This window comes from Apteryx mantelli, chromosome Z (assembly GCF_036417845.1).
Source record: "Apteryx mantelli isolate bAptMan1 chromosome Z, bAptMan1.hap1, whole genome shotgun sequence".
Lineage (NCBI taxonomy): Eukaryota > Metazoa > Chordata > Aves > Apterygiformes > Apterygidae > Apteryx > Apteryx mantelli.
In genome coordinates, this window is record NC_090020.1 from 87,297,895 (window position 1) to 87,369,983 (window position 72,089).

The window sequence follows — 72,089 nt, forward strand, 5'->3', positions numbered from 1 at the left end:
TTGACAGGGCACGGTAGGAAGCTTTGCAGTACAGCTGCATGTCGCACACACGGATGGATACACACCGTGTTTGCAGCGTGCATCATTTATGAGGAGGTTTCCTTCACGTGCTGGGAGGAACAGAGTTTCTCGGCTGGGAGGCAGATATCCACAGACCGCAGTTTATGACCGCCAGCACCTCTGCGTACCATTGCAGAGCAGGCTGGTTTCCATTATACGGACACCCTCATGTTGTCTGTGGATGTTGTGAATCAAAGGCAGCACATTCCAATGAACAGGAGGAGTCGGACAGGGACGTACTCTTGGCCCTGCTACTGACTCGCTCTCGTGCCCTTTGGGGCACTCACTCCTTGTTCTAATGCTCTATTCCTTCCACCTCTTTTTCCACATCCTAAATTTAGCCAGCAAAATTTTAGGACATGTGCATATGCAGCAATGTAACTTAGGCTCCAGCTCACGTGGAACAACACAGTTACCACAGTATGTAGAATAGATATAGACTATCTGAAGAATTAGCCTGCTCATTAATGTTTAATTTGAATCCCACATCTTCTAGCAGCAGCTTAAGAAATTGCTCCATGACCAGCTTAAGAAGGTGAGGAAGGGATCCAGGGGTGTGAAGTACACAGATTTGCTGACTACAGCTCCTACAGTGATGTCCTTTCTCAAAGCTTGCCGCAGTGTTTTCAGGCTTATACGTGTGCACACCCACCTATCACTGGCTGCGTTCAGCCCTGACAGACACAGGCGCTTTTTGTTTGCCCTTCATGAGATGGTATCTGCTTATTCCGGGGCAGGCTGGTCTAGAAGCCCAGCAAGTTAATTCCTCATTTGGGGATGATTCATTTATATGAAAGCAAAACCTTATGTTAATATATTCCCTACCGATTTGGAAGTCCCCATGCTTGATAAAGTCCCGAGCTGTCCATAAACTTCTACTTGTCTTGAAGGTGGAAGACAGAGTGTTTAGCAGCTCATTACACAGTCTGGCACAACCCAGTCCTGCCCCCTAACTCCCATATATAGCTGGATGCCAAGTTAAAGGTGGAATATAACCGCCCCAATACTAGTACTTGGGCGAACAGCCGGGAAACTGAAACATGCAGCCACAGCTTGCGCCCGGTCAGTTGAGGCGGGTTGGTGATGCTGCCCTGCGGAGCGGACGCTAAGCAGCAGTTCTCCGTGGTGGCTTTGGGGAACGCAGCAGCAGCGGGCAGCGATGATGGGTGAAAGGACCCCCTGGGCCCGCTGACGCTAGGTGATCCAACCGGCATTTCCTTAGCAAGACCAGGCTTCTGCCTCCTCAGCCTCATAGCATCGGTCTGGGGTTTGGTTCAAGTCGTAACTGACAGGTTCTTCCGAAGTTTGTTATTCAAATGAAGATCCAATTCTCCTCCGTTTGCGAGATTCTCAGTAACCACAGCCCCAGTGCAGCACTACCACAGTGTATCTGAACACCCACAGTTTCTTTTTGTTCTTCCAGTGACCCGTGAAAGTCTCCATGAGCAAACCTTGAAACCGATTCCAGGCTGCCACACAGCAGGCTGAAGCCTGGACTGCCAAGGTAGCGTTCTCTGAAGTCCTGCCAGGTCCACGAGTGAGGCCTGAGGCCAGTTTCAACGAGTGGAGGGGGAATTTAGGTATATTAGAAACTAGAAAATCTTTTAGGGCAGAGAAGAAGAGAAACAAAAACCAAGGAATGTTTATTATTTCTCAATCAGTAAGAGTATTTTATTTCTTCTTTCTAACCAATCTGATAGCCTTCTATGATGGAATGACTGGCTGGGTAGATGAGGGGAGAGCAGTGGATGTTGTCTACCTAGACTTCAGCAAGGCTTTTGACACTGTCTCCCATAGCATCCTCATAGACAAGCTCAGGAAGTGTGGGTTAGATGAGTGGACAGTGAGGTGGATTGAGAACTGGCTGAATGGCAGAGCTCAGAGAGTTGTGCTCAGTGGCACAGAGTCTAGTTGGAGGCCTGTAGCTAGCGGTGTCCCCCAGGGGTCAGTCCTGGGTCCAGTCTTGTTCAACTTCTTCATCAATGACCTGGATGAAGGCACAGAGTGCACCCTCAGCAAGTTTGCTGACGATACAAAACTGGGAGGAGTGGCCGATACCCCAGAGGGCTGTGCTGCCATTCAAAGAGACTTGGACAGGCTGGAGAGGTGGGCAGAGAGGAACTTCATGAAATTCAACAAAGGGAAGTGCAGGGTCCTGCACCTGGGGAGGAATAACCCCATGCAGCAGTACAGGTTGGGGGTTGACCTGCTGGAAAGCAGCTCTGCTGAGAAGGACCTGGGAGTGCTGGTAGACACCAAGTTAAGTATGAGGCAGCAATGTGCCCTTGTGGCCAAGAAGGCCAATGGTATCCTGGGCTGCATCAGAAAGAGTGTTGCCAGCAGGTCGAGGGAGGTGATTCTCCCCCTCTACTCAGCCCTGGTGAGGCCCCATCTGGAGTACTGCGTCCAGTTCTGGGCTCCCCAGTACAAGAGGGATGTGGCACTACTGGAGCAAGTCCAGCGAAGGGCCACAAAGATGATTAGGGGACTGGAGCATCTCTCTTATGAGGAAAGGCTGAGAGAGCTTGGCCTGTTTAGCTTGGAGAAGAGAAGGCTGAGAGGAGATCTTATCAATGTGTACAAGTATCTGAAGGGAGGGTGTCGAGAGGATGGGGCCAGACTCTTTTCAGTGGTGCCGAGCGACAGGACGCGAGGCAATGGGCACAAACTGAAACACAGACACTTCCATCTTAACATGAGGAAAAACTTTTTCACTGTGAGGGTGACAGAGCACTGGAACAGGTTGCCCCGAGAGGTGGTGGAGTCTCCTTCTCTGGAGATATTCAAAATGCGCCTGGATGCAATCCTGTGCAATATGCTCTAGGTGACCCTGCTTGAGCAGGGGGGTTGGACTAGATGATCTCCGGAGGTCCCTTCCAACCTCAGTGATTCTGTGATTCTGTGATTCTTAATGAATAAAGGCCTGAAATGTGCCTAGACCATAAACCAGGGACCACACCAATCCTATTTAACTTAGCGAAGGTTTGTTTTGAAGCAACACTTTACCACATGCCTGTCCATTAGGTTTTAATGGTTGGCTAAGAAATTGGTCCTTAATAATCCACCAACAGTCTTACGCTGCCTTTTGCTTAATTCAGGGATCCTTCTCTTGCAGGCAGCTTGCCCAGCACCATCTCTGCACCGTGAGCAGATTATGAGACTCCACAGCATTCTCTATGAAGTTAGATTTGATGGCATCTTTCGTTCCTGTCACCTTTAACCTCTTTGTCTGATCTGCTGCTTCCCCTATCATCTCATGTCCTGAGACATCCTATATAGAAGAACTATAGTGGCTCTTTCCCAGGCTTCCCCTTCCCATCACTCCAGGCATTTGAGCAAAAATTTAATAGAAGTCTGTATATATTCAAAAATTCTCCTTATGTATCCATAAATTCTTAAATCTATACAAATCCTGAATTACAGAAGCCTCTTGAGCATATCAGCACAAAGCAGCGGGGAAAAAAAACCCTCAAAGGGTGTGATTACTGTCTGGCAGCCCGGTTAACATTTGGAGCAGGATGACTTTTGCTATAGCTCACTGTTAACATAGTTTGTCAAGTATGTAAGTTTGGGAGTAAAAAATAGCTATTGTTTTGTTCTAGAATGCAGTCAAGCTTGTGCATTTTTATTCTCTTTCTCCAGCTAATGTACTTAACACATATGCAACAATATCCAAGGAAAATTATAGTTGACTGCACCTTTACAAGAGCTAAAAAAAAAAAAAAAAAAAAGCTTTAGTTCTAAATTCAGACAATGAACAGCACAAAAGACAAAAGAGATAAGTAGGATGAATGTGAGAAACAGAACTAAGGCACATTACTGTTCAAGCAGCAGCTCTTAAAAGCTATTGTCCTTTTCAGTTGGAAAAAGACTAGGCCACAAAAGGAGAGGGAATATAGGTGAAAAGGGTAAATTCAGACATGTAGATAAGAAAGAAAAAACTGTCCTTGCAATTCTCATTTCTTAGAGCATCTTTCATTCATCCTCAAAGTTCCTATTCCTCACACTCCTCCTTCAAAGACACACCACGAGTCACACAGCAATGCCGCAGCAGTCCCAAAGAAACCCCGAGATGACATGGAATCCGGACATTTAAGAGCAGCTCTGAAGCTAAATGCTTCAATCGTCACAGCAGCCGGAGGTCACAGCCTATTCCTGTTGGAGTTGGTGCTTGGCAACTAATTATCCAGCACCTACATTTCTCATTTATTCTCTACAGGATGTTTCTGAGGGGAACTATCCAAGTCAAAAAATTCCTGGTTTTATGTTACTGGAGATTAAGTTTAAAACTAACAAAGCCACAACCCAACACTCCCCCCCACAAAAGACCTGGTTCCATTTTTTCCAGAGTATGTGTTTACTGCACTTTAAAATTCACCTCTCGTGTTCTTCCCATGCAGATATTGCCTAAGGCAAGGCAGAGTATCTTAAGCAAGTCTGCTATAAAGGCCCAGTGAAGGGGAAAAAGAAAAACAAAAAATCGATAGGCATTACAGGTCAGAAACCAGTCTTGCACACCGACTTTTCCATATTGCCATGAATTTATTGATTGCTGATTTAGTTTGTGTACGTAACATGCAAGATGAAGAAAAAAAACAATCTTTTACTACAAAAATATGGACATCACAGAGCTCAACAGCAATTCTATGAATGGCAAATCCAGATAAAATCTCGGTGCAGGTAGCAAATGATGCACCTACTTTTTTTTTTTTTCCCCCCACTGTAGTAAAAGGACTCTGTTTATTTATGGCTAAAAAGCATCCAGATGACAGATCAACAGATTTAATATTTAATTAATTCTATTTGATAACTTGATTACAGCAGAGAATCTGCTAAGATGCAGTAGCAGAAGAGTACACCGGGCCAGCTGGGAAACATGGGACTGCTCTACTATGAAAACATTCTTCAGCGGGAAACGGGAAAGCACTGCTTGAATTACAATTCATCTAGAGAGGACAGTAATTCAGTCAGCGTACAATGCTGGAAACCAATTCTATTTCACAGTTACTGATTTCTTTGGGTCTTCAATCAGTCATTTCTTGTTTGCAACAGAGGGAAGAACCTTAGTTTTAAAGGCAATACAAACATCCAGGTGTCCATGAGCTAAAAGAGTCCTCTTAAAATGGTAATTCAGCATGTTAGGTGTGCGTGGTCCCATGATTGCGCTCTGTCCACGAGTACCAGGGAGAACTAGCACAGTGTACCTCACAATCAGGCTCAATAAATAATTTGGAAAAAAAGAAGTACACCTCTCTTGCAGGGGAATTTTGCATTCAATACCACATACCTTGCTGCTGAATAAACTCAAACAAAACTTTCATTAAAAGCAGTAGGAGCTAAAAAGTGCAGCGCTTAATATATTTATTCTCATTTTTATACTTCATTGAGCTATATAGATGATAACATCTTCATAATATTCTCAAAAGTCAGTATTTGGGAATTTAAAGAGCTTGACCTTCCGATTTCTCCAACAAGAAACCACAAAAGAGAAAACAGAGGTCAAAAAAATTAAATGCCCCAAATATTTTATTCATAAATCACAGAAATTAAAGGGAAAAGCACATCATCTGTTTTTTAAATGCCAGCTTATCAGGATCTTTGTTTTATGGTGACTTGAGAGTATATATGTGCCTAACAATTTTTTCTAAGGATTCTTCCAGTTAATTAATAGCATTTTCCTTTAAAAAGGGTTCCCTCCCAACTAAATTAGTGATTGTATTAACAACAGGTTGCAGTAAGTCTTGTTCTCAGGCAGGCTGTAGTATGGTAGAGTGAATTGTTCTTTTCCAAGCATCAGTTGCTTGATTTTCTAGCATTTCATCCCAAGGGTGGCTATGGCTTGCAGCGCTGGACAAAGCGAGGATAGAGACAGACATCTCTGATATGGTGCCTGTTCAGAATCCAGGTCAGGAATCGTTCCAACCCCAAACCATATCCACCATGAGGGCAGGTACCATATTTCCTCTGTGAAATTAAAAGCAGAAGTAAGATACTAAACATGCAATTATTGCCTAAATAAGCTAAATAACACCAGCAGAAAAAAAAATTACAAAATCATTTTCTGAATGAATGATAGGGAAACTGGATTATGGTCTTCCCAGGTAAGATATGTGCGTTCAATTTCTGAGGGGGAAGACTAGAAAAAGGAAGCTGAAAAGGAAAGTCTTAATGACTTTTTTCCAGCCTCGTCCTCTTCTCCTCCTGTTACACTAGGTAGAACTACTTAAGTCTGAAGAGACCAATCTGTCTTTATCTAAAAGACAAGGGCCTCACAAAGGCAGCGCATCGCAGCAGACACTACAAGAGGCGCGTACCAGCATTAGCCAGTCTAACGAAGGTGATCTGTAAGGGTAGCGTGCACTGCAGCAAGCAAAAGCAATTTCAACAGAACAGAAGCTGTAACCCACTGCATTTTGCAAATGGCTAAATGATCATCCACTGCTGGCCACAAAAAATACGTTTCCAGTTTAGACTGCATCACTTTAAAAGGAGTTTAAAAAAACTCAGACACCATGTTGCCTGACAAGCGGCACGTGGAATCCGCTCTACGCACCTGATCAGTGTACCAGTAGTACGGCGTGGGGTCAATGGCCTCCCTTTTATAGCCTTCTATTAGCTCCTCACTGTCCCAGATGCGCATAGAGCCTCCAACGATCTCACCAACATTAGGCATCAACACATCAACCTACAACACACAACGTGAGACCAAGCTAGTACAAATAAGCTGTCTACAGAAGGGGGAAGGAAAAAGAGCCCAAACTTAAAAGAGTATTCCCGTAACACTTTTTACCATATAATTTTAACTCTCCATGAGGGAAGAAGGGAAGGCAATTCCTGTCAGACCCAGCTTATAGATGGAAGAAGCCAACTGACTAGGTTCTCCAATTTAATCTCCAACACTCCTGACAACACTGAGCCACAAAATGCAAGAACAGCGGCATTGCTGAGAACAGCACCTACTCTTCCTGGCTGCCAAACAGCTGGTTTTCAGACAACAGGCTTCAAGAACAGTCAGAGGAGTATTGTCTTTAGATTATTCATAAGCACTTTAGAGTTGCTTTGTTTATTTCTTATAGTACCAACAAGCCATGCCAACAGACTCCCAAAATGAAATTTGATAAGAATTTTTCAAGTTTTTGCTGTAATAGTCATTCATTTTATGCTCATTCACACAGACATTCCCACCCCGTCTAGGAGTCTGTAACACTAGGTAAAACACCAACTTACAGATTCTGTAAGACGGGAATCCTCAGAACAGCGCGACATATAAAAGGACTTTATCTCTGCAGGAAACCGACACAACAGGATTGGCTCATTAATGGTGTCTGTCATTAATCTCTCAGGAGCTTCAGGAATATCCTACGATTAAAGAAGACTTTATTAATATTTAAAATGAGAAACATTACAAAATCTCAAGTCCCACAAAACAGGGGAGGAAAACAGGGACAGGAAAACAGAAAAAACAGGCAGGAAAGACACAAAGATAGTTTCAGACCACACATATCCACGCATTCACCCGTTGTACCTAAATTTTTAATCAAACTTATCTTAGAAGAATGCAAGAAACTTTATATAAATAATCATCCCAATGTTTTAGACAGAAAGCTTATGAAAAGTCTAACCTGAAGGGAGACTTTCCAAATGACTAGTAAACATTGAAGAGCCTAGATTCCTTCCTCCCCAAAACCGTTTCCCACAAACCTTAAAACTAAGAAGTTTAAGTGCTTCCTTGTTATGTATATAAGATTATTATTAATAAACTCAACTGATTAGTTACAGCCATGAGAGTATTTTAAGTTTTCTGACTGAAATTTAATAAACTGTGAAACATCTAGCAAAGTATATAATCAGAAATTTGTTTTAACCAAATCAGCAGTTCTAGTGTTTAAAAGAGGGGAGATGGGAAGGATGACACCAGTTACGCAGCTAGACACAAAACACCAGTGATCACGTAACCATGGCTTGTTAAACATTGCTTGTTTAGTTAAAAACTCCTCCTATCCCCCAAAGATTTAACTCTTTCAGCCCATGGTAACACACATTTCTTAGACTACAAGTTAAAGTCAGAATACTAGAGTTTTCTTTAAAAAACAGCCACACCTGCTAGTTACTTGTTTTTAATCCAGCCCAACACTGCATTGCAGCACCGACTTGCTGTACACAGCAAGGAAAGGGTAAGGAAGGGATAGGAACATGATCTTCCTCACAAAGAAAGCATCCCTCCGAAACGGGGCAGGGAGAGGAGAGCAGAATCCTCATTTCCCTATGGAACCCAACATTCAATGCAGTTTGAAGGCCTTTCCCTCTCCATCTCTATAATCCTTTCATACAGGTGGGAAAAAAACAGCAGCAGAAAAAAAAAACCCACAAAACAAAACAGCACACCAAATTTCGAGCAACCAATTTTTCTTCAGACTTTACTCTGAAGACTTTAAAGTTAAGAAAATTATATAATCTCTCCCTACAAACCCTGCTTCTCTTAAATCCTTCTGTGACTATGGCTACACCACCACCAAGTCCTACTGAGTTCCTTCAAAGCATTCTGCCTTACAGGCTGGCAAAAAGTGAGACGGGGAACAGATGGACAGATGACAAACAGAGTTTGATTCCAGCATTACAAGACACTGCATGAAAACCCAAGCCCTGCTTGCATCTCCCCAGTGCAACTGCAGAACAGCATCACTACATCTGCCAGCACAGTCCAGGCCGGAGGTTTAGCACAAAATCCACTTTGACTTAAATGGGATTAGAATTCCACTCATCAGCATCATCCTAAACAAAACACAGCAGATTTCACACAGCAACAAAAAAATCCAATAGCATTATAGTCCGAACACATTGTTCTTCCAGTCACTGACTATTACACCTTTAGTGCAGGGCTACGGGATTTTGTTTGTTTGTTTTAATTCCTCAAGAGCCTCAAAAGAACTTACATCTCCAAACTCATAGTAAGTGCCATCTTCCTTCTTCACATCATGTTCCTTCAACCACACAATGGCATCAGTATAGTTCATTCGTCGGAAAGGACGTTTTGGGGGCTGGAAGCCCTGCAAATAAGAATAGACATAAAAACGGTTAGAATCCTATCTTTAAGAAAGATATTTTTCTAACTGATCAGCAAGTCTACTCCCAGACTTAAAGTATACATATGACTCTTTCCAGCTTATGCATCAATAAATTGTTAATTAAAAGATCAAGCTCCGAGAAGTGCTGAAGCTAGAACCAAACATAGCTGCCTACCCAGTGCTGTAAAGTTCACAGAACAGGTGCTGAAAAAGATGGCAGGAGAAGGAGAAGAAAGTATTTTCAAGGCTTGTTCCTTTTGTGAATTCATTGCACACACAGGCGTTAACCTGAACATTCTGTTTCAGAACTTGCCGCGGGGTGGCTTGAGCCTGTGCTATTTCCTACCTCCTGCCCCATCTCAGCCCAAATTTAAAGGTGAACACAGCAGGAAAAATGCAGTGTTTATCAGGAAAATAAGTCAAAACAACTGGGGATGACTGGGTCTATATGTCCAGAGATGGAGATAACACAGCTTTAAGAGACTGCTAGCTTTCTTTGCAGAGACAACAAAGTGTGTTTCTAAGAGCAGAAGACAGCTTTACAGAGCTCCAAGTTCCACAACAGAAAGTAAAACACCAAATTTGTGTCACTGCTCCCTTGTGCTCAATCTGCAAGTACTAGTTGGTCAATATTACAAGCTCTGGGACAAGTTTTTGTTCCACTGGTACAATACACATTACAATAAATCCTAGCACACAGCTGGCTCCTGGACCTTACTAGTCTATAATTTCTCCCACTGCAGTCCCCTTCTCCTGGGAGCACAGTTACCGGCCTTGCAGCATCATCACTCTTTTGATGTCCCTGAACATTGCTACAGAAGTAAGCAGAGCTCACTGCCATGTCCTGTCTTTTCCAAATGGATGGACATGCTGATCACAAAAGGCTAAAGATCAGGTCTTCTAGTCTATTCATGACTGTCTTTCACACTGCTGCCTACCGGGTTTACGTCATGCAGTAAGCTTGCGGCAGGTGATTTCAAGACTCTGTCCACTACATCGCAAACCAGGTTCTCCAGACGGTCCAACAACTCCTCAAAAGTTATAAAAGGGCATTCAGCTTCAATATGAGTGTATCTGAAACAGAAGGTCATACCATTACAAAAAACACACACAAGCAAGTTATCTTCAGCTATGAGAAAAGCCTCAAGAGAAAGAACCCCCTTTATCCCCTTTTTCATTTCTCCCACTTCTAAATTGTAAAGGAAATAAGGCTGTAAACACATTGTCAATGAAACAACAGCATCAACTGTATTTTCTAAATAGATAAAACTTCTTAAAAATTTTATCAGCTCTGTTTAGCCCAAGTCTTCAAACAGTAAACATCAACATATTACAACTCACTGGTCATCCATGGAGACAAGATGCTTCTCCAAAAGTCCTTTTGCTCAATCCTTCCCTATTAGCCTAATGCTGCCTTCTCACTGTACATTCTGTCATCCAGCTGTCTGCTGCTTCCCTGCTTTATAAATTCACTTATACATACATAATGAATATGCATATTTTCTCCATACTCTGCCAAGTGTCTGCGCGTCCTGGATTGCTCAGCTCTGTAAGACTGAGCAACACAAAAAACATCTCCTAATGCTGGAATGCAGGTCTCCAGGTAGAGCTGGGATGACTGTGTCAAGTACGCCTCTTCACCAAAATAATCCAGCTTGAACAGGGTTGAGCCTCCTTCAACCTGTGTTTGGACTAAAGTTGGTGGTGTCACCTGTTAAAGAACAGGACTGTCATTACTTCAGTGCAGAATTAAGGATGACGACGACAACATGCAAGAACAGTGGTACAAGGCACATTCTTCCAGAACACCATCTACAAAGCTTTTGTACATAAGCATACAAGTACTTCATTCTGATATCTGTCAGTACCCTAAGAAGTAGTATGCAGGTTTTTTGTGAATCATGCTGTAACACTTAAATGCCCCAGAAGCATCTACATATCTTTGAAGATCTCAGGCTATGTCTATAATAGCAATCAAATAAGAGCTTCCTAGCAAACAGTTTTTCTTTTGCCCATTTTAGGTCAATCAAAGTCTATACAGTTCTTCTGAGAACAAGATGGCTCTGAAGAAAGGAGATTAAAGAAGTCATTTGCAGACAAAGAAAAATATACTTACTTCATAGTATCCATTGGCAAAGAAGTGATCCCTGAAGGCCTGTACTACCATGGAGCGCACCTTGAAGATTTTGGACATATTCTCGCCTCGAATCATCATATGCCTGTTGTTAAGTTGCACATCAACCTCCGAATCCTCATTGAGTAGATTGTCAGCCCCTCCTGCCGGGGCTAGACCGATAAGCTCCCAGTAGTCACAGTTCAGCTCATGGCCTCCTGGAGCCTGCCAATTTGAAGAGCAGCAACAATTTCAGTCCACTTTTTGCCACTTGAATGTCACCATGTGGCATCTTAAAAGAGATGCTAATCCTTCCAGTTTAAACAAGAGATGCTAAAGCCCTTCTAAATGCAGTTATTTTGAAAGTGGCTGCTTCGTAACACAGTCATACCACCCTTGAAAAACACCATTTGTAACCCCGCATGCATCTTTCAGACCTGCCTGTAGGATTGAGTACTATTGCCAGATAATTAGAAGATAAACAGAACACATCCAGAAACTCAAGTGTAATATATCATAGAGAACTGGGTTCATTCAGCAGGAAGGACAGAATGCTAAGCAGGCAGGGGAGCTCCTTACTATCTTCAACTATTTAATGAGTGGTTACAAAGAAGATGGAGCCAACTCTTCTTGGATTTGTCCAGCAAAAGGACAACAGTCACAAACTGCAGTAAGGTGGTTTCAACTGGACATAAAGAGAAAATTCTTCACACCAAGGGTGGACAAGCTCTAGAGCATGGACCTAGAGAGACTGTGCAATCTCAGTCCTTGGAGATTTTCACAAACTCACTTGGACAAGGCCCTGGGCAACCTGGCCTAACATTGGCTCTTCTTCAAGCAGGAGTTGGACCAGATGACCTTCAGAGGTCCCCACCCCACCCCCAACCAGAACCATTCTGTGGTAGCTTACGCTGGCACAAAGCACCTTCCTATATGCCTTTAGGAACATCACACCACACACACACAGTCAGAGTTCTGCCGTATATTAGAAGACAATGCCGACTCAAAACTGCAGTACGACATTGGAAATATTTTGTTCCTTGTACCATTTGAGACACATTCTGGATGGCAGACTCCCAAAGAAGTCAAAAGAAGTTGCTTAGATCGTGACAGGGAAGAAATAGCTCACTACGTATATGGGTACCTTTGAGTCTGCCTGTCAGAGAGGCCTGAGCAATCTTTCTGCACTAGGCAACATCTCACCTCTATGTGAAAGCAGGAAGTTTCATACTGACTCATTTTCCCCACTCTGTTCCCTACTACAGGGGAAACAGAGGTCCCAGACCCAGGGCTGAGCCCTGGCCAGCTGCTTGGGCTACAGAACTGACCTCTGCACTTCTGGTGCCAGAAGCTCCCCTGTGTGAGTCACAGGAGAAAATGCTTTTGTTCTCCCAAATATATTATTTTCCCCTCCACACGCAGTATTTTCAAGATATAAATGCAGTTTTACAAAGTCTAATCAACAGATATTTGACTCACTGTAAACAACGTACAAATCTGGTGTTTTTGTGTACTGAAAGCATTATACTGCTGTGACAAGACACGAAAACATAAGCAGCGGACTCGAGTTTAACTGAACTTGTCACTCTAACCTTAGGGAGAGCTCTTGGGGACAGAACCTGAGCAGCAGGGAGAACTAGAAAAATTAAGCCTATCCAAGTTTCTTTTGGAAGACATGCTGGTAACGGCCAACAGTACGTGGCTTACAAAACAACCGAATTATCTACAAAGCACCACACACGAGTTCCACTTTGACTTTATTTTATATACTACGCGAAGCCAGAGAGAGGACTACTTTGCTCAAATACTATCTAACGCGTCTTGGAAACATTGTCTGAAACAGCGCAACAATGCTCCAAGATGCAATTTTGTTCAGATATACTTCTCTGCTATCTGCTATTTGCGTTCTCCTTCAGAAAAAAAACAGTGCTACAATTAGCTGTCAAAAGTCCGTGTCTTAAAAAAGACTACTTGAGATTTAATAGAACAAATCTGTCCTCAGCTTCCTTGCTGTTGCTGCATCACAGGTTAAGTTTTGCAACACAGATGCACATTTACTTTTGTCTTTCAGTCACCTCTGTCAGTTATTAAGACAGAAGTCTTACAGTGATTTTGAATAAATACCCCGACATAGGCCTGTGTGTTCTGATGTGTATATTGAGTCACTGTCACAGATAAGGGTTCCTAAAAGCTTCTCTGCTGCCTTCAGTTTGAATCCTTTTTATGAGTCATTCTTCACACATAGGGCTAAAGCCACGTTAAGGAGCTAACTCCAGATTCAAACAATTTTCTGAACAGTAACAGTTTGTAGATCTCAACTATGAGAGAGGTATGAAGCATAAGTACCATCACATTTTAAGGCTTAAAATCACATCTGCCCAGTCACTAATCCAAGACCACCATTATAAACAGTGTTACAAAGCAAGTTAACAAATTGCCTTGTTCATCCTCCTTCACTGGAGGACAAATGAATATCCTTATAATAAACATAGTGAGGAGTCTACAAGCACATCTCAATAAGAGGAAGAGCTAAGCCCAAATTCTTGATCTCATTAAAAAAAAAAGTAATAAACCTCATTCACTACCTTTCCTAGGGAAAATAAAACCATGTTATTTAGTTAATATAATTTTGCACTGAAATACCCTATAAAATATCTACAGGATGTATCAGTGGAAAATTGTTTCAGCCAAAAGGTAAAGCAGAACAGTCACTTAGTTCTCTCTCTCTCACACACACACACTGAACTGCAGGTGACAGCAGCAGCTTTAGGTTTGGGGGTTTGGTGTTTGTTTTGTTTTGATTTTTAAACAAATTCCCACTGAACTCAACCAGTAATTATTTCCACCTCTGCTTCTCATCCCATCAGGAAAACGATAACCTGTTACAGAGCAGGAGAACGCAAACACACAGCCTTATCTAACTGCCGTACCTGCTTGCCTTCAGGAACCAGGTTCAGTGTACCATACACTGCAACGGTGCTCTCTGTAGCGAGAAGTAGCCCGTTGTAACACTGACACTACAGAGACAAAAAGAAACAAAGAGACAGTTAAGATAATTTTTAATTTCTAGTTTTTCTATGAGATCTACTGGAATCATGGACAAGATTAACTCATAATCACTTCTAGTTAGTTTTCACATTGACAAAAAACTCTAGTGGTACGAGATACAATTTAACTAAATAGTAGGATTTAATCAACAGGTTTAGGAGAGCTTCCAAGAGTCTATATAAAGGCAAAACAGATGAGGTACAAACTCTTCATTTATTCATTTAGAGACAGAACAGAATTGTATCATCGCAACTTACCAGTTCATCTGAAAGGACACACTGTAGAAATCCTGTGCCGTCTCTCAAAACAATGAACATCAAATTTTTTCCTAGTTAAAAACAGAACAAAAAATGCAGAGAGCCTCAGATTTATTCACTGATTCATCGAACAGACCCACTCCAAGAAACATTACCCCCTGGTGTGCAGCTTATTACTGAAGGACTGTGATCACGTTAAAAAACAAAACAGAAGATGCTCCAGGTAAACACTGAAGCACTAGCTCAGTTACAGGAGCCTTTCACAGAGCTGTATTTTGTTTAACTTGAGCTAAAAGAAGCTTCAACAAACATCAAGAGTAAAGCCTGCTGCAACCCCAACAGGGCTGGGGTGGCACTGCCATGCCGTGACCCCAGCAAACGCGCTCGGGTCCTGAGGGACTGCCAGTCCGTTTGACAGAACTGATGAGTGCACAGGCCCAAGCTACAGCTAACGTGGGGAGCGATGTCACCCTGGACATCCACATCCTCACAAAAGCATCGGTTAAGAAATTCGTTTTTCTAGGTGCTAGAATCAACCACAGAGAAGAAGAACCAAAGACAATTAACTGGTCAGGATATCCAAATCCACAACTGCTTGGTCAAGTCCTTCAGTGAACAAAGGTTACGTATGAAGTCAGAATCAGCTCTGTCATACACTTCCAGATTTATTTATTTTCTAAATCATAAAAGAACACAAAAAGCAGTTTTCTGGCTTTGTACTGGGAAGTTTTACGCAAGCCTCTCACTCCCCAGCTGACACCACCTTGCTAACTAGGATACTGATCATTTTGAAAGCAAGTATTACTCACTATACTTAAAAGTTATGTCACTTTACATAACTTAAAAAAAAAAAAAAACCACTAATTTGTTGATTTCACCATTAGCAGATAGATGCAAATTAGCTCTTCAATTTGAAGGATTCGTTTAAGAAACAAAAATTAAGTCTTTTTAAAAAAAAATCTGTAGAATTGGCCTCCAAATCAAACATCCCAAAGGCTTTGGGCTAAAAAGTCTGTACACATTCATACATTATGATTAAGATACCTCTGTGTATTCATACATCATGCAGAACTTGTCAGTGGTGCATTGGTCAGCTTGGTACACCACAGGGGACATCTAACTGATGGTCTAAAAACTTTAGCATAAATGCTGTTTGATTCCTTCTGAGTTTCCAGATTTTGATGGCTACGGAAGTTGTTCCATCTTTTTGCATAGGTTTGATAACTTTTAAGTGCTTGTGGTTTACCTTGCCTACGTAATCTGTGAATCCAGCCAAAAATCTTCACTCTTTGCCCTCTGTAAGCCTCCAGAGCACCAATCTTAACCTGCACAGCAAGGAATAAAAGCAATCAACTGGAGAAAAGCAAATCAGCATTTAGATGACGTTTTCCATATAATTACTTAGAATACAGGCATATATGACATTTCCCCTCCCCAAAATATCTCCTCCCAGCACTTGAAGGGAAGTTCCAGTCAAAATATGAGCACAGCTGCCAACACCAAACAGCTGTGTAGGAAGGAAAGAGTATTTTATCCGGTTACATCACAGACAGCACGTCTGGACAGTACTTGCAGACTTCATATGGAGCCCATTCTATTTAGCAGGCTCACTTTGCCATAAAGAAACTAGGAACCGCAATACCCTCGATCAGCCAAGGAACTCACTTCGCATTTGGCCAAGTAGAGAAGTCAAAACACTTAGCAGCTCACACCTGAAGACCAGAGTGTTCAGGTATTACTGGAACTCCAAGATACATTAAATCACCAGATAACTTAGAAATGATGCCCCAGAAACATTTTCCAGTGCTCTGAAGTGTGAGTGGACATCTCTGGATTAATTTCTAAAAATATTCAATAGATGAGTGCAGTTAGCACCCAAGAAGCAGAGGACATCAAATCTGGATCTGACATAGGTACATCTAGACGTGCGCTGAGGTACTGACACTGCTGTGGTCAGAACAATTAATCCAGCAGGCCCCTTTGAAAGGGATGAGGCCTCACTAAGTCAGGCTGCTGGAGTGGGGTGGTCTAGAAGAGACGGCGAATGATTTCAGCACAGCTGGGTACTGCTCTCCCTTTCGCAAAGAGCAGCCCTGAGAGGGCAAGGCTCAAAGCAAAACCATCTTCCATACACGCTGCACAGGGCCTGTCCAAAAACACCACTCAGCAGCACATGTAACATCTGCTTACCAAACTAAGGCCCACACAGCCCCACCAAATCCAGCAGGACTGTAGAAATAACCGTATAAGAACTGTACTCCATGTCTCAACACCTTGTGTTTTCTAACTAGCAGTGTTTCTTCACTCTCCACCACAGGAAGAATCAACTAAAGCAGAAATAACAAACTTTTTCAAACAGAAGTATGGTCTCTACCAGGAGACAGACACGGACACAGAAAAGTCTGATGCATGAACTGACAAAACTCAGGTAACCATCAAGTGCATGAAAAAGACCAAAGTCCAAATACTAGCAGGCACAGGTAACAAGAAAAACAAGATTACATTTATTGTTAGCAACAAGACAGTGGCCTTCAACAGCTGCCAGTGCCACAAAGCAGGTCAGAACCAACGTCTGTACAGAGAAGAGGCTGTAACTAAGGCCACGCATCAAGTACACTGGATCTTACTCACACATTTTGGCTCTGGAAGACTAGGATCATTCTTGATAACAACTTTCTTAGCTTCCTCTAGGTTCTTCTCTCTTCTCAAGAGATCTTCTGCCTGGTTGTTAAAAAATTTATTAAACAATTGCTACTAGGCTTTGTAAGATTCTCAGCTTCGGTTACTGGAGACTATAACGTACGCTTATAGACAACATGTGTCTTGAAAAGCTTTGACGCTGCCCTACTAGGGCCTAACCTAGGAGGGTGACCTTGATGAGAAACTATGCACAGACGCATTTCATATTTTTTCCAGGAAATCTAAAGGCAATAAACTGCAATCATACAAAACCCAGCCAGTTTCAGTCATTTGCTTGTCCTAATCTAAACAAAGGCAAGTTGTAAAAAACCTATATATAAAAAAGAATGATACAGGGAGGAGCAAACTGAAGGTTTTTCTTTGGGGGGTGGCAGGGCAGGGCTGTTTAATGTCTTTGGGAAGGAAAGATGCCATGCTGATTCCAACTTGGCATCATCTGCAACCTACCTCTTTCTTCTCCTTAGCCTCATTCTTCATTTGTTCCCTGTGCCACAGTTTTTTGACATTCTTCATCTGTGACTTTGAAATAATGCTCCATCTCTAGATGAATCCAGGGAGACAGCAGAAAATAAGAGATTACATTTGTGTCCCTTCACGCAGAGGAGCATTAAAATAACAGTTTCTGCTCAGAAGCTCTAATGTTACAGTACCTCATTTTCTTTTTGCAAATCCACATAAATAGTAGGAAACGGTTCCTTTCCTGCTGTCATTAGAGCCTAAAAAAGAGGGGGAGGGGGAAGGTGACAGAATGAATGGCACCGTAAGTAAACTAAATCCATGCTGAGATAAAGCAGACTAAAGCCACGAGAGAGAGTAGACATCCTGCTTCTGATCCTTCTGGTCAGGGGGTGGGGGGCGGAGGTATAAAATGTACATGTACAAGTACGTTACATACACAATGCCAGCCACTTGACCTAAGTGAAGCTGAACTGTGAATTGAAAATAAACAGCACACGTGTCTTCTGCAGTTACCTTTAAAACAGTTTTGAATGGTTTCTTTTGTGTCCCATCACCGGTGGAATCATTGCCCTCTTGTTCAGAGACGTACAGTTCTTCTACAACACAGGACAAATACAGACACTTGCTTAAAAATGTATTGACTGTGCATCCATTCATGAAGGTACTGGACACACACAAGGATTTGAAGTCTTCAGAATTATCAGCAGTGATAAACCTTCAAAAACAACTGCTTGGTCAGACAGTATAAGACTTGGTTAGTATCTTCCATTTTAAAAATCTGTCCATGTAGCAAGTGATTATGCCAAAGTTTTAGGGACTTCCAAGACATTGAACTCCTGAAAGTTATTGGCTAACATCAGGAACCAAAAAGGAAGAAGCTTTTTATGCAAATAACTTTTTTAGATGAGCAGGGAGATGATAAGTTGAGAGAAGTCAGACAGCTCAGCTAAACATTTGGCTGACTCATAGCCAAGAAATGAATCACCAGTTACAAGAACTGAAGATATTTCCTCCTTTTTCCACAGCCTAACTAGAAATCAAAACCAGAGGATAAGATCTTTTTGCTGCAGGACCCACAAAGCACTTTCATGACCCCCTGCTCAGGTATGGGCAGTCTACAAACGCGAACCTTTCTTCTAATGTGAATGTATTTAGTTTCAACTTCCAGGGATAACAGCATATAAAACCTCAGTCTGATGGTAAGTCCATTACCAAAACCTTGCTTCCCATATTTGTATTCCCAGATTTTGACTAAGCCATCCCTTAGCCTTCTCCACGCTAAACAGAGAAGCTCCATAAGTCTCACAGTAAGGAGCATTCTCAAGACTTCTCATCTTCCAACCTTAAAACACTCCAGCTCATTACTAGCTGCATTAACTGCTTACAGCCAAAACTGAGCACAATAGTGCACAAGAGCAAAATGCAGAGGTTATCCACGTGTCTCTCTATATATTTGCATATATGTCAATACACACCCATACACAGACAGGTACATACACGCACTTCATTCTTTTTTGCTACTTTCATACATCTAGAAGCCCGAAACACACTGGTGAAAACTCATGTTAGAAATATTCTCCTCAAGCAGATGGAAAAGCAATATATACTTTAATTAGCTTCTTATAAGTAACTAACTTCTATCAGGACAGTGCGCACGTGTGTGTGTTTTAATTGGAGAGTTTAGAAATACTTTAATGTATAGTTCCAGTGTTCATGGAAAATGGACTTGCTCATGAAAAACCGATAGGGAATAAAAGCATAAACTGCCATAATAAAAGACATCAGTATAATGTTTCCTATCAGTCTAGCAAGATTCGTCACATTTAGCGGAGGAATAACTAACTGCAGCTTTTAACAGGTAAATTCTTCGGAAACGCCCATCCTGGGCAGACACAAACCCTAAAACGCCAAACCGGAAAACCCGAGTAATTCAAGGTGTCCTGGTCATGTAAAAGGTACCTAATTCGGCCAAGCCCCCGAGCCAGGCCTCGCGGAGGGGCTGGCGCTAGCGGGAGCCCCGGAGCCCCCGGCCCGGCCGCGCTCACGGGGCCGGGGGGGGGGGAGGGAGGCGGGGTCCTGCCGCCGCCCTGCACGGAGGGGCCCAGCCGCCATCTTCCGCCCGCGCGGGGGACGCCGCGCCCCCGCCCCACAGCGCCATTCCCCGGGCTGGGCCGCACCGCGCCCCCGGCACCGCCCCCGCAGCGCGCGGCCCCAGCGACCGCCGCGGCCCCAGCGACCGCCGCGGCCCCGGGCCCGGTCCCGGCCCCGGGCCTCACCCATGACGAGCGCCGCCGTCCTGCCGATAACCTCGCCCGCCATGCTGCCGCGGCCGCCGGAAGTGCCGTCACGGCGCTTCTGGCGGTTGCATCAGCCGCCCCGCCCGCGGGTGGGCGCAGACGCTGCGGCCGCAGCCGGGGCGGGGCGGGGTTTGAGGGGCGGTGGCCCTGGCGCGCCGCTGTGAGGGGCTGCCGGGAGGAGGCGGGAAAAACGCGGCCCCGGGTCCGCGGAACGGACTGTAAAACATTTAAACGTGCTGGAAAGGGGCCTTCGTGAGCCTCTCTGAGCGTGGGCCTCTACCGCTGCTTGGTCTAGAGCCCGTTCTTACACACCGGACCCCTGACGGCTGTTTTGCGTCCGGACACACTCATTAAAAAGTCTCTCTCCATCTCATAATACGGACTGCGCTCCTCCTAAAGTATGCTGTTTAAAACACACTGCCACCTTTCGTTGTCACTACTACCTGTTCTTCTCCAGTAACATCCTCATCTTGCACTTGGAGATGCAGGGCACCGAGTATTTGGAATATTCGTTTACAGTAGTTCCACTGCGGACACTTCAGCTCAGCGTTGTGTTTGATCCCATAAGCTCTGTGTTTTCATAAAAGTAATGCTCACATCTGCCTTCCTTCAACAGCAGAAATAGGAATGTAGTATAAAAGTAATTGCAGGAGTGAATAATATAAAAATGAATTGCCCAATTAGACAACTGACTTAAGTAATTGATTGGTAGAGGGATGATAAGAGAAGATGTTTTGAGGAATACCAGTCTTTATCTGAAAACTTAAAACATTTCAGCTTGTTCTAGGCAGTTTGAGACCGTTTGGAAGGCGTGGTTCAAAATTAAGTTGGTCTTTGTGATTCTGCGTGGGATGTACTGTCTTTTTGTGCAAGCAGTAAAACTGCATTGGTAAAACAATCGCTAACAAAATGGAGTGAACTCTACTGCTGACTACTACAACAGTAATATTTTCTCATTTAGGGGAAAGAACACTTTAGCAGGCAAGTTCACTTCTCATCCATTTTTTCTTAACTTTTTGGTCACTATTTCTTCAAACAATCAAACTTTAGCTAAAGCACATTTCTAACCTTACTTAGCTTTTATAAATAATTATTGCACAGGCCAGATGACATCTAGTATCAGCATAAACTCAGTTGTTGGTTCTCATTTGGAACTATTTTGATGGGCTAAACGTAATGGCAGGCTTCCTGCTAGAAAGCTGTCTTGCAGGCAGAACACGTAGAACCAAACTCTACTGCAGTAATGAACACAGACTCAAAACAGGGGGAAAAGCCGGCAAGACAGAACAGCAGCAGGCAGAAGCAGCCAGCAAGCTGCTTCTCACTTTGTAACATTTAAGACCAAAGGCTTTCTTAAGGAAGTATTTCTGTAGCTCACAGTCGCCGCTGTTTGATACATGATCATTCACCTTCTCCATAGGTACAAATGCAGTATCTGTTTGCAGGTCGCTGCATCACCTGGGCTGAATTTTCATACCAGGAGAACCTGTGGGTTCCCCAAATAAGCCAATATACTGTAAGCAGTCTATCAAATCCTGGAGTATCTGTCAAGACAGACATGAATTTGCTGGAGCGAGTCTAGCAAAGGGCCACGAAGACGATTAAGGGCCTGGAGCGTTTCTCATACGAGGAGGAGGACTGCTCAGCCTGGGGAAGAAGTGGCTCAGGAGGCACATACCAGTGTGTATAAATATCTGATGGGGAAAGTAAGAAAAGACGGAGCCAGACTGTTTCAGTGGTGCCCAGTGACAGGACAAGAGGCAATGGACACAAACTGAAACACAGAAATTCCATTTAGACATTAAAAAATAGCAAACAAACAAACAAAAAGATCAAACTTTTTAACTGTGAGGGTGGTCAAACACTGGGGCAGGTTCCCCAGAGAGCCTGCGGAGCCTCCGTGCTTGGAGATGCTCCCAACCCGACTGGACGCGGTCCTGAGCGAACTGCTCCAGCTGACCCTGCTTGAGCAGGGGGGACGATCTCCAGAGGTCCCTGCCAACCTCGGCGATTCTCTGGAACTGGTATAAGCCGCTCTGCTTTTCATGACTCACTGAAGCCAAAAGTTAGGAAAACAATGATTATCTGTGACAAATGTTTTTCTTTAAGTCTCATTAGAAATAAAAGGAACATATCCACCTCAATCTGCATATTTAGTATTTTAATATCACACCCAGTTTTGGAGTCCAATACATTTTTCTTTTAAACCACCAACCCCATCTATCTCGGAGATTACAGCTATCTCTACTTTTTAAATCCCTTTCCCACTCTTGAACTGTACTATGCTTATCCATATACTTATAAGAAAAGAAGCTGTAACTTTAGAATATTTATTTCCATTAAATTTTTGAAATGTACATTTTCCATTGAAAAAAAACTGTATATCATGGGGTTTTTTTACTATAAAAACATTTCAGCATTCAACCTTAGTCCATGAGTCAAAGTAGGTAAGAGTGAAACATTCATACACCTCAACTTGACGAGTGAAAATATGTGCAAATATAGAGACTCTCATAAAAAGCTTTTTACGCTCTAAGAATGGTATTTATTCACCAGCAAGTGAAATATGTTCAGTATAAAAGCAAACTGTTTTCTAATTAACTGTTATTGATTGCTGTATCTAAAACAACTGAAATGAACATATTTTTGCCAGTTCAAAGGGCAGCTTTCCAAAGATTGAATGTATCTCTTTATAAAAATACTGTCCAAGAAAGTAGACACAAACATATCCAAGAAAGTTAGAAAGAGACAGACAGAGAGAGAGAGAAAAAGAAAATTGCTGTTAACTGTTGACTCAGATCCCCGTTGCAGGGAACGCCAAGGAATCAGCCGGGGGGAGTAATGCCACACCACTCATACTAGCGAGGTGCAAAGACAGATCTCTTCCAATTTAGTGCAGCAAGTTGTAGTCAACTATTGAAGAAAAAGAAATGAGCTGAAACCACACCTATAAATGTCAGAATACCCAATAAAATCTGTTGCTGACTAAAGCTTATCACCAGATATATCTTAGTGTCACCTGTACAAGGTCAGACGAGATTATCCAGGCTCCTCTCAAAAGACCTAGATCCTCTGATTTGCAATTATCACTGTAAATGGTGCACGGAAGGTAACTGTTTCTTTGCAGTTCACTTTTAAAGTCATGATATGAAAAGTAGCTGCAATTTTATTCCAATATATTATTAAAACGTGAAAAAAGTTTGCAATTCCAGACATCACTAAAAAAATTACAACGCCGGGTTTTCATGCCCTAGATTACCTATCTTTCAGTTTCACATTTAACAGAAATAGTTGCACAAGGAGTAGTAGCTCTGTAGAAAAATCTTGGCCCTTCTATGTTTCCAGTAGTCCAAAACCAAGAAGTTTTGTGATAAAGCTTTAACAATCTTCATATCCATATGCCATTTGGTTAAAAAAATATCCTGAGTTTAAAAAAATCTTTTCTTGTGCAATCATTTGAATAAAAACCTTCTCTCCTAAACCATAGTAAAAATCAGCTTGTTCCGTGAGCGTCTCTGCCTTCTGTCACACTGTGGCGTAGGACTGCGTCCAAAGGAGCACGCTTTTTGCGTATGCTGCGCCCAGAAGCAATAAGATCAGCGTATCCCCGCTGATGGGAGAAAGCGTAAGCAGAACGACGGCCAGATACCCCTCGTCGAAAAGTGCTCTGTCTTCGCTTCCATTGCTCTTCTTCTGCCATGTATTTCTTATGGTTCTTCTGAATCTTCATGCATGCAAAACCAGATTAGATTACAGATACACTACAACAGACTAGATTATAAAGGAAAAGAGCTTGTTTGCATTTACTGTTTGGGGAAGTAACCCGATACTTTTTTACAGTGTTAACAGCTTAACAAGAGGGTTTCTTGTTTAACTTGATTGTGCTAGAAACAAGAATATATACAGTAACACATCAAAGTTTCCTAAGGGCTCACTGTGTTCTTTTTTGCACTTCACTAATTGTTTTCATTTATCTTTAAATGCCTTTCATTAAAGTGGCAATCCATAGATTGAAGATGCATAGGATGGCTTTGAACTGTGTTCTCAGACTGGCAACTTCTTTCTTTTTAAACAACACTTCTTCACAATTATAACTATTTTTATGCGCATATGCAATTTGTCAGCTCTAGGCAAAATACAAGCACAACAAAAACGGCTCACTATATCCGGATACACAGTAATGAAACTCCAGCATAGCCCAAATGAAAACAAAAGTCACACCATCGGTAGCTTCAAGGAAGGCTCCTGTGGTTTTACAAAGGCAAGTGCTGAGCCGAGAGAAAGGATAAGTTAACTAAGCTGCGTGATGAGCTTGTACACGCACTTCTACATTACACAAGCACTCAAGGAAGATACGGGGCAATAAGAATACATCAAAGTAACATTCTACTTTGGATGGCAAAACATCCTGGCAACAGTCTTCACGCAATTAAAAGTCTGGCTTTTGAACAACCCAGCTGCCACCCTCCCTGGTCACAGCAGCCGAATTCTACGGTCTGGGGTAATTTTCCCTAGAGCACAATCACTTATCTCATTTGTTTCTGAATATTTGAACTAATACTAGGTCTGTATTTACTTACAGGATCAAATTAACCAAAATACTGTAAGACTCTACTTACTCTATCACTTTCTGAAGGCCAAACCGTCATTGATAAGAAACGCAGCGCAACAGCGGGAAGTAAGCAAATAGCAACTGATAAAATCATGGTCAACCAAAGGTACGGCTGTCTCAGAGCATTGGGCGCAGTTCCTAAGAATAACAAGCAGAAATTAGTTTAAGAGCTTACATAGGATATGATCAAGTAAACTAGTTATAAAACATAAATAACATACTAAAAGCCACAGCTTCTTCCCTGAGGACCTAACACTCGGGTACTCTGTGGTGTATCACAACATCAAGCTTTTATTTATAGAATCTACTATGAAGAGACAAAAGTTTACAAAACACTTCCATTACCTTTACAACTTAGTCATATTCATGTTAAAGCTCTTTTAAGGGCTATGTGAGGCTGAGAGACAAATGCTTGGCTGAGATGCATGGCTTTGGTACTGCTTTAAAACATACAAAAGCAAGAAAAACTCCTGGTACCATTGCTATGTATGTGGTCTAGTACATAAGTGATACCTTAATATGAAACCCAATCTTATGGAACTTTATCAAACTAACTAGCAGCTGTGTCTTTATATACTTCTGAAATGTGTAAGATATTCAAGTACAAGGAAGTTACTAAAAATTCTAAAACATTACTAAAAGTCAAAGAAAAATATTACATTAGAGGCAACTACCTTTTTTTCAGTTGGATTTGGCTTAAAAATGAGAACATAAAATTGAGGGGGTTATCTCTTTTTGGAATATTTAGATTCAGGCAACATAAAAATGCTTTGTCACTCAGAAGACTAGGAAGCTCAGTTTTCCCAAGAAAAAAGTTGCCAAACGGCCTCTAGTCATGCCTCATTGGACTTCCAACAAAACCCCAAGGAGCTGGTAGCAACATTTGGCTCTGTCTTGCTTTGGGATTTGACCTTCCACTGATCAGTTAGGGTATGTATTTCACATGTTGCCAAGTCACTCTGTGAGATCATCAGATTCCCTTTATTTCAGGCTGTCCCACCAATTTTAACTTGATTTTCATTTGCAAACTCCCACTGCTGTGCAGTATCAAGTTCCAGCTCATTTTCACTGAAAGAAAAGAATTATTCCAGTGGAGCAACCTGGCCCCAAACATCAACAAAATCTTCCTTTTGAAGTGAGTTAGTATTTACCACCATTTACTTTTACAGGCATCAGTTCATGCCATGACATTTTGGCAGTAGTTGTGCTCAAAGCTGTTTGAGACAGGAACAAGACACGCAAAAAATAACGACTGACCTGTAAATTGAAAGGCGGAAGGAAAGAGAACATGGATTCCAGCGCTGTGAAAGTCAAATGTGATACCAAAGTAAAGTGCAATACTCCCAAACACTGAGAAAGCGTTAATGAAAGTCCAGTAAGATGTATCCAAACCAATCTGAAAGTAAAAACAAACAAACAATCAAAACCTCTGAATTAATTAATTAATTAATTCAAAAGATGTGTCAAGTACTCTGAAGACTGCCAACTTTTTGGTCAAATCTTCTGTCACATAGTTACACTTCAGACTGAAAAATAAAGTTTTAAAAGAGAAGAGAGAAGGCAAAAAACGTGGAAGTTTTTCTGCATATTGTTACATTTCCAGGAGAAGTATTTAGAAACATGACCAGAAAGTGTTTTCAGAGCAGAGATCATGAAACTAAGCTTACTTGCCTGAAAATTGACGACAAATATAAGAGAAGATGCTGTTGTGACAGCAAATGACTGATAATCTGAAGGTGCTTCTCCATCTCGTCCCATAGTTTTAAGATAAGCTCCATACGGTATGAAGAAGATTATCAGTGAAGTTATAATTCCATGAATCAAACTTACAAAGAATTTCCTGTAGTTAAAAAGTAAGTCTTTCTGACCCAAAACATACAATCCAGGGAACCGAAGACTCAATCTGTCGCTTACATCCTTAATAAAAGGAAAAAAAGTTGCTGCAATTAGAAATGAGCAAAGGCCACAGAAAAAGTTTCTCCCCTCAGCATCATCTGGGCCTGGAACAGGAGCTTGGCGGGGCTACAACGACAACACAACTTTCTTGTTCTCAGCCTGAGCTTTGAAGAGTTAGAAACTCCAGCGCCCCAAAGGAAACAGCTCTTTTCCTTTCCAAACAGCACTGGGGGCTGCATGCATTGCTCTGTGGAAAGTCCTGCTACTAGGAAGAACCAAGACTACAGAACATTTCTCACGCAGCTACTGCATGACCCGTTTCCAAGATTTCTAGCTTTTTAACTCATTATTTGCAAAGACAAGAACATCCACAGCTGTGTTGCTCTTTACAGCTACATATTGTGTAGGAGTACTTTCACTACACTGTGAATAAGCAGAATACTAGTGCTATCATTGCATATCCTGACTCTGCATCATTGCATATGTCTCTAACACATACTCAGGAGACTGCTTAATTTAGTGCTGAATTTATTTTAGCTTTTATCACAGAAGTTAGCAGAAATATTGATTTGCCCCATCAGCAGGCAAGCCTTGTCTGGAAAAGCAAGCAGACAAGGCCAAAGCACCTGTCCCTTGAATTAAAACAAACGCTGCACACCAAGACATACTACCAAATACGAGGTCATTCAAAATCGTTCGGTCCCTGCACCTTCAGCGCAGAAGGATGAGGAATATCTTCTCCATTAACAAAGTCACCTGTTGCTATTCCACAACATCATTCACACAACACAGCAGGCACTTAGAAATAATTTTAACAAACAGTGTTAACACTGAAGACCTCTGGCCTGCTCAACTTTGGCTATTTCAATAACCCTCTACTTATTGTCTTTTGTACCACACACACTGAAAAGGCAAGAGGAATACTTTTAAAAGGGGGGGGGGGGAAGCCTTGTATGTAAAACAAAGCAAAGGGTTTCAGTGTAATTTAACACTTGATGCCCTTGCATTCATCTCCTGTTAACAACATGGCACATACCTGGTCAAGCAAGCCGACCAGCAGGACCGGAAGGCTAGTATACATTACATTGTACAGTGTGATGAACCAGTCTTCATACGCTGTCTGCAAAAAGAAAAGGAAACTCAACTGTTCATTATTTCTTTTTGATTACACCTTTTCCTTCCAATTTTTGAGAAAATTCACACTCTATAATAGCATTAAATTACCCATCTCAGTGTTTCCCCAAAAGCCAAGCAGCACCTTAGGTCAAAGTTCTGGGAAAACCATTTCTAACCTGTATTAAGCTGCCTCACTCCTTACAAACCATCTACGTTACCTGCCCTGAAATACTGTCAAACCTGACATCTCGTGCTGAGCGTCACTCGGGTTCACAGCTGCACTGGTGACTGCGATGAGCGCTTGGCATCCCACATGCAAGTCTGGTGTTAACCCCTGTGTCTTCTAATACTCTTTTCTGCTCTGCCCTAGGCACCCACAATTGCCATCAAAGCAAACACCATTAGCCTCAGGCAGGGCTGCTTGTTTGCAGCTGTGGCCCTTGACTCTCCATGGTGGTGGTGGTCTATGCCTTTAGAACTGTGGGCCTCTTGGCATCGACCTCTGGAGATGTGTTTCATCTCTCAAAGCCCTTGTGGTGCACAGGTGACCACAACCCTGCAACACTATTCGAACTTGGAGCACTGTCCTTTATAACAAACACACTTAAAGCCACGCTAAGCAGCAATTCAAGATTAAAAAAAAAAGGGGGGGGGGAGGAGGTTTGGTTTCATACTAATACATAAATGCACCATCTCTTCATCTCACTTCACCTGGGAATATCTTAAGCTGCAGCGCTGGGAAACACCTCATTGCCTCTCCCTGAAATAAATGCTTTTGCACATAAGTTTTTCTCTTTAGGAGGAGACAGGCCTGAATTCTCTAAACAATCCAGATTTTGTGGCACCTGGTTCACTTTCCAGGCTTTTGGAAGAGGGTAAACAAAACAGTGTTTTGCAAACAGCTAAAGACTGAGAGAAAAAAGAAAGGTCAAACCCCTGTTTAACCATCTCTTTTTCCCTGTACAACCATGATACTGACTTTAAGTGTTCTGACATCCTAACCTACTGCTTAGCTTACAACTAGCTAGCTTAGTAGTTATTACCTAATCTCTTGCAGAAGTTATTGCCTTTAAGTCTGTTCACATTAACTTCAGGTTCCCATCACTTCCCAGTTTAAGCCTTTGCTATTCTGCACTGACAAAAAGGAAGATCTGCTTGTTCGTATTAAACACATGCATGTCTCTCACCTGGGCAGAAAAGCCATTAAAGAACGAATACCAGATGTGGGCTAGCGTAAAGGCAAAGTTTTTGTAGAAAAAAAATCTTAGAAACTTGCACATCCTTATGTAAGACCATCGGCCATGGACCAGCAGCAGTCTTTGGAGGTAGCGGAATTGCCCAAAAGCGTAGTCGCTCGACATGACAGCTTGCATCCCTTCTTGGCCGCTGATTCCAACTCCGACATGGGCAGCTAAGTTCATGAAACAAACACCACATACTAATTGTACGAAGGGATAGGAACAACGTGACTGAGCACAGTCCTCTACCAATCCTGTTCTTTACTTCAGCTTCTCCTGCCCCATTTTATTTTTGTATGCAGCACAAAGGCTACTTTAAAGACCAACACAACGGTGCATAAGCCCTCCCTTCCTCTGATGTTTACTGCTTACAAGTCCACAGTCATTCGGATTCTTTCGCTCAGTACTTACTCCATCAGAATGGATGCTGGTATCAAGAGAAGGGAAGGGAAAGAAAGGGAAATTTGACTGACAGAACTGAGTGATGAGACAGAGCAAGGAACCCCTGAATGAACTGACCAGGCAGTTTACAAATATAGATTCCTAATATAAACCATAACCCAGAAATTTCCTTTTCAGTGGATTTTTTTTCAGGAAGCATTTCAAAGAGCACCAGTTGCAGTACAGTATGGCTAATGCCTCTGAGGACAGGATAGCAAAGTTCTTGTTCTGCCTTTTATTATATTACACTTTTGTAGCCCACAACACGACAAGAGATGTAATCCAAGTCCCTTCTCAGGGAATGTCTACAGAAAAAGCTAGAATATAAGCATATTGGCAAAAAACACCGACCATTTCATATAAGGTTTTCTCAGAAAGGGAAAGCACACACATAGAAGCTAACAAGAACCACCAAAGTAAAGTTAACATGGGTAATGAAGTAAATTCTAGATTCTTCTTAACACCTTAATAGTGAAAAGACAGTGGAAGAATTCCCAGAAGAGATGTTTCCTAACAAAACAAACTTTACAGCTCGCTTACTTTTAATCATGTTTACATCATTGGCACCATCTCCAATAGCCAGAGTAATAGCTTTCTTGTATTTCTTCACGAGCTCAACCACCATGGCTTTCTGCTTTGGAGTCACTCGACAGCAGATCACAGCCTTGCATTCGCATGCCAAATCTACAAAGTTCTTTTGCTGCTGTTCTTTGTTAGCTTCAGCCCTTCTTCTGTTCTCAATTTGCTTTTGTTTCTCTTCTGCTGTTTTGGGGAATTTCAATTTAAGTTTCTTTTTCTTCTTCTTCTTCTTCTCTAGCAGGATTTCATTCTGTGTAACCCAAGACAGAAACAAGCTATGTTTCAAACAGCACTACAAGGATTGCCTTAACACACACACACAACACAGTTAACTTCATTATGTCCCCTTTACAGCATTTTCAAAAGATGCTCATGCAGAGGAGCGACAAATAATGGAAACAATGAATAAAAGGTATTGGTGAGATTAACAAAACCAAAACACTTGTATTTAGTGTCACCACAATTCTTGCGGTTTGAAGGATTATTTCTTCTGATAGGAGCTAATTCACTTTTGAAAAACATTCTGATATTTAAAACTCCTCTCCCTCCTATTTCCCCATCTCCCAAAGGAAGCTTGACCACACTAAATTCATGCTAAGCACATCAGAGAATCACATGGACACAAGTTAGCTCTGAGGCAGTACAGCTGGAAGAGAGAGTTAACAGAGAGCTGCAATTTTACCTAATTCCCCTAGATTACCTTTCGGGATCCCAGGCCTGCTTACTATGCCTTACAAAGAACACTATTTACACATTTGTATAGCGAATAAAGGCTCAGGGTTGGAACACTGAGATGTAGGCAGACAGTTCTTGGCTGGTTTTGGTCTTTCTCCTTCATAGCTGTCTGTAGAGCAGCCTGCCAGCAGGAGAGGTGATAGTCGTTGAATTGCTGCCGGTTCCCTTTCTGCCGGGAGATCTTTCCTCTTTTCTAAGCTCCTGTGAGAGCACTATATTGCAGGACTGAGCAGGAAACAAGCCTCTTGCCTTATGTTTCTACCATTTCGCTCACACCTTTTATTTCAAGAATGATTTCTGTGCCTACACTGAAGTCATGCATCCTGTAAAGGTAGCAGCCATCTCTTTCCCTTTCTTGTTTGTTTGGGTTTTTTTGTTTTTTTGTTTTTTTTTACATTAGACTGGTATCCCCATGAAGAACAAACATTCTGGAAACCAAACTGCTTTTGCTGAGGTTTGGTTTTACTTCAATGGCAGCTACCAAGGTGATTCAAAAGGCCTGAGACATTCCTTATTTTACAGAGCACTTTTTTTTCCAACCTTCAACACTAAAAATATTTCTGAACATAAATATCAAAGATGTTCAGCTGGTGGCACAAGGGCCAAAGGATTTTCACTGACTGGTTTAGCAAAGCAGACAAATGAACAGAGTCCTCAGCAGAGGACGCCGTGACATGCTGGTACTCCTGGCCCCAAATTCTCAAATACACAGGACAACCTCTTTGGTACATACCAGCCAGGAGCCAGTGATTATTAAAGCACGATCTCTACCACTTTGAAAGAATGGTTCATTCATTCTTAGAGAGGAATGTGTACTGGATCCAGCTCTGTTCCTCTGGTTTTCCAGCCTTGTTTGAAGAAGAGCACTGGAAAGAGAAGGAGAGACTATTATAGAAAATTCAAGGATAAACTTTAAACTAAGCTAGATCAGTCCCAGACTGGAAATCTGTAAGAAAGAAATGCAATATATGCTACGAGAACATTTTGCTATTTATTACGTGATGCTCTAGGTAGTGCTGGAGCAACAGCAAAGACAGAGAGTCACATTAAATCAATATCTTTGATGTTTTTCAAATGAGGAAAAGTTGCCATTACAAAAAAATGGGTCAGGAGTAGTTGTGACACACTGTTACAAGGTCCTAGTTCTTCTCCCAACACCATGTAGCCCTTCCTTGGGTCTGAGCATTTTGACAAACTCTTCATCACTAACCTCTGGATACCTTGCAATACATCATGTTTACGTTTTTATAGCATGGGTCCGCGCTGCGTACAGGAGTGTGGGATCGGGTGAAAGACCAGCTGGGGTAATACTGGAATTCTGGGACAGGCTATGAGAGCAAAACCTGGCACAGATTTGCCTACAAATCCTACAGCAGCACTCTCTGGGCTGCTCTACATACCGAACTACTCAGGATTTGGACTAGGGAGAGACCTACTCAGCCCACTCCAAAAGGGAGCATTCTGGAACGAAATCTCTGTCAATTTTCAGAGGATTTGGACCATGGTTCTACTCTAGAGGGCACAGGGCTGAATCTTACTTATATGAACTATAGCACAAGTTTAATGTCAAGAGTGCTTCCCCCGAATAGAACATCACCATCTTTACCCACAATGAAGACGTTGCTTTGTAAAATTACAATTCTGGAAAAAATCCAAAGAAACAGACAATGTACAACTGAACAACAGCCACCAAATGCTGTTCAGTTCACTGAAGAATCACTGCAGGAGAAGCCAATGTTACTACTGGGATGATTTTGAAAATTAAACATTTTTAACTTCCACACAAGAAATCCTTTGTGCTTTTCACTTGCCTTATATCTTCCCCGTAGCAGATTGTTGTTTCATCTGTTAAGAGTTCACAAGAGAATCCAATATTTTCAGCGGTTTCTACAATTGAAAAAAAAAAAAAGAAGAAGAAAGTGTCTACTTAAAATTCTGTAACATGTTACTGTTGGGAGCAGCCAGAAGTACCTGAAGTCCTCTTAAGTAGATTTTAAACTTGTGTTTAAGTATGAAAAGTTCACTTTCATTTCCACACAGTGTAGATAAATATGAAAATCATACATAGCACAGAGAAGCTGGGGAAGTGCTTGTTAATTATTTCTCATAGAACAAGAACTATGTGGCAATGAAGATGCAGTGGGCGATGGGTTTAAAGTCAACCACAAAAAATTATTTTTCCCAGGCAGCACTATGGAACAGTATATTCCATGGTGGAGCGCACCGCCACAAGATATTCTGAATACACTATACTATAGTATGCAACTATAAACGACCTGGAAAAGTCTATTAGCTAATTCTGAAAGAAAGAAATATCGAGAGCTATTTAACTTGATGGTGGATATGCCATCTCCATGTCAGAGAGTCCTTACACCAAAGACTACTGACAGACTTGACCACAGACTATGCCTTGCTATCCTGCCCTGTGCTTACACTGGATTCCTTGACCAGTGTTTGATCCCACCACACATTTTGCTAATGCTCCAACCCAGCTGCTGTATTAGCGAAACGGGACGGTCACAGCCGCTTCAGGCTGGAATAGTTGGGATACTGAAACACAGACCGAAGAAATAACTTCATCAGGTTCTCATTGATGTCCCAAACCCAAGTTGAGAGTCAAATGCAGATTGGAGAGTTAGGAAAAAAGGAAAGGGATTAGTCTGAGGCAGAAGTCTGACGAGACTGCAACAGTTGGACAAGCAGGAGAGGCTAAGACATTGAGTTAATGAGACCGAAAAATAATTTTTGTCATCAAAAGATGTATGAAGGTTAATTATGGTTTGTACAACTCTTAACAAACATAAACACTTTAAGGAAGTGTTAACGTAACATAGCACTTCTTGTCATCTTTAAAGAGATACTGTGCTTTGAACTGCAGCTTAAAAGGACCATATTCACATTTATGATATGACCCAGCGAGGTTTCAGACCCATGACAACACAGAGTGCACGTAATGGAGGACTGACGTATGGAAACAGAACTGGCTTCACCAACGTCTTCCAAGGAGGCGTTCCTACCTGCAGAGCCAGGCAAGCCTGGTGGTTAAAAGCAAATTGTCCTGCATTTACTTTGCTTTGGGAAAGGCAGTGGCTGGATATTTCCCTACAGAAAACAGTCACAAAATCAGTCACCTAGGCTAATATGCTGAAGGAACACAAATTACACAGAAATCCATTTAGTAAACTCTGTACTGGGAACAGCTGGCATGAAATACTGTGCATATTGTAGAAATTCCTCCACTTTTGATTTAAATGACTTTCATACTAAGCTTTTCTAGAAACATATGCTTTATTTCTAGTTTGCATTTGTCTCAGTTTATCTTCTAGCTATCATCCGGCTTTCGCTAGCTCTTTGGCTGCAAGTAAACCCACCTTTTTTGTCACCAGTAAGCACCCAGATTTTAATGCCTGCTTTTGAAAGTTTGGAAATTGTTTCTGGAACTCCATCCTGTAGTTTGTCCTCAATAGCTGTCGCACCAAGGAGCTGGGAGTTAGATGAAACACAAGTATTTAGCAAAAGAAACATGCATACAAAACTGATTTCAGATACAGAAGAATTCACAAACCTATAAGAAGTATCCTCCATTAAAAAAATACGCAAGTCTTGAAACCATGTTATTTAGAAACCTTCACCCAGTGATGCAAAACAGAAATGAGGGGAACACTGTCTAGCATACTCAAACTGCATGATTTACTTGTCACACCAAGATTATGACTGTAGATAAAGAAAATTCACCCAGAGACAGCATTAGTAAGCAGAGCAAAAGAACTGTATCTGATATAAGCAGCTTCTCTGCAGTTTGAGTAGGACGCAAATCCTATTTACGGTTACTGCTTTTTGAATTGTTTGCTCAGAAGTTTCCATGCAGGTTGCATTCCAGAGTCTTAAAGTAGCAAGTCTAAAATGTCCAAAAATGACCGTGTTGAAATGCTGTGATAATAAGTGAGATCTGATCTGAATAATTTTCAGATTAAACAGTTAATAAATATTATCATCAGCTAGGAGTTCAGAAATCAATTTTATGGTGATCTTCAAAAATGCAACTAACCAGTCTAAGTTTAAAATAAGGCATTTCTTCAGAAGCACCAAAATATTCTCAAATTTTGACCTAAATTCTCTCAAGATCATAGAGCAGGCACCTAAACAGGATATGGTTCAGAGCAATGGGTTTCTATACAGAAAACCTTTAATCTGAATGCAGTTAAAGTAGACTTCCATTCCCAAATGCTAGTATGTGGTTTTACAGGTTTTGCTTATCAAAATATAACTTAGAGCTTAGTTCATGTTGCTTGTAGGATCTGCTACTTTGGATCACACTGTTTGGTCTGTTCACCCTTATATCACGCACGACACTGTATTCAGTCTTCCAATGAAACTAAACAAACCCTCTGACATACGAAAGCTGAATCACAGAGCAGAAATGCTTACTAAAATTACTCCAGGCCTGAAGAATTGGGTAAAAAGTTTTGGGGTTTTTTTTGTTTGTTTGTTTAAAACATGTTTATAATGTAACTACTGGCATAAACTGGAAATGAACCTGCACATTAAAGAATAACAGAGAAGAACAGGAGATGGGGAAGAAAAAACAAAGAAAATCAGCTGAAAATAACATTTTCTTTCATTCTGTTAATCTCTCTAGAATTTGACTTAGCCAATAAAATACTGAAAAGACCTCAATCAAAAGGTCCTAGCAAGAATAATCAATTTTCAAAAAGATCTGTTTCTGGTTACATAAGAAAAGAAGTGCACTAAAAATTTAAAGTTTTACTTACAATCAAGTTCTTTTCTATTTCCTCATATACTTTATCCAGAGCTTCATCACGGTTAGTTATAGTTGCACTGGCCACCATGAACTTTTTATTCCATGCTTCAAATTCATCATGACTAATGTCTTTATAGCAGAGGCAGAGTGTTCTAAGAGTCTCATTTGCAAAAATCTGAAAAATAATGAAAAAAGCATATCCAAAAAACAAAACCCTTCATTTTGAAACCAAACATAAAAGTTAAGATAATAAGCATTAGTTGTGAGTCTGATAAAACAAATCTGACCGTGCAATTAATCCTTGGCATTTCAAAAAGCTAAAAATTAAACTATAGCTGACAAGGCAGTCTGAATTGAAAGACTAAACAGAGAAGTGAGAAACAGAACAAAGTTTAGTGACCTGGAATATTGACAACTACCAATTATAGATCTGCATTTGTTCTAATAGCTTAGTAAAAGGAAATTAATAAAATGAGATTATAGGTGGAAATGAACTTAAAACATTATGATGAAAACAGCATATAATTTGCAAACATACATCTAGTGCTTCTTCTGTAGCTTCTCTCTTCAGATTCCCTGGATGCAAGCGTTGGTAAATTACTGTATCAGCTCCTTTACAATATAGCCTGATATTTCCCTCAGATTCTCTTACTGTTGAGTAAAATATGAGAGGTGGGACAAAACGTTAGAGTAATCTAGACAGAGGAACTGTTTCAGATTATTTTTTTCAGTCTACTGCTGTTAACTATCAAAACTACAAGATCATGTTTCTTTCTAGTACATCATCTCTTAACATAGTTCAACTACGCATCCTCTTCCCTTTCGGGGGGGACAAAATATTTGAACTTCCAAGAATTGTGCTTTTGGTGATGTTTCATATAATAGCAACATCTCACTTGCCCATAGGAGCTGGGCAGAGACATGCACCAGAGAGATGATGCACAATAAAATAATGGAAAAAAATTAGGTCTGTAACTGATTCAAGACTGATTTCTTTCAAGGTAATTAAAATCAAAACTAAAAAGCTGTTTAACCTCAGCCTGCAAACCAAGCTCCTCTAGCTATAGCTAGAACAAAGATCACATACAATCAATTTGTTTTCTGGGGGAAAGAAGAATAAATCATCTTTGTAACATTTCTTCACGCTTCTTCTAAGGTGGCCTAAGATTGACCACAGCAGAGGCCACGCTTGAACACCAAGACAGTCTAGTAAACACACCTGCAACTAATGACAAAGCCTATCTTTTGCTACCCAGAGCTTTGTGGATTAGAGTCTACTATTAGGGCCATGTCACACAGCAGAACTTCTTGACCTCAGACAGCTTCCCTCGCATTTACTTTTTCACCTACAAAATATGCATTGCCTTCGCTTCCTCATAACATGTTGCTCCCAATTTTTACCTCTGCTAAGGAGCTATACAAACCTGTCACTAACATTTAGTTGTCTCTGGTTTTTGAACGGCAAGCTGAGCGGGTTAGGAGTCAAACACCATATGATCGCAATACACGATTTCTAGCCTCCAAACTTTTTTGTAAGAGGTCTTACAAATTAAAGGTTGGTTGTAATTGACTTACCAATGACAGACATTCGTTTCCTATCACTGTTGAAATCCAAGATAGCAAGGACATCGTAAGTTCTTTCAATTCCCATCTCACTTATAGTGATGGTATTTTGTGTTCGTGAAAGAAAAACATAGCCAAAGTTTCTGGCTGCTGTAACCAAGGCCCCTTCATCTGGGGAGGCCGCTTGGTAATTGAGCTGACCTGTGTCATTGAAACAGTGAAAAGAAAAGATATACTTGAGTACTACAGGGCAGCACTCAAACACCACAGCAAAAACTTCTCATCCACTCCTTAAAATAATCGAGAGCTGCACATGCAATGCCACAGCCCTTCCATTTCTGAAGCTGGGTCTAATGAACTGACGGCAGCGCAAACGGAGCCCAGGAACAAGGAACTCCCCATTTTCTGTTATGCATACTTTCCGAGCGGGAGAAGTCACTGAACCTCTTCCCTCCACGTACCTGTAACTTCTCTGCCTCAAAATAAGTATAATTTGAATATCTTAATTTCCCAATCCTTTCATTTAAGCATTTTCAAAGGAAGCTCAAACACACAAATCCTTGGCCACAGACACCAAACATAATGTAATGGAAACAACCAAAAACCATTTCTGGAATAGCAAGAAAGGACAGGAAATGCTGACTTCACGGAGATCTCACAAAAAGACAGCTGAAGAAACCCCTAAAACAATACTCTTCTTCTCTTGTGTCAAGTACGCTTTAACTAAATCTTTCATCCTTACTTTCCACATTCACCAATTCTCCCATAGCCGCTCACCTTTAAATTCACTTTCTGGCATATTTTCATTATTCAGTTTGGTTATTTGTTGCAGATATTCTTAGACTAGACATACACAAATCCATGTGTGTCTATGGAGCTGTACTTCAAGGAACAAGTGCATGAAACTCTCACACTGAAAACACTTGTTTTCACCACACTGAAAACAACAGGTCTCCAAAAGTATCTGTACTTGCACAAGTGTATGTGGAATCAGAGATTATGCTAGTGTCATTTTCATTTTATTCGGGGTTTATGCTTCTGAGACTTTAAATATGGGACCTGCTTAGAGAGAAGTTCAATAACCAGAAAACACAAGACCTCTGTATAAACAGCTCCACTACCTAAGTCTGCTGTTATTTAAGATGCATATTTACCAAAACGGTGACTGTCATAAAGACAGTCCTCCTATCTTAAAGAGGCAGATAAATTCAGCACAAGGAATTCCACTGGGTCTTGCTCTTGTTTAATTTAAAAGAACAGCCTAACATTCCCTCCCACCTATGTGATAAGACATTAGTTTTTGACCTCTCCCATTTGCAACTGGATCTGAACTGCTGTTTCCCCTTACACAGGAAAAATACTCACCATCAGAAACATCAACCATGACTGTGTGACAAATGGCAAGTAGAAAAAAGAACTGTCGAATTTCTGGATCCTTTCCAGATTTTATTTGCTCTATCAGGTAGTGATCATAGAATGAGAGCTTTCCATCTGCATACATGTTCCAGCTAAAATCAACTTGCTGGGTAAAAGAAGAAGAGCGAGGTTGAGTCATTTCACGCGCAATTGCTTCAGGCCTACCTGTATGTCTTCATGTTTTGGCAAGGGAGGGTTCACTACCCACCCTAGGGACCTCAGGATCGAATCAGCGACCTACCTCTGGGTGGTTTTGAAGCTGCCCTGATCCATCCCTGCAGGCTCCTGCAATGCAAGCACCATCAGTTGGAAGCCATAAGAGAGAATAACAAAGTTTTTACAAGTCTTTCACAAAGTAAACAATCACACTAGACTATCTCAGATTAAGAAAGCAGATTTATTCACAACAACAGTACCTTTGCATCCTGTCAAGTATCTCTGTCTACAGGAAGGACATGGAATTGTCATAAAATGTCTATGTTGGTTTAAGGCAATTTTTACCGTCTTCAGAGGTAGGATGTTTAAAAAACACGTCATTATCACACTGTGTTCCTTGTTGTTTGAACTGATCAAACTATAGTTCAGTTTTGGAGTATGTTCACTGTGTATTTTAAATATTATAATCCAAACAAGTTTGGAAATAGAACTAACAAACTTCAGAACAAAAACCTTCTCTCATTACACTTTCTTGTTTCTAAATCAATTTTGGCCAAGCAACGTTTCTACCAAAAGTAAAGCATTCTATAAATTACCCATTTCTGAGTTTTCTCCTGGAAGGTTTCCAGTCAGGTCCTTTATAAAGGAGCAAACAGTGGAAAGCCCTCCAAAACTTCAATTTACTGGATCTTTATTCATTTCCAGGGCTAAACTGTGGAAGTTGAGCTGAAACTAAAAAGACTCGTACATACCTCATTTCACATATACACCCCTCCTGAACAGGCGTTACAATTTCTACTCATTTTTATAGGCTAAAAATGAAAACCGGGTCAGAGGCTGCCAGCTATTCTATACAGTAACGTTTAAGGTTTCAGCACATGTTCCTGTTACAAACTGGAACTCACACGGGCAGAGTTCCTGTTCTAGTGCCCATTCTGGCCAGGGGTTTGATTCCCAAGCCTCATACTTGACCTGATTACTGGGACATCATAAGGGGTCAGTCTCTGTCTCTTCTCTTCTCCAGGAAAGCAGAACCAGGAAAAACTTCCGCTTCCCTCAATTGCTGTTGATACCCCCCTGTGCTTTGCATCCACACACAGAGGTCTGAGAGAAGAGAAAGACTTCACACGGCCCACTGGGAATCCCAGTGTCAATCCGCTCAATAAAACATGCTTCTGGAAGCAGAATAACTTGGCATTTGCTATTGAAATTGAAAACTGGCTTTTATAATAGGGTGCAGCAGTAGTCGCATAGACTTACCATATCTTTGGCCATTAATGCAACATTTTTTAAATGTCATGACGTTCTGTGTAAGTGTTCCTGTCTTGTCAGAGAATATGTAGTGGATTTGTCCAAGCTGTTCGTTTAGTTTGGTGGTTCTGGCTTTTGCAGCCGTGTCCTTTTCAGCATAATACATTTGCAGGTCCCAGTCTATAAAATAGCTTTGCCCCAAACGAATCACTTCAACACTAAATGAAATAGAACAAAGTTCTTACTTCTGACATCATCTCATGTTTCAAAATAATCACACCGTATCAGATCCAGGGAGCTCTGACTCTATTTTCAGGGATCCAAATTACTTAAATAGCCCAGGTGTTTAAGATGTAACCTTTACCATCACGTTACAGAGTACCCTGACCCCTAGACAGGCCAAACCAATGACTCAAACCACGCAGCTCAATAGCGTAATAACTGGTGAAAGGCCCCAACTGCCTTACCAATGCAAAAGTACTGATGGTGCTACTACCATAACAAAAACCAATCCCACGTGGGAATAGCACTTTAAGTACAATTTGGACAACAGTGAGTGGAAGGCTGGACCTGTGTTACAGACAGGTTTGCCAAAAGCAAAGTTACTCGTACTTGATAGGGCAGTAAGAAAGGCCTCTCTTTTGAGATATAAATTGGGTCTATATGATTTTTTTCATTTTAATTTTATTTTAAAAATAGTTTCTTCCATGCACTTTCTTAAAAAGACTGTAGAATGAAACAAGTTAAATACTAACAGGATAAATCCTGCAATTTTTTCAGACATCATTGCTTGGGAAACAATTTTTCCTTATTTGAAGTATAAAACAAATACGCTCAATATTGTAACAAGAGCTTGGTAGCCTTAAATTCTGAGTCAAGGATCATGATTTTAAACAAACAAACAAAAAAATACAGCATAGCACACTTTCTTCTAAAATTCCAGTAAAGAGAGTGAGCAAATTCAACATCTTTTCAGTAAAACAGAATTACAGGGGATTAATTAAAGGGGGAATTAACGTGCTTTCCTACCCAACACGAAGCTCTGTTTGTTACCATCAATGGAGAATTGAGTTAATTCACCATTAATTCTGAAGATAAGTAATTCAACCCTGTCATCAAGTCAGCTATTTAAAGGCTAAGGTATTTACCTACCTCACATAAAGGGAAATGGGAACCATGGCATTCAGAACAATGATATATCCCCAGAAGTTAAGAAAGCCACGGTAAGGAGGGCTGTAGTCTTCTCCGTCATAGAGGTACCAGGAAGAGTTACCAATCTGCTGCTCCCAGTAAGTGTGTCCAATGGCGAGGCCAGCTGAGAGCAGGATGAGGAAGACAAAAATCTGCAACACACAAAGAGAGGGCCTGTGACACTTCAAAAACGTTTGCTAGACCTAATTCCCAAATCTCCATGTTCAAGATAGTCTATTAAATTTCTTTATAAGTAAACAGAAGGGAAGCAAATCTTCCCCAGAACAGTCTCTTCACATAATCAGGGTTCTAATTTTAGTCCATTCTCCAAGCATCATTTATACTTTTTTACATTTATTTAGGCAGGTAGTGCAGAGGGTACGTGAACGTCTTTGGAGCAGGGGCAGAATCACAGTCTTGCTGAGATGAGTCCCAGCACTTGGCAACAGTCTAGCTCCTTTTTGCTCTTTCCCTGTCCAAGGGTATCACTTCATTTTCACACGCTACTTTCCAAAAGTGAAGTGCAGAGTGGAGGACACACATGCCAAGGGTACCTATCTAGGAGGAAAAGCATGGGTTTTTAACCTTTCAGGCTGAAGGTACCTCTGGACCAGGACCTAAGTTCAGTTCTTTATCCAATGGTTTAGCGAAAACAATGAGAAGCACCTGCAATTCTGTTTCTGAAGCACTTCTTTGCATTGTGTCAGCTGCCGACATATGCAATTTAGGGCCACAGATTCCACTAATAGCGACACAGCTTTTTAGAGTCCCTTCCACTTGAGCCCAGCTTCCAAGGTTCAAACAAAGTGGAAACATACTTAAACAAACAAACAAACAAAAAAACCCAGTAAAGTTTCCTAAACTTGTCTTCTTTCAGTTTGCTCACTTAAAGTGGTCTCAAACATCTCGATTTTAAACAAAAAGGCTTACAGTATAAACCATGTAGTTCATAAGGGAGTCAATCTGTGTCCTTTTAAATCTGGTCTTTCCACTATTTTTCATTATTTTTGTATCAGCGCCTAAAATAAATAAATAAAATTGCATGCAAGCAAGTGTTATTACTACTATTTTATAAGACTGGTACATAAAATATAGCCAAGGTTTATAAGCGAAGGATGTCATGTCATTTCATGGGACATGCTTCCAGGCAGTAAATACTACATGTGTTCATTTCATAAATACCTGCAAATATGACCACTCCATGGCAGAAATCTGTGTTCCTGATTTTACATCCACGTAACAAAATCTTATCAGCATCCAACGGATAACTCATGTTTCTCCAGAATAATGTTCCTGCAAACTTATCCAGTCGGTTATTAGGTTCTTCACATTCAATCAGACCTAAAAATTTGCAGGAGAACATGTTTAATATACATCAGTTTTATTAAACTGTATCAATTTGTACCTACTATACAAGGAATTTTACTCCATGCATTTTGGGGGGAAAAACAACTGTTCTGAATGAACCATTTCTTTGAAAACTTGGCTGTACAAATATTCAGTACTGTGTTGCTGTCATTTTAAATATGCCATCTTCAGTGGTATTTTCTTTCCAGACTGAAATAGCAGAAAGAATACATTTCTGCACCAATGTCAGTACAGCATTTCCTTATAAATAGGACACCTGGCATTCTTGTACATCTTTTCTTTAACATTCTCAAGTCTTAACAACGGCGTGCGTACAAGAGAGTCTGTCTTTGGATCTTACGCTCTAGGATGAATGCAGTGTTCAGTATCAGCATTTGATATTATTTTGCCTTTGAAGACTTACCAGCAGTGATCCAACAGGGAAAGAGTATCCAAACCACACCGTTCCAAGTTGGACTTATATTCCACCACCCCTCTTACAAACTTCATGAAATATATTGCTACTTATTCAGATATCTATGAATATTTTGGCTAAAAAAGTGACATTTGACTTTGACTTTTAGGACTTGCACTTATTCCCACTGTCTAATTTATGATTGGTCACGTGGTGCTATATATTTGCATTTACATCCCCCAAAATCAAGCTCATTGCAAATTTTTGGTTCAAGCTGCACTTACCATCATCAAAATTCTATCTCATAAAAAACAAACAAACAAAAAAGAATTTAAAAAGTAAATAGCAACAGAAACACAGATTGCTACAGAGGAATCCAGAATGGCAGTTTCGGGTCAAAGCAGTGGTTTCTCTAGCCCAGAACCCTGTCTCTAATCAAGAATGGTGGATGCGCAAGGGAGAGTGAAAGTACAGGACCAGTCAGCAGTCACAGTCCCCAACAGTTTGGGGCCAATGGATTTCCTGAACTAGAGATTTTTTACATCCATAACATCCTCTGGCATCCTGTGAATTTTAGCTTAACTATGTATTGTGCGAAAAAGTGCCTCCCTTTTGGTTATTCTGAATCCGTCAGTTGCTCATTTCATTTCTCGCCCCTTGGTTCCTGCAGTGCAGTCACTACTCATCTACTCCACCATTCCACCCTGTGCCATGTAAAGGAGTAGATGAAGGGCACCAACGAAATGCATTGGTGTAAATCTCTTTTTTTCTTTGAAGCATTTATAAGTTTAAGATCGCTAAAAAATTAATTTTGAGATAAAACTTTATTTCAGATCTCAGTAAGAGAATGGATTCCTCCCTTTCAAGTCTCACAACACGCACAGAATGTAGCTGGATTATAATGATAAATATGAAAAGAACAATAGAAGCTATTTTCCAGATCTGCTCCCAACAGCAAACATACTTTTCCAAAGAAAAGAGATAGGAAAATGCTCATAAAGCTCTACTCAATCGTCTCTACTCAGTGTGTCATAGCTTATTCACGACATAGGTCTCCTCTTCAGACGGACTGTATTTTGCTGAGCATTTTGCTCAGCAGCACAAACAATTTCCTTATATAACTTGCACTGCGTTGTGACAAAAGCCAAGAAACCGCTAACTCCAGAATCACACCTTTAGCAACATTTTAGTCTGCACCCATGTTTTATTTACTTGTACTATGAACTGCCTGAGCAACATTTGAATAGTTGTAGCAAGCATAAAATACAACTGTACAAACCACTGAAATCTGCCATCGCGCTTTCTTCTTGAAGATATCTGTCCGTTACCTCAAGTGCCATTTTGAATTTTAAGTTAGTCTCACTAAGAAGAAAGGATAAAAAGGCCATTTTAATAAAAATACAGATACAGGAGAGAAGTCTGAACAATGTTAAATTAAGAAGCAAAGCAATACGCCACAGATACCAACCTTCTTATTTGAAGTCACGCGTTTGCAAATCTATCGTTCATGAATGTGAAACATCCCAAAGCTACGTGATTAGTTCTTAAACGGTTTAGTCATTTTTCTTCATAACTGAAATCTTACAGTGTAGCACCCCTTTACCTCTGCTCACTATAAATAGGTGAAGCTTCTCGGAATCCTTGTTTTACTAATGCAACAGTTAAGTTTGAGGTAATGGTTATCTGAATACAATATTTAATAAGTGACATTGTTAAAAGCTCAGTAAAGAACAAACATATTTAGCAACACAAACAGATCCTTGCTTTGTATGATGTTATAAGTTAGTCTTTAAGATCACTAAAGGTTGAGGGAGGAAGTGCTCATTCAGAAAAATTAACATTTTAGCTCATTAGGTTAAGTCCATTTCATTACAAACTTTTCTAAAAGAAATTCAGTAAGAGCTTCTCTGACAACATGAACTAAATGAACATTCACAAAACACACTGACAGAGACAGGAAGATTTATACTATTCCATAACTGGGAATTGGAACAGTCTCTGTTCCATAATTTTTCCAGGGACTGAAGTGAGGCTGACTGGTTTGCAGTTTCCTCATCTTCCTTTTGCTCTGTTAGTAGACGGGTGTAATACTTGCCATTTTCCAGGCATCTGGGACTTCCCCTATCTCCATAACCTTGAGAAGATGATTGACAGTGGCTTTGCAGGGATGCCAGCCAACTCTCTTTACACCCACAGACGCATCCCATGAGGCCCATCTGGTACAATCTGTATAGATGGTCCCTAATTCAACTCTCCTCTACTGCCAGTGGTTTGCTATTGACTTCATCATTGCATCTCGGCATAGAGACTTAGGGGCTGACATTATCCGTGAAGACTAAGGCAAAGAAAATAATTGTACCCTTACCCTGAAAATAACTGCATTGCTTTAAAACAGCCTATTTCTGAAATATGCACTTCTTGATCTTTTACTGTTAAGCCAAAAATAAATCTAAGAAATCCTTAAATAGAGCCTTACCCATCTAGTTCAGCTGTCTCTATGTAGCAGAGACTGTTTGGTTCTGAGCTGGATAGCAGCAAAATATCGGCCTAGTAAAACAAATAAATACACAGCAAATAAAACCAAGTCAATATTTGTAAAGAACTCTGTAGAAACATAAAACAAAACCATATCTAAACTACTTACAGGAACAAAAGTATTTTTCTTCAGACGAATGACATCTCCAACTTTAATATCTTTCCATTTTGTGTTTTTGAACCTAACATGAAGACAGTTTAGTGATTATTACTGTTTCATCTAGAACAGTATGCACTTTATAAATCTTAAAATTTTGAAACTTCCTTAGTACAAAACATTACACCTTGAGTGAAAGCTGTGTTTTTCCCTTCCGGGAACTGCAGTATAGTTGGGATCTAAACCTACCTCTTCTTTTCCCTCTTCACACACTTGTGAATTTCTGACCTTCTCTTCAAGAAAGTTGCTCTTAGCATATATTTAGTGCCACAGAACCAAATTTAAATGACTCCTCTTGGCAATTACCTTCTGATTCCAATTGTCACACAGACGTGTGCAGAAGAGCAGAGAACAGCAAGCTGAACTTTCACAGTCATCTATGGCTCAAGATCTGTGATGAAACTCAGCAACAGGGCAACAAACACTACGTACAAAGTTAAAAGGGAACTGTACAAACCTTCCATCCCTGATGACATCACATGTCCTGTTATTAACCTCACTGTCCATCCTGTGACAAGCCTGAAAACAAGGAGCAGAGAATGTACTCACTACATATGCATTAAGCACAAAAAAAAACCCAAAAAACAAAAAAAAACCCCACTGTTTTCTTTTGCTTTTAATATTAACAAAACATGTTTCTTACAATGTCATCCACTAGGTCTTTGACTGCAGTTATTCCCAGCACCAAGAGTAAGGGCACCAGTGTTGTATACCATGAAAGAGTCGTTATTTGGGGAACTGTCTACAAGAAACAAATAAAATCACCTCAATACAGGATTATTATCACATTAAAATGAGAGAAATTAAGAGTCAACTGACTTAAAATAAAGAAAGCCAACACATCAAAAAGAATTCTAGGTTGGATTGCGAAGACACACAAAACTCTCAGGGACAAGCTCGACCATAAAATAATTGTAAACATTTATATTTTGTGTTGACACTTCTGATTCATGAATGGGACTTGAGAGCCATCATGTTTTACAGAGAAAGAGCCAACAGAAACATCTTTTCCCCACAAAATTCATGAACTATGTAACTAGCTTATCCCATCTAATACAAAATCAAGTAATGAATAAAACCTGCGTTGTTCCAGATTTTAAATAAAACATGCTTAGTTTCTGCAATAGTTGAAATGCATTCCCCTGTGAAGTGCCCTGCAATTTCATGACAGAACAGCAACGTATTGTCTCATAAGTATTTAGCTTAGTACATAAGCACCTCAAACTCATTTCACACTTAAAAGTTTCTCTATGTAAAATCTTACCTGTAAAATAAGAAGAACAAGGAAATAGAAGTTGGCTGCTCTTTTAAACTGCTCAAACAGATTCAGTGGTAAAAAAGTGATTGGGTTGTACTTGTATGTCTTAATTGCATTTCCCTGTTGAGCAAAAATCAAATGTTATTCACAACAGCAATACATGAATTGATTCTTATTAGATCATAAATGTACAATTCATATTTTTAAGTAAAGCATTTTACTAGTCAAATCATTCCTATAAATAGCTTTGTTAGAGTTGTGCCTTTCCTGAACGGTTTAATGTGGGCAGCTGAATGAAACTAAGGCACAAGGATCCATTTCACTGCCTTTAACATACCCAGAAAAGCAGCTTAGACTTCATAAGCTTCAATTCTAGCAATACGTTAAAATACATAGAGTGCCTTGTAAACCCAGAGCACTAGTAACAAGATACAGGACTTGTCAGCACTAGGTCACGCTTAAGTTTAGCTCCGGTCACCAGCAACTGTGAAGTTGTTGCTGCCTGACAGTGTTCCTGACTTAGTTATACGCGTGCAAGGAGATCAGGAAAGAGCAGACAACTTATTAGACTCAGCCATTCAAAGACTATACAGTCTCCTTTAAGCATCACAGACGAAACCAACATCCTCGAGGCGACAGTCTCGGGCGCCAGCTCTGCGGCACGCTGGCAAAGGGCTGCAGTAAAGTGCAGTAACGAAGAGCTGGCAGCACGGGCACGGTTGCAACAGCAAAACTGCTCTTGCCCATGTAACAACTTCTGCAGCCTCCGCTCCAGGACCTGCAAACCCTGCGGTGCGAGAAGCAGCTCTGCTGGAGAACTGCAGCAAGCACTAAGGACATCACACGGCCACAGTGTGGACGGGATGCAGCCTCTGCCCAGGCAAATGACAGTGCGCGCGGCACTGCCAGACAGGCACAGAGAAGGGGAGGAAGCTGCAGGGATCTTGTCCCCCCAGACCTGCTCTGAGGTGTATCGCTTAGACGCTACATTTGCTATATCATGGACCTACTTGATAGCACTATTTGGCATGCAGCAGGTCTCAGACATCAGACCTGAATCCAAACAAAGGGCTGTTAATTAAAGCCATCCAGGAGGGGCTGTGTGGGACCCAGCAAAGGTTACGCTGCATGAGAGTCAGTCCCACACCCAGTCTGAGCATAAAGGATTTCCAGTCCAGTAACAGCTGCAGTCGTAGAAGTTTTATTATTACATGATAGTGCTCACGCATGAAATAACCCAACCTGCCTCAAGTCCACAAAGCAGGTATCTCAGCAGAAACTGCACAAGCCAAGGCCTCACAGATAAACCGGGCCAGCTCACATGGAACCCACAGTGCTACACCTATCACTTATAACCAGTATTGCATACTAGCGCCATAGCTTTATTACTTTGAAAAGAAACAGTTCTATCAAAAAAACAGAAATAGGAAAAAAAAAATCAAGCTTTTGTCTTGATAAATGAGATAAAAATGTATACTTGATCATAATTAGGTGGATTTAGAACAGGAGACATAACCCAAACTAGAAGGCTATCACTCTCTGTGTTTAAATGACAAGACATTCCCAATTTTTAAGACTGTCACAGTCTAGCTTGATCAGGATATTGCTTAATACTATGCTAAGACTTCTTACATGAAAGATAACAAGACAACACCTATTTGGATGCTCATAACTGCCGTAGTTGAGCAGATAAAACTCAGAATTTGGATCAAGGACACCTGGCTTCTAATTCTCTGTCTCATCTTAAGTAATTCTCTTGATACCTTGATTTTCCACTCACAAATCTGAAATCAATAATGCTTCCCAACCTTTGTGGAAAACCTGAGGAAAATGTGGCTTTTATACCAGTCAACAGTTGTTGAAAATATTGTATTGAGATTAGCAAAGCATTCATCCTGATCATCTGAAAATAAAAAAAACTTACTGCATATTTGCTCTTTTTAAAGCACAGGAATACTGTTCTCTTAAACTGGGGCTGTTCATGGAAGTGTCGATCATTCGCTTTAACTTGCCAGCTGCAGTCTGGAAGAGACAAGGCAAAATGGGTCAATATCTGAATGTTCTAAAGATAAAGAAACAAGTTTGCCAATTTTAGATTTCCTTTCAAATGCCATCATTTTAAGGTGCCTTCAATTGAAACAAGTGAGACTGTACCTACTTTTTCATATATTGTCTAAAGAAGGTTTTCAAGAAATTTCCAGGTTGTCTTTATTAACAACTATAATATAATCAGAGGTACTGATAACAGTAACACTTAGTCATACTAAATTCCCTTCTTTCCTCTCTTCCAATTTGCTTTTGCTAACACCTGCTAACCACTAAGTACCCAAAACAGGGTTTCTCAATCTTTTTAAAATGAAAGGGTACACCCTTGGAAAAATAAATTCATAAAACCATATCATGCAATGCTTTTCATTTACAAATGTAAAAACGGTTAAAATCTAAAGAGCTTGTTTTATTTCCTCAGCCATCGAGTTTGCTCAATTGCTTGAAAGCTTGGAAACATGAACTGCATTTTGCTGCAAAATTTAATAAAACTAAACAAGTGATGTCAGCAACAGCCTTCTGAAGTTTTGGACCACGACCTGATAAAATCATTTACAGAACAACTAAGCAATCTGGCCTCCTCCTGTCACCTTCAGTATTTGGCATTTAAAGCCAGACTTGACATACAACATTCCTAAGGGAAAGTTTCTAGAAACCCTCCTAACAAACTCTCTATCTCCACCTTAAGGTGCGTTATGTAAATCCTGCGAACTCCACCTTTAAATGGAGCTCATCTAGGATGCAGATAGTTTTTGTCTGAACAATATTTATTGCTAGAATGACTCCTGCTGTCGAGATTCCTCCACCTGCCAAACCTTTAACGTAATGGGATGCTTTGTGACAGAGGAGCGTGAAAATAAACTTGCAAAACACTCTGATGTACTTTCAAAGCGTACCAGTGGAGCAGACCTGTTTAGAGAGTTAACTTTAGAGTAGTTCCACCAACCTGAGGGGCTCAGGCCGTCTTCTGTACCTTTATCTACGTCTCCCACCCTACTCTACATTGCATTTCAACCTTTGTCTTTGCTCCCTCGCCTCAGCCCAACCCATCATGTACTTTCCATGCCCCCTCTTTCACTGGCTACCTGCTTTGGATCCCATTTCTGCCCCCAGGCCTACATCACTGACAGCCCTATGAATCTTCTTACCCACACCTACGATTTGAGGTCCTGCCCACATCAAAAAAACTCCCTGATGAACTAATCCAGCAGGTTTTTAACTGACTCACACGAGCACTTCACCTGCCTGGGAAGGATGAGACAGAGACAGTATTTGAAGTATGCTTAAGTCCAGTTTGCTTCACTCATCAGTCAGCTATCTCGCCCTTTTCTCCTACCCACAGTAAGTGTTTCTAACCAGTGCTCTTTTGGGTTTCGTGGGATTCGCATGACCTCAGTGTGTCCACCACTGCAGAGGTGTAGGAGGTTCTGTTTTATTTCAGTTTCTTTTTTTTCCTTTAGTGCTTACAGTAGGTCACAAAGTATAATTTGGGTTAGGGCTTGCCAGTGTACTGTGTCTACAAAATAAAGTATCTGGAGGGGAAAAAAAAAAAAAAAAGATAGCAGTCATAATGAGAAGCCCAGAAAACATAACTGATGATGAGAAGCTAAAGAAGTTATGTTTATTCTATAGCCTATACCACCGCAATTATATATATATAAAAAAAAAGCTATGAATATGTAATAGGTGGTTACAAAACAAAAGGTCATCAGTTCTCCCCCACTGCCACATAAACAGGAAGAAATCCTTATGTATGTAACAGGGAGCAGTTGAGTAAAAAGTAACTGCACTGAAACACGGAAGAAAAAGTATTTAGGGGAGTTGTAGGCTTTTCATTGACAAAGGTCAAGAACAGGTATGTCTAAGCCATAGCAAAGAGATTCCTCTCGTTTAGGTTCTTATTTTGGTGGCAGCACACAGGCTGTATTTGATGGATTTCTTTAAGTACCTTCTCATCCTAATTTTCTATTACTCTGTAACTACTACCAATAAAGAAAATCACAAGACTAAAAGTTAGCATGGAAGCTGAAATCTCATTTGTGTAAGACTTGGAAAAAAGAAATGTATGCAAACCAACGGACTAAACAGAGCAAGTCGGCTTATGCTGGCTCAAATTTACAGATTATGGGGGAGACAACTAACTGATGATCTCTTCCAGCAGTTCTCGAACCACAGACTGTGTACATTAAGGATTTGCCTCGATTAAGATGAGATCACTGTGCAGATCATTAGTTTTATGCAACAAGTAATGGCATAGAGTTTTGGATTTAGACTAGAATAATTTGATTTTCTTACTGACCTGTGTTAAACTGAATTACCATCACGGACTCCCCTACAGATTTACGTAAGCTATCCATTCCAAACCCATTCTAACAAATAAAATACAAAAATCAAATTGATCTATGCACGGCTCAGCCTATGAATTCAGAACTATTTACTATACGAATAAAGTTTCTCTCATAACATTACCTTTTTTAAACGACTCTCGTTTCTCCTCGGCTTCTCTATTGATTCGATTTTGTTCTGGTTCAACCGCAGGCTGCCGGCTGTCCAACTCATCCTCCATTTCGTCGTCACTGTACGGCATCACCTCGTCGTTGGGCTGAGAATCCTCATCGAAGGTGGTCTCCGAATCCCTTTCGGAGTTCATGCTGCTAGCGCTCTGTGAACGTTTCATAAAGACCAAGGAATGAGTTAACACAGCAAGTGTTGGAAACCATGTCTCTGCAAATTTAGTCTGTCAATATCTGTCAGCAAAATCACATTCAAAGCTAGTTCTCTGAGAGCAGCTCAGAGCACGGACTCAGTTTTCAAACACGGTTCAAAGCCAAGAGGCATAACAAGTCCTTCGTTAACTTTCTGCTATATGTAATTATAAATGCTCACATGGCAGACTAAAGGAACACCCTGTTTTCCTGACGTAGGAAATCTTTAATGGACTGTAGAAATTAGTAAGCCCATGAACATCTGAATCTTAACCATTGCCATTACACTGTTCTTTATAGCAACATCAGGATGACAAGAGTTAAAGGAATTTAGATCCTAGGTCAGCAGCCAGAGGGCCGAGCACTGAGCAGAAGCCAATGCGGGTGCTTGCAATCGGCAATTCGGGTCACGCAACAGCTCTTCAGGCCCAGGTCCACCCGCTGAAAGGCAGCAGGAGCAGCTGCCCCACAAAACAAGCCTCCGCTTCCCTCTCCCCTCCCCAAAGTCTTAACAGGAACATTTGCCGTTACAAGATGTCACATTTTGGTGTCCAAATATCTAAGGAAGTTTAAAACTCATTTTTCAGATGTTCAACACAAAAAAAAATCCAATTGTACCTACACTATGTGCGTGCACATAACTGCCTGAAACTCTTCAAAGAGCTCACGTGGTCCCTCTACCTTACATACAAATACCTTGTCTTCCAAATTGTGATCTCCATCTTCCATAAAGTGCACCTAAACTATAGCTCTTGAGAAATTCCTGGCATTGTTATTATTTGGGCTTCTGCATCTTCCTGTGATCTTAGATATGAGCAAGACATGCAGGGGAAGATTCTAGCCTCCTTTCGCATTTTCGGATTGCGCAGAAGAAAATTTCTACTGCTTAAGCCATTTGCTGTGGTGGACAGTATTTAATTTAACTGTTTGTAAACAAAATTCAGAAACCAGCTACTCATGTGTAACTCCTCCCCCTCCAACCACCACCCAGGAACAACCACCTACACAACTCCCAAGCGGTCTTCATCGACACTTGGTTAGTTAATCACTTTGCCGAGTAGTTTGGCATTTTATTAATTGATCTAGTACAGCAATTTAGATAATTCCAGTGAGCGTGCCCCATTCATTTCCAACTATTTAATACCACAGTCAGTTACACTGAAGCTTACATTACTTGCATTTATTTCTAAAGATCAATACTTCCAAACAGATTCTGCTCTGTCTGTTCAAGGCACTGTCCAAGTTGTAGGAATATTAAAAACCACGGTGAGAGGAATGGGTTTCATAACCTCAGTGATTTCAAAATTAAATTCAATTAAATAGGCAGCTGAAGCCAAGTAACGTATTAGCTGGCTACCAGGTATCTGCCTACTGACCCATGTTCTAAAAAGAGCCTGGCTTTGTGAAATAACGCCAACGCTACCCTATACCCCAGATGCTGCTGCTAATGAAATCAGCAAACAGCAGTGCCAACCCCCATTATTTGGGCTGACAGCAAACCCTGTCCATACCCAAGTCTCTATTTTTTACAAAGCTGAATTGTCTCCCCTCCCTAATATCTCTTAGCAGAGAGATATAAATATTAAATGAGTACTTAATATGCTACTCAAATGACACAACTGTCTTCTAAAAGCCCAAAACATGCAATGCTATTTCATCATCTGTAGTACTGCAGTATTCTCCTACCACACAAGCTAGTGTTTCAAGACTGCCAGTTTATAAAACAAAACGAAAAGCAGATATCATATGAACGCAGTCTGCCTGAATATGAGTTAGTACAACTTCTTCCAAGACCCACTCAAGCTGTTCAAGGCTGCTCACTGATGCAATCGGCCGGGAATGGGAGAGCCGGTCACTAACGTACGAGTTGTGGAACCTGAAACGTCTGTGGAAGGATTATGTGCTTTCCTAAATAGCCTTGGAATTAGGCAATTCATCTGAGAAACAAGAGATCCAAGCTTAAATTCATGTACTTGAAGATCTCGGTGTGCTGTTTTGGTTCCTCTCTCCTCTTTTTACCCCCTTTGTTCCTCCTCGACCACCACCCTATCCGCACAAAATCTCGCGTTTCACCTGATGCGGAAAGGAAGAAAAGCATACACCTGCAATCTGAACTAGAAGTTTATTTCCATAGCAACCCGCCCATTAGCCGCTTCAAGCGCAGGGCCAGCACGACGTAGCGCACGTCACTGCAGAAACCGGTCTGTGACGCAACCCGTCCGGCCCAGCGCGCGCAGCCAGCGGCAGCTCGGCCGCAGGGCCCTCCCGTAAGGTAATGTAAGGTGTTGAAAGGGAGTTTTAAGTGTTTAAAAACAACCAGGCCAATTAACAGGCAACCAAACACCCACTGGCCCCAACACCGAACGTATGAGGGCAGAGGAGAAAGATGGGGGAAATCCAGGAAGTGAATTAACTCCGATAGTTACTGCTTCTGGTGCAACATGCAGAACAGATAATTGCTACACCCTATTTTTCTTAATGTCGGCAGTATATAGTCTCCTCAAAAGCAACTTCAGTTAGCAATATAATCAATACCTGGTTTTCTAAGGATCTGATACCACAATCTCTTCTATCAATGGCATGCAAGGAGAAGTTTCCCCTACGCTGAGAGAGAAGCCGCTTCAAAACATGATCCCAGAAGTTTTACAAGATGATGCATTGAGGGATCCCAATTTATTTTACATCTGCCAGCCCATGACAAGTGTTTTCATCGACTGTTGCAGGTTTCCTCAATCCAGAGGGAAACTGAGGCTGAGCACAACACTTACGTTTTGCTTTGCAATTAGACACACCTTCCATCATTTTCGTGTTCTTGATTTCGAAAGAAGTTTGCTTTATTTGTAGTTTTCAAAGCCTAGCCCTGAATAATACACTAAGTATTATTCTTTGGGGCTCGTATGACTTAACCGGCTCTCTTGCATAGTCAGCCTGCATTTCTCAAACCAGACTTCAGTCATAAGACAGTTGAATGTTCTTCATAAAAGGCAAATACTACAACCAGTCTAAAGGCATCAGCGACTGAAGTCTGTTTAACAGTGTTTAAAAGGGTTCAGTATCAGAGCAGACACGGTCATAAGGCAACGAGGTACGCAGAACTTACAGCCTACGGCAAGCACAGTCCCTTTAGAGCCCTGGGAAGGAGAGCTGCCGCTCGGGTTCCCCCGCTCACCGTTAGCCAGCGCGGCCGGTCTGCGAGACAGGCGGAGACGGGAGGGAGGGAGGGAAGGCACCCGGCTGCGTGTGGCATCGGTCCAACGTCAGCTCCGAAGGCAAACAGTCCGCACGCAGGAACCGAGAGCACAGCAGAGCCTTCGCAGTAAAGAACAAAAAATCCAATATGACTAAATATTTATTCGAATTAAGCTCCTGAATTTATCACTGACCAGCACCTATTATTGCCTCTGCCACTAAATGGGTTCCAATAAATCATAAAAGACTCCAGGAAAACATCCTGGCAATAGTTACCACAGAAGCACTAGGAAAATATTGAAATAAAACATACAAGAATACATTGGTAACTATTTGCGAAGCAGCAGAATTTCATATGTTCTATAGCTACATTATTTTCTTGAGCTGCTTTTTCTGACCCACAGAATTGTATTCAATAATCCACCACATGGAGGTATTCCCAAGCACGGCAGCTAATTTTTGTCATCATCCAGTACTGCTCTCAGAAACTGTATGCAGCCAGGGGGATGTTAACAGCTGATGAAATCTGCTAACAACCTCCTGGCTAAACCTTTAATATAATGGAATACATGGAAAACAGCTGAGAGCCCACACCAGTAACCTTTCTGCTGCTCATTAGTGGGCATTACCGTTTCAAAATATGTAAAGGGGAAGAAAAGTAAGAAAAGTCAGTAATGCTGTTAAATGCTATGAGCAGAAAGAATAGGGTATCATCAGGTTACTGAGCATCTTCTATTGTCACGCGTAAGGAAAGAGAGATGGACATGTCCTTGAGAACTTCATCGTGTGGTGGATACTACAAGTTAGCTCTGGCCCCCCATCCTTGTTCCCCTCCACCGGCGGCATCTTACACCTTGTCCCCTAACCAGCACGAGCCTCTCTCACGCACTTCTTCCCCAAGAGACCTCTGCGCCCAGCAGCGCAGCTCCAGCACTTTGCTGTCAGGAGGAGCCAGGTGAGAGAGCTCACGACCTTCCTGCTTGACTTCATTCACTGTCTCAGTATACATTCAAAAAAAACAGAATATGTATAAAGAAGTAACAGCTTCCAAATAATCCACAATCACAGAGTCATTGAAATCAATTTTGTCCACAGTGCAATGGAAAAGTGAGTCAATGGCATTTTTGGGTTACATATGCTCAGAAATATATTTATCACCACAACATTTCTACATGCAGTTTTTACATTATTGCTGGATTTGCTACATGCTCATGCTACTTATGTTTTACTGTATTGTTCATTGCACTATAAAAAAGGAGAGGGGGCAGACAAAACAAGAAATATCCCCCACCTTTACAGTCAGGAGGAAACAGTCATAAGTCCTGAATTGGGGACATGGACAGACGAAGTCTGGTATTTTTTACTTCCTGCAACTTAAGGGAAAAACAAAACAGAACAAAACAAACAATCAAACAAAAATACAAAAAAAAACCCACACAGATTCAGGAAGCAGATTCTGTCTGCGCTAAAAGACAGAGCAAGGGACTGGTACAGTTAGCTTTAAAAAACCCACAAACGCTCAGAACTACAGAAGCGGCTTCACTTTGTCCTACGACACAGTCTTCTGACAATAAGTTAGTATTTTTGAGAGCGAGCCAAGTTTCCTTCGACATCATTTGGGGAAAACCTTGCCAGCCTTCCAAAACACCCACCAGGGAGTCATTAAGGCAGTGCTCATGCTGCTATCACAACGGGAACTGACTCCCCAAAAAGTGCTTGGTAGTTTCCACGTTGAATTTCCTTCTTCACCCAACCGCCTAGACGAGGCGAACGGCTCTGTAGATCCCAGTCCATTGTAAGGCCCTGCCGTGGTGAGGACCTCCAGCCTCCAGGACAGGGAGAGAAGGCCCCCGCTGCCCGAGCCCTCAGACCCTCCCAGGGACCCATCAGCCCAGTGACGTGTCTCTGCAGCCAGCTGAAGCAGCTCACCTCATCATCCGTGCTGGAGACTCGCGATTCGGACCGCAGCAATGGACAGTGCACTCAGGGTGCGACTGCTCATTTCTACCTAAACATGGGGGCAGCGGTGGGGAGGCTCCCTGAGTCACAATACCTTTCAGGCAGTGAGGGCATCACCAGAAATTACCACTCCGCTTGCCTTGTTTCATCTGCTTCCTTGGGCACCCATTAGCGACTGCTGGAGACAAGACTACAGGTTATTAGGTAAGTCCTAGCTCTAACCTGGAATATTCTTACTGCAGGATCTCGTAAGATACGGATCTTCAGGGCACGCACAATGAACAAGAAGAAACAAGTCCCTAATTAGACACGGTCATGACCCAAGCACACGAGGCCTGCAGGCACGCGCAGGGCGAAGAGGGGAACGACGAGATGACCTGCTCGGCCCAGCAGGCAGCTGCTGCGCTCAGACTGTCGCCTAACCATTTTCCAGATTCAGAGGCCCTACAGATTACCTCAAGGTTTTCATTCCCTCGGGCAAACTAGATGGACACTACTGAATCAGGTGTTAGTCCTGGACACTGCCTCTAAACCCTTCTGTACACTCTTACTTTGCAAGCAATTACAGCCAACAAATACACACTGACTTTTCCAAGTTTTTCCTGTCCAAACAGGGGAATGGATAATCCTGCCCTTAGACAGTAATGTCTCGGCTTTGCAAGCAAGCCACAGGAAGGTTCTTCACCTAAGTGTCTAATTTAGAAGCAGGTTTTATAAAGATGCTTAGATTTTCTTTTCACTGCATGCCTGTTCAGGCAGCCTGGGATTACGTTTTCAATCACAAGTTTTTTGAACATCAGTAACATCCTTTTAGAACAGCAAGTAATGCTCAATCTCAATTATTCTTTTTTCTTTTCTTTTTTAGAAAAAATAATATTCATAGACTACAAGAAGTCCTACTGTAGTCAAAGATTCTGCCATGCTAGTATCTTAAATGGGGAATGGTTGAAGAGCCTTATACACCAAGTCCTTAAAACAAAAGTACCACCAGATCTTTGAATCACAGTCACTCCAAAACAAACAGAATAAGCACATCCGCCTGGCACATTTACTAACCCCAAGAGCATTACATGCAAAGGGCACCATTTCTGCACCCAGAGACCCCAACATGAACATCCCGGACGGCTGAGAGAGCATCCTGGGAAGCATCACTGCATGCTTGCTCTGCACTCACACTCCTCGGCTGAAGGACTTTGCTCTGACTCGCGTGGCAACTCTTCTGCACAGGAGCAAAAAGATGAGGAAATGTACTCACAAGCAGCGAAGTCGCCTAAGGAACGTTCTTGCACAGCACTGTTGAAAGGATGGAAACAACACTAAAGTAGTCCACAGTAAGCATTCCCAGTAATGCCTTTTTCTCATACAGTCCTCAAGCTAGCCACATACCGACAACCAGGTCTTCACCAAAACAACCACCTCGGAAATGGGTTAAGGGAACCACAAAAAATGCTACTTTTTCTTCCACAGGTCTGGAAAGGAATTTACAAGAACTGTCTTGAGAAAGGCGCACGATTTCATGGAACGAAGGAAACGGCTGGAGCATACAAGCTTGATGGGAGTTTAACATGGAAAACCAACCCCTAACTTATACAATGCATGAAGGCGTTACAAAGGTATAACAGATCCGAACAGCGCTGGGGCTGAGATGAGTTCCTGGAAGCACTGCTGGAAGGAGAGAGAACTGAAGGACTGGGAAAACGGGCAGGGGCTGCCCGCGAAGGCGTGCAAGCGAAGAAAGCACAGAGCTCAGAGTTCAGGGGCCAATTAAGAAAGCACACAAAAATGCAACACTAGTTTGAATAGAGCAGAGAAGTCTTTAATGGGCTGACAGAGAAGGAGTCACCCGGTGACAATCTGACAAATTGGTTTAGGGTTAAGTTTCTTGTCGCCTGGTCGGCCTGGAAAGGGTTAGATGAGATGTCAGAAGTTCAAAGGAAGATGGAGAGTGATTAGGAAGCGAAAGAGGAGAAGAGAGGAACTGAAAGCAAGGAACAACAGAGATTTCAAATAATATTCAGCCAACACAGGATGGAAAGAGAGAAGAGCATACATCAGCTAATACTTGGATGAGGGAAGAGTGGAACAGAAAAATCAAAAGGTGAATTACATGATAGGAAGAGAGGAGGCCACTAGGAATTTTTTCAATAGTCAGTATTTGAAGAAAAGAGTCAGCACTCAATATTAAAAAAAAAGCTAGAAAGGCTATGCTGTGCAGGAAAAGCAAATTATCAAATGGATGTTGCAGGCAGACTTGAGGCTATCATATTTGGCAGGCCTATCTATACAGCTTTTTTTTTCCAGTATTGAAATAAAATAAAAGCACAGGTCCATTTCAGAAAGGATCTACTCTCAGCAGAGAGAACAAAAAAGTTATTCAAGACAAACAATTTCTCACGTTAGCGCGCACCGCGTCCATTCAGACTTGAGCTGAAATAACATACACTTACAAAAGCGTCTTTCAAGTAAGCAAAAAAAAAAAAAAAAAAAGTTTGGTTTGCTGGAACTGGGGATAAAACTGTTTCAAACAAGATGCTACCTGCTTCCCTTTTTAAAATAATACAATTAGCAAAGAACACTGCTTCTACAGATCTTGCATGGAATGGACTGATAAAACAAGCTACAAATAAACAGGCTTTGAAATTTCTTTGAAAGCACCATCTCTCTCACCTCAAGCTTAGATTTAACCAATAATTAGTAGTGTTTGAACATATGCAGGGGGAAGGAAAAATAATCAGCAAAACAAATTTCAGCACGGGAAAAGCTCTACAATTCCTCACGAGGCCGGATCAGCCTTTCAGAAGACGTGATATACTTCACTATATTTACTGCAAACTATACATATAATTCCCTTTGAGTTTCTATCTAGCTGGCCATTTCCAAAGCCAGCAGCCTGCAGCCTGCCCGGAGCTCTGCATACAGACGCGCTCTGTCACAGCAACTTCCATTTTGTTGTTTTTCTCCTTCCGAGAGAAAAACAATGGTGACAGAAAATAGTTTGGTCATGGTTCGTGCATGAAGGAAAAGAAAATAAACATGCTCAGAGTACTACTGAATAGCGGCAAGATAAGCAGAAGGGGAAAACCTACAGAAATGAATGATTTGAAAAAAAGCCAGTTTCCAACAAGACAATTCATTAGTACCCTGTCAAAACTTATGACTACAGAAACAGGGCATGATATCAGAAAACAAACAAACAGAAGAAAGGTAGGAAAAAGGCCAACAGCTCCGAGACAAGGTTGGACTTGTTCAGGTGAGAAGGATTTGGCACACGGTAAAACAGTTTTAAACAGATTAGAGAAACACTACAAGAAAATGTAATTTCTACAAGGTGCTGATGATCAACCCTCAACTGCTTCAGTTATAGGCATCATCTTTAAAAAATCCTCTTCTTAAAGAGCAAAGCAGAAGAACACACAAAAGAACATTAAGCTAATTTTAACTTGCTCCTCACCAGACACAGACAACCTTCCAGTTGCGCTGCCAAGATTAGATACGCGTGACCCTGGCACATAACGGGGTACACACTACTTTCCCAGCACAGGTCCTCACTTAGCACGCAGATGTTCATCTGTGGGTACAGATGCTACACTGGAGATCAAGCCACAAATCTCTACTGAAGACAGGCATCCGGGCAACGCACGCTGATTGGCACCGCGCAAATATTCACCACTCTCACGCATGCTCCATATTAATCAAAGAACTCATAACTGGAAAGTGTACAAAATAAACACCTGCAGTCTTTGGAGATGAAGTCCTAATGTCAGAGTAAGTACAGAAAAGCATATTAAAAAAATAAACGCCATCACTCTGCCGCAGCAAACCTGAGGCTTCCTTGAGGAATTCTTGCTCATCACAGACAATTTATTTACCGAAATTTAGCCCATGAACTGCCAACTCATGAATTTCAATTTTTGTTAATTCAAATGCGTTATCTGGCATTCTTGGGCAATCTGTACTTCTAGACTCAAGCAATCATTCAAGAGATTTCAGTTCTAAAACAAAAGAGTAGAAGAACAAGCGACATCCAACCCTTGCTATTGTGAAAATGAACTTGAATGTGACCTGGTTATTCCCCCCAAATCCTTCCACACTGAAGAAAGCAAAATTTTTTGGAAGGATGTTCACAGTGTTTCATGACTGAAGCTGGCAATACTCACAGTCAAGACCTGCCTGGATGAATCTGCATTATCCCTGTTTTTCCCCACCCACCTCTTCACTCTTCATTGCCTTGTCAAACTGCAGCAAAAGTAATCTGCTGTTGTACACAGAACCTTTGTCCCCAAAACCAAGATTAAAGGAATATAACAAAATTCCATAAATTCTGAATTCACTTCCAGGGCTGCCAAAATTCACAGAGATTCTGGTGCCTGCGGTAACAGTCCTTCTTGGAAGGTCTGAGCTGGAATGACAGAGTTCATGCATGATGCTCAGTAAGTCATTCAAAACACACTTCAAACAGTTCACTACGGGTTGTATGATACTCATTTTCTAGTTCCTGACTTGACAAGTAGGTTAGATTTACTGAAGGACTGCATTCTGACCGACACAGGTCAACTATGTTCAAAACACAACTCCAAAACGATGGACTGAGGAGCCAGGACGTGTTTGTTTTGTGTCGAGTACAACAAAACCAAACCTTAACAGAAAACTTCTACTTTTGGCTTTTGCTTCTACCTCAGCTCCCTTGCTGTATTATGGTAATACCTTAACTTACCTTCACACATTCACAAATTTATTAATCTTCATAAACAGTGTCTTTTTATGAAGAAGATCACCACAGAAAATCATGTGAAGTTTTATATTTCTAAAATCTGCTTTTAACTGCTTGTAAATAAGACCTGGAGGACCAGGGCAGAATAAAACATTACTGGTCTCCTGACATCTATCACCCCTCCCTACCAACTATTTTCATTAAATTCTCACATCGTGCAGTACTATTCATACATTTCATAATCTCTGACTCCTCCTAACACAGGCTTGAGTTTTAGCTATAAACTTCACTTTTTTACAAACATGCATCCATATGCACCTCTCATAAGAGGAGAGCATCTTAAAAACCTGCAAGCTTTCAGCTGGCATCTTCACATTTCAGCCTCTGAGAAGCACTCTGCGGCAGAGCTGAATTTTAAGAGCTTTCCAGATAGCATCATGTTTTGAATTTATAACAAAAGTCACAGGAGCCTGGGCTTCTGGTATGCTTTTGTTTTGTTTTTAAGCATAGCTTCATGAACCATATATCCTGCAATCGGATATATTCTATTACTTATAATGTAGTTAATGGTTAACATACTGGGAAAAGTATCCAACAGACTGTTCCAGATTTTTTTTCCTTTTCCCACCAATACAAAATACAGAGAGAATTTAAGAGTCTTAAGACTGTACTTCTCTTAAAGAAATAAATTCATCCACCACCTGCGGCATCCCTGAGACACCTCTAAGTCATTCATTTCTTACGTCTGACTACACTGCCGTGAACTCTCTGCTTTCTACAGGGACCTCCATATCTTCCACTCTTCTATAAATTATTATTCATAACTCACTTTTTACAGGACAGTTATTTTAATTAGATAATCTAACATGAGGAAGGACAGAGTTAACATCTAACTATATAGTGAAAAATTAACCTCCTGCATTCCCCAAAACACAGGTCTTACTATAATCCCTGCCTCACAATAAAACTCCTGGGCAAGAGGTTTCCTTAGTGATGAAGACAGGGGTTTTCACTCCATTTTAAATAAGCGACAAAAGCACAACTCTCGTACCATCCACCAGCATCTGGAAACCTTTGAACACTGGCATTCAAAGCACCAACTTGAACTGCAGCTGCTTTAATCTCACGTACGTGACGACTGCAAGTACAGCAGGGACCATGTCTCTTGGGGACACAGCGGGTCACATCCGAGCCCAGACAAGGCCCGGGGCTGGCTGCACTTTCCTTCTGGACCGGTAACAACATTCAGCTCCTGGTTTTGGCACAGCATGCATAACCCAGCCTTACAGTCTGTTTAACTCTGTTTAACAGAAAGTTAAACTGGGTCAACTACCTGCAAACTACCTACCGGGTTAACTACCTGGATATCAACCCTGCAAAGGGGAGAAAAATATTATTAAACATAAGTCTAATTTTATCTGACTAAATTTAATGATAAAACTATTTACTAAAATGGCAAAAAACTCAGGTGCAAATTTTACAGAGCTTCAGTCACTTGGCTTGTGTGCCTGCTCTTGCCTCATGGCAAGTACCAGCTAGTTGGGAATAACTTAAACCTTATGAAAAAAGCACTTCTAGCATTGGTTTGAAAGCAGTAAAAATCTTACTCGAAACTCTCCTCTGCAGCGTCACTGCACACAACATCATCTGCTGCGTCATAAGGAGCATAACTTCAATGCTGTAAATCAGAGAGCCACGTTAACCGACTTTCAAAAGAGTTACAGGTCAATCCGGAGCAATGCATTTGTATAATAATATGATTAGCACAAAGGTTTCTCAAACCTTGCTGTCCACTGCTGCCTTAGAATACAGAAACCTCAATATTTTAAGTAAGAGTCAAAAAGCAAAGTCAGTAGAAGCAAGCCCAGACAGACCTTTCTGAACTACTCCAGGTCAGTAGCCAAGATGTTTCACACGTGTTTAACTATGCATTAAAAAAGTAAATAGATGAGAAGCCTAAACCTCGGATGTTTTTGTCCCATATTTCTTCTCTCAAGAAAGATCACAAGAATCACTACTACATGTTAAAAAAACAGGTAAATGCAAACAACCCTGTGGGTTTAGCATGCTCACAAATTAAGTCTTTCTTAGACCCCTGTCAAGAGGATCCCAAGAGGAAACGTAAACAGCAGCCGACTAACCACTGCCTTGGCAGGCAAGAGAGAAATACTGAAACATCGATAGCTGCACCAGCTAAGCATTTATTGAACACCGATCATCTGCCTCGCCATTAACAGCATAATCCAAACATAAAGCTGTCAGGCTTCATATCGTTGTGAAATAAGGTAACACATTTTGTCAACGCAAAAGGGAAGCAATGTTCACCCATAAAATAGCAAAACCATGTTACAGAACACGGTGACACAAACGTCCTGCTCAATAAGATCAAAACCTATTTCAGTCCTGCCTGGGCAATTCCATTAAACACGTTAAAGTCAGTACTCTATTTTGAGCTCCAGCAATAAACTAGCTGAACGATACTCATTTCCTTGCTGCCAGCAAGAACGGTGTTGCAGCAAAATAACAGGAAAAAGTTTTAAAATTTTTTTGAAATTTCTCCGCCCATATAAACTTCTTACATTCACCAACCTGCATGTTTGAAAAGCTTTCCTCTATTCATTAAACTTCTTAACAACGCATTCCTGGAGAAAGCAGCAATTCTCTCCTCCCCTCAGAAAGCGTTTGGTTTTTAACTGAAGCCTAACATCCGCACCGTAAGACTTTGCATCACGCTAAAGAAAATCATTTGGATTCCATGGAGGAAATTTAAATTCTGAAAAATTAGTAAAAGATGATGTACATCAGACTCAAGAACACTGATTTACAGGATTCCTTTGGATTATCAGTGATCATTTGGACAGATTCAGTCCTCAATAAAGGAGGAAGCTGGCACGCCGCTCCAGGCAGCTCTCTCGCGGCTGCCAGGAGGGTGGCAGTGTCACTGAAATCGCCACGTTGCTCACAAACGACTGCTCACAACAGGACCGAACGCGCGGACACGCTTCCTGAGCTGCCGTCAAAAAGGATGCCCAACACTAATCTTTGGGGGGCTTCCTAGCAGATGTACAATTGCTCCAATTATATCTTTCCCTAAGAGCTGGAGGTATTCATCCTGCCTCCTTCAGGCACAACATAACGCTCATCCTGCCAATAACAGAGATTTTAAGCTGAAAAGGGGGCATGAAATGAGGACGGCCTGCTAGGTAAATACAGCAACTGAGCGGACACGTGCTCAGCTGTAATCCAAACAACCTATAATCCAAAATAATCCAAAGAGCTCACAGTGTACCTGATGACTATATCAAAATAGACACCTGCACATGGGAGACTCGAGTCCCTTCCCCGACTCACACCTCTGGCAGTTTCGAGAATGATTTTTCATCCCCAGGCACACGTGTAGGGAACGGCTCTTGCAGCATTTGCCGCTCATCTCTCCCTAAAGCTCCGTGCAAGAGCAGTCACACAGGTGCTGCACCTTTCACCGCCGCAGAGGCAGGAAACATCAGCACCAGCATCCGTCCGCCTGGACAAGGATCTCCTCCGTGCCAGCGCCAGGCTTGCTGCCTGCGGCACCGCTGGAAGCCGGGCACCGCACCGCACCGGGGTCCCGCCCGCCCGCCCGCCTTCTGCACGGGAGCAAGCGGGTTCGCAGCAGGTCACGCGCCTGCGAGGGAAGGAGCAAGGGCCGGCACCAAACATGAAGTCAAATGCTGCCGTGCCGTTTTTCAGAATAATCTGAAGTACACCGAGGTAGGCAGTACACATCACTGCGGTTTTGCCTTTTCCAGAGCATCACTCCGTTAAGAACTTCATTAAAAAAAACTGTTGCAGTTGTTGACATTCACTGATCTCTTAACCGAAACACATTAGCTCTTCTGTGCCCACCAACGTGCAAAACAATCAACACGCACAGACAGGTTTCCGAATTTCGAGCAGTATTTTCTCCTCTCCCAGAAGCTCTTACTCGCACATCATTAACAAGAAGCCGAGGTATGTGTGAAGCTTAATTTTACTTCTGTTTGCTTTTTTGCTCTGGAAATGAGACCTCAGCAAGAAATTTTAGAAGCTTCTGTCTCAGATATGAGAGGAGAAAAGCCTGTTCTTAATACACAGCAGCTGGAAACAGAAGCGCTATAGAGAGGCACAAAGCAGGTCTCTGCCCCGAGAAGCCGCGGAGCAGTGATCAAGCCAGCGCGACTGCTCCTCTCCGGATGAGAACCGGAAAATACAGAGTTATGAATCTGCGGGTGGTCCCCTTCTCTAGGCCGGAGGGACAGTGGCCTCACAGAGCTTTAACACCAGCTGCGCGAACTCCCCTGGACACGGAAATCGAGCAGGCAAACACTCCTGCTTCCTTCCACTGCATCTGGGTTACAAATCCACCACGTTCAGCTAAGGTCCCCCTACTTCTTAAATTCTGTGACAGAGACTTACAACACTGTTTGACCAACTCCTGCCCTAAATTTGAATCTAGAAGGCCCTTCTCCCTCTCTGTACAGGTGAGAAGTCACTAGAGGCTACTGATCCCAAAGGGCGCGCTACCGTGGACACGTCCTGCATTCACAGCAGGGACCCCTGAGGTCAGGGAATCACATTTTACGGACAATTTCTTCTTTGGCAGCTCTCTAAATATTCATTTCATACCAATCTTACAAAGCTCCAATTCTGCTGCTATTCACCACCTCTGTTATGTATTTAAAAATATATGGCCACTTGGCCTACACTGGTGCTTTGCACACCCCCATGATGCTGTGGTCAATGAGGGAGTGTAAAGCTGTTAGAGACAAGCTAGCATACACTGTACTTTTATCAAAAATTAGGGGGGTTCGTTTAGTTCCATATAGATTAGGAAACTTTGAGGGCTTAGATGCTACATTGCTTGGCTTGAAATTCAGGACACTTATTTAATGTCAGCTTACTTTTTAAAGAATCCAACTTCCTGCTTGGAAACTACTTCTGTCTTGTTCACTGTTTTCACAGAGCTGGAAGTAGAAAAGAGGTATCTTTTAAAACAAAGCTTTGGTTGTTTTTCAGTACTGGATTCAATAGTCATGAACATGGCAGCAACCCTGGGCGTACACAATGCAAACAAAAGGAACAAATCAAATTACAGCCAGAGAAAAATGACATGTTCCAAGTTACCACGAATAGTGATGCAACAGATAGTTAAAAATGCTAACTCTCAGGTAAGTTCATCAGTTGAAGATGTCAAAAATAATATAATTCATTTTTGAATATCATAAAGTTCTTGGAATCTTGGAATATCCCAGGTATGAAAATATTCTCAGGCCTCCGGGTAATGGAATAGCTTAAAGTCTTCCTCAGAGTCTTACTCACCAAAAGACAAAGTAAGTTTGCAATAAGCTTTGTTAAAAGCATGGAATTTGGAAGGTTTAAGTAGTTTGGTTCTTTTCCTCCGAACTCTGCAACGCTTCGGGAAAGCCGGCAGCGCCGTAGCCAGGCAGAAGCAAGGGCTGTTGGTACGGTCTGCCCAGCAGAACGAGAGCTCGCAAAGCCCGGGAGCAGGCGGGAAGTCCGACACGCTGATAGGCAAGAGCACCGCGCAGGAACGGCGTGGGCGAAGCCTGCCCCGCGCGTTCACCGACACCGGCAGCCGTGCGCTCTGCGGGATCGGGCGAAGCAAGAGGGAAGCGGGTTGCCGGGGTGCAGCAGCCCAGCCATCGCGGCTGGGCAGCCCAGCATGACGCGGGAACCGCATGGCCCCACCACACGAGTGACGCACGAAGCCTGGCTGGCCGGCAGACATCGTAAAGCGGCATCGGGTTGTCTGAGATACACAACAGAGAGCAAAGTTAGTGGCTTCCTAGCAGTTTGCAGAAGGGCGGTGAGAGGCGGAGGGAAACTTACTGGAAAGGCGAAAACTGCACCACTCGTTGGATTAAGTTTTCACGATACCAGCTCACTGATGCTCACTGTATTTTTGAGTATCATACACCGTTACACGAAATTAGAGCAACACTCCTGCATAATTTTTGTCTCAGAAAACATGAATAAAGTATTTCAAACATTTCCATCCCTACAAGAGGATGACTACCGCAAACAAAAACTACTGTAGCACTTCCACATCGTTTCACCAAAGATGCACAGTCACTAAAAACAGAAAGTACCCAAGCCGAAGGTCAGCCTGTGTTGTCTGCCTGCACACCTAAAAAGATGAAATAACACCTGAAAAAAGAAAGCCAAGCTGAGGAAGCAGAAAGATATTGTCACAAAAATAAAAGCTTGCCGCTATTTTCCATTCATGAGAACTTGCAAGAAAAAAAGAATAGTTAAAACACGCCGGCATTGCTCTAGCTGATAAAAACCCATCACGATGAAATAAATAGAGAAGACAGAAACAGAAAGCTTTTGCACATAAGACTGACAGCCCAGGTTTACAAAGCCCTTTGCAGCTGTCCTCCACCATCTGAAGGTCAAGTAGTGTAAATGTTGTAGAGCAGGATACCGCCGAGCACAGAGACACTATTCTTTCTGTGTCCTACTGTAACAGAGCCACAGCCAAAGCAGACATCGGCCCTCTGGCCCCTTCAGCGCTCCCGCACGCCGCAGGCCGTGAAGAGCTAACCACCTCTCGTCTGGGGCAAGTTTCTTTCTGAAAAGCACCACATCTCCGTGCTGTTGGTGTCTGTCCACAATCCTGCAGCTGTCTGGTACCAGTGCAAATGACTCACTGCAAATATACTTTTTAATATAAGAAGTACTTTTATTATTCTTTTATAAAGCACCTGTTTGAGGTACGGAGCAACCAGCTGCACCATCATTATTTCAGATCTGCAGTTCCGCTACAGAGCGAGAGCTGCACACAGCTCATGGCCACAAAGTGGCATCTGTGCTTCTCGCACCTCAAGATCAATTGACCTGGCTTTTTCGACAATGCAAACGCAAAGGAAAGCGTTTAGCCCAGAGGACTATCTTGTTAACCTGATTCTTGCCAGCAGACACTGACGTGACTAGGTAGGGCACGCGGATATGTGACTGGGAGGATCCCACCGCTTCACCCTACAAACAAAAACGCCAAATCCGGCAAAACTCCACAGAGACTGCTTCAGGATAAGGTTTGGGCAGAGGAGCAGCAGGTACACAGAGATGCACACGTTTTGCCTTAAGGCTAGTGTTCTTGACCTAAAAAGAAGCAGTTGGCTTTAACAGAAGGAAGGAAACTTAAATTATGAGCAAGGGAAACCAACAGTATGAGTCAAAGCATAGGGAGACTCGTTCAGTGGACATGCAAAGACTTCCCTGCCTCGCCATCCCCCCTTCCCCATGGAAGTTATTCAAAGGTATATTGTGTAGCTATTGCTATTTTTGTGGCATAAGAGACAAAATCCCTTCAAGTTATGGGATGAATACATCCACTGAAATTATTTAAATGCAAGATAGTTTTTACCACGAGACACAGAGGAAGCAGTAACAAAACACAACAGAATCCCAAATTCTCACCGCACAAATTAGCAGAGGTGTTCCGTAAATATCAAGGAAGAAGCAAAATATTATCTGTTTTATTTGTAAAGTGAAACTTCTGCAGCCACAAAAGCAGTTGTCACCCAGCCTTCCACTGGCCAGCGCAAACAGCAAATTGGATAATTACTGCAGGAGAGCATTACAGGATCCCTGGAAGAGCTGTTACTTCAGGACGCTGCATGGCACTCCATTTCCCAGCCTGCTAATCATCAAATCGGTAACACGGGTTCAGCTAATGCTTCTACTGTTCTTGCCAGCTATTTAATCCTCTCAAAGCAGCAGTCAGAATTGAAGTCCTTCAAAGGCAGGATATTGTTTTTCTATGCTCACTTCATATTGCCAACGATCCCAGCCAAATGCTTTAACAAAATATCAACCTTCATTAAAAATGTATTAATTAACTAATCTACCTGTAACAAGAGCTTCTGCAAGGAAACAAGGAAAGAATAAAACTAGATTTGCTTCCAAAATTTAAGAAACAGATCACATATTATTCAAATCAGGTATGAAATTTTAGTGGTAACAAGACATGTATGGACATTAGAGAAAGAAGTATCTTCTGAACAAACCAAACTTTCTATCTAATCTTTATGACATTTTAAGAAAAACAATTTAATTACTTGAAAGAGTATGACGCATAATAAATGGGTCAAGGAAATAATCATCATTCTGAACCTTACTAATCTTTGGTTAGATTTCCATCTGATTTATGTGCTTCAAGCCCATCAACACATATAGCTACTTCAGACATAACAGCTAGACTTACTTCACTGAATGACTCCTTTAAAATAACTGAGTCCCCAAAATTACAAATATGAGGGGAATGATTTCCATTAATCGTTTGTTCTGAAACACAGTGACTTTTTTGTACGGCATTACAGTTTGCTGTGTGCTACAATGTGCTAAAGCCCCAGCTCCTGAAACGTCTTGGAGAACAGAAAACTCAATAGATTAGATACTGTTTTTAAAAAAAAGTTTCCTGTCTTCCAGATTGTAGTGAAGGGCCTGAAAAACATGGAATTTCAGGAGGCTGAAACAGAAAACACACACACATCCCTGAGGAGTTGAGCTTATTATAAAATTTAGAGATGAACAATCCTGCATTTCAACTGCAGCTGGAGACACAGTCTGCTCATCTCAGGCAGTCTCCATCAAGTATCATCAATGTAGTATATTAGAAATGTGGCAAAGCTGCCACAGAATCTATTGAAAAATACTCTTAAGTGAAGGGCACAGTTTACTGTCTTGTTCCCAAAGATGTAATACCTTAAATGGTGTTCAAATTTCATAATGACTGTTGGTTCCTCAGTCATCCGGGTCAGGGAGTTACCACCGATTCACTCCAGAAACCTCCTGGATTGCTTGCACCTCATGGTGCGCTTCCAGCAAATATCAGGGTGAGTCAAGTCCCCCCATGAGGACCAGGGCCTGCAAACATGCAGCTTCTTCCAGTTGTTTCTAGAAGGCCTCATCTACTACTTCTTCCTGATCGGGGGGCTGTAGCAGACACCCACGGCAACATCACCCGTGTTATCTGCCCACTAATCCTGACCCCAAGCTCTTGGTGGGCTCGTCACCATTTCCAGGCAGAGCTCCAGGCATCCCCGCTGCTCTCTCACGTAAAGGGCAACTCTCCTCCTTGCCATCCCGGCCTGTCCTTCCTAAAAAGCTGGTATCCAACCACGGCAACACTCCGGTCGTGTGAGCTATCCCACCACGTCTCCATGATCCCAGTGAGATTGTAGCCCTGCAACTGCTCGCAGACCTCTAATTCCTCCTGTTTGCTCCCCGTGCTGCACGCGTTAGTGTGCAGGCACTTCCGAGAGGCACCCAGGGGTGCTCATTTCCCAGAAAAGGTCTGACAGCTTTCCCGTGACACTGTCCCATCGGCACTCTCTTACTTCTGTGCACATGCATCATGTGGTCCCCCTTCAGCCCTGGGCTGTTGATCACGAGGTCTCTCCTGTCCACATCGCCCTGCACCCTTTGCTTGCCCTCCTGGCCCACCGCTTCCTCACTCGACTGTGGTCGTCATCTCCATGAATGATCACCCACTAATTGAGTTATCATGACGATAGGAGTTACAGCTCTTCCACATAAGGGAAAGCATTTCTTAAAAATGTTTTTAAACATCTTAACTGCATACATTATGATGCACACAAGATACTTAACAAAATGTGGAGGCTCTTATGTCAGGCCCTTGAAAATATTTGAAAATCATTAAAAAAAAAAAAAAGTAGAAAGAGAGTTTTGCTGATTATTCATTTGTTTCCCCGAAAAGTGAATAAGAGCTGAAGAGCTAAAGAAAAGTCATCTAAGATTCAGTTTATCTGGAGTTTCACAAATGCCTAAGGGTCCCTACGATGAAGCCTCAACTCCTCCAAGCCCATCAAGTAAAAAGCTGCTTTAGACAAAACACCATAGCTTATAGCACAGAATATATGATAAGCAACAGTCTAAGGGCTCTGACTATCAAAAATGGCCCAGCTTGCTATAACTGACATGGAAACCGCGCCCCAGTATCACGGACAGTTAAATTCCTAGCAGCCGACTGACAGGCACGCTCCAGTCCTCAACGCTGTTTGAGGAAATCAGACTGCCGAATGTTTACGCTACACCGTACCTTGCAAACAGGTCAGCTGAGAGGCAAGCGGTGCGACCAGAAGTACACCAGGGCTGAGGTATAAGCAGAGGTCTGCGTGTCTAGCAGGGCTCCCACAGCTGACCTTGCACAGGCCGAGCAACTCCATCTACAGTAACGACACTCTGGGTAAGGCACGCTCGTATGAAATGGGTATGGGCAAACCACATCTGACGTCGTAAGCTAATCAAAATGGAGGTAATAAAGACACAAGCTTCAGACCTCACGCACCACCTTTCATTTCATTACGTTGTGACTTTGGGGAAAGCTCCCACCGCGAAACGTGCTGGAGTTAGGCAATGCCAACACATGCCTAACTTGAGGTGACTCAGACTTCTCACCAGCAAGAGATTAAAAATCAAATGATTACGATATGGCTACGGATAAAACACCTGTGGTAAAGAGAAGAGGAAGCAACTGTAAAAATTCAGATGCTGTAGTGACAGATACTGCAACTTTGTACCAAGTTTTTTAAATATAAGGTGGGCAAAATAGATACTGAGAACATCACCAAACTGTAGCCTTCTTCTACTAGCAAGCCACTGCTGCAACTTTTGCAATTCCCAAGAATTTTCCTAACTAGTACATCCCTTACTGTATGTTTCTACAACAGCAAGACTGACCAGTGAGACAAACATCAAAAATTATGCTGTGATCAGTCTGGTTTGTGGGATAAGCTGCTACTGTGA

General features: G+C 41.8%; 2 protein-coding genes across 2 annotated transcripts; both read right to left on the reverse strand.

The window, feature by feature from the left end:
• Positions 1-4,582: 4,582 nt before the first annotated feature.
• Positions 4,583-20,062, reverse strand: NARS1 (asparaginyl-tRNA synthetase 1). Its single transcript, XM_067315324.1, has 15 exons — positions 19,979-20,062; positions 18,216-18,298; positions 17,894-17,959; positions 17,691-17,783; positions 17,175-17,264; positions 15,790-15,868; positions 14,544-14,614; positions 14,169-14,255; positions 11,242-11,463; positions 10,637-10,836; positions 10,064-10,199; positions 8,994-9,107; positions 7,288-7,419; positions 6,614-6,745; positions 4,583-6,024 (listed from the first exon to the last, which is right to left on the reverse strand). The coding sequence occupies exons 1-15, from the start codon at positions 20,019-20,021 to the stop codon at positions 5,893-5,895; spliced, it is 1,680 nt and encodes a 559-aa protein (XP_067171425.1). The 5' UTR covers positions 20,022-20,062; the 3' UTR covers positions 4,583-5,892.
• A 2,253-nt stretch (positions 20,063-22,315) lies between these two features.
• Positions 22,316-52,195, reverse strand: ATP8B1 (ATPase phospholipid transporting 8B1). The gene is made up of 27 exons (XM_013945916.2): positions 51,183-52,195; positions 48,592-48,689; positions 46,674-46,787; positions 46,053-46,151; positions 45,867-45,928; positions 45,362-45,434; positions 45,194-45,264; positions 43,997-44,079; positions 42,138-42,296; positions 41,886-41,974; positions 40,917-41,107; positions 39,774-39,982; positions 38,599-38,642; positions 38,307-38,463; positions 36,954-37,142; positions 35,917-36,029; positions 35,389-35,553; positions 33,988-34,099; positions 32,428-32,503; positions 31,350-31,482; positions 29,843-30,131; positions 28,811-29,034; positions 27,544-27,627; positions 26,283-26,528; positions 25,869-26,007; positions 24,619-24,749; positions 22,316-23,723 (listed from the first exon to the last, which is right to left on the reverse strand). Exons 1-27 carry the CDS (start codon positions 51,388-51,390, stop codon positions 23,493-23,495), a joined length of 3,789 nt encoding a protein of 1,262 aa, XP_013801370.1. The 5' UTR covers positions 51,391-52,195; the 3' UTR covers positions 22,316-23,492.
• Positions 52,196-72,089: the final 19,894 nt, after the last annotated feature.

What these genes read in the sequence shown, in the direction of transcription:
- ATP8B1 (XM_013945916.2), bottom strand. Translation starts at nt 51,390, where the DNA reads ATGAAACGTTCACAGAGCGCTAGCAGCATGAACTCCGAAAGGGATTCG. An exon ending in ACGAGAGTCGTTTAAAAAAG is followed by an intron (nt 48,690 to 51,182) that starts GTAATGTTATGA and finishes TGTCTCTTCCAG; the next exon opens with ACTGCAGCTGGCAAGTTAAA. An exon ending in AGCTTCAAAACCACCCAGAG is followed by an intron (nt 38,464 to 38,598) that starts GTAGGTCGCTGA and finishes TCTTTTACCCAG; the next exon opens with CAAGTTGATTTTAGCTGGAA.
- NARS1 (XM_067315324.1), bottom strand. Translation starts at nt 20,021, where the DNA reads ATGGCGGGCGAGGTTATCGGCAGGACGGCGGCGCTCGTCATGG. An exon ending in TCACAGATTACGTAGGCAAG is followed by an intron (nt 14,615 to 15,789) that starts GTAAACCACAAG and finishes GTTTTTAACTAG; the next exon opens with GAAAAAATTTGATGTTCATT. An exon ending in CTTACTATGAGTTTGGAGAT is followed by an intron (nt 7,420 to 8,993) that starts GTAAGTTCTTTT and finishes CTTTAATCGTAG; the next exon opens with GATATTCCTGAAGCTCCTGA.